This window comes from Corvus hawaiiensis, chromosome 1 (genome assembly GCF_020740725.1).
Source record: "Corvus hawaiiensis isolate bCorHaw1 chromosome 1, bCorHaw1.pri.cur, whole genome shotgun sequence".
Taxonomy (NCBI): Eukaryota; Metazoa; Chordata; class Aves; order Passeriformes; family Corvidae; genus Corvus; species Corvus hawaiiensis.
In genome coordinates, this window is record NC_063213.1 from 35,492,542 (window position 1) to 35,563,433 (window position 70,892).

The 70,892-nt window shown below is 44.3% G+C and overlaps 3 protein-coding genes and 2 non-coding genes across 8 annotated transcripts in view; 1 reads left to right on the plus strand and 4 right to left on the minus strand.

Moving 5' to 3' along the window:
* Nucleotides 1-15,053: 15,053 nt before the first annotated feature.
* Nucleotides 15,054-47,536, plus strand: TMC2 (transmembrane channel like 2). Its single transcript, XM_048299984.1, has 21 exons — nt 15,054-15,324; nt 15,638-15,685; nt 17,625-17,696; nt 17,760-18,021; nt 18,754-18,906; nt 21,035-21,125; nt 22,051-22,132; nt 22,390-22,496; nt 24,318-24,416; nt 27,641-27,783; nt 29,258-29,405; nt 29,837-30,025; nt 31,503-31,682; nt 32,495-32,647; nt 34,655-34,783; nt 36,952-37,019; nt 37,497-37,736; nt 39,480-39,605; nt 44,031-44,109; nt 45,695-45,815; nt 46,908-47,536. The coding sequence occupies exons 1-21, from the start codon at nt 15,279-15,281 to the stop codon at nt 47,159-47,161; spliced, it is 2,790 nt and encodes a 929-aa protein (XP_048155941.1). The 5' UTR covers nt 15,054-15,278; the 3' UTR covers nt 47,162-47,536.
* Nucleotides 47,537-61,048: 13,512 nt separating this feature from the next.
* RPSA (ribosomal protein SA) lies at nt 61,049-65,771 on the minus strand. The gene is made up of 7 exons (XM_048299997.1): nt 65,695-65,771; nt 65,283-65,450; nt 64,143-64,261; nt 62,670-62,915; nt 61,702-61,830; nt 61,288-61,456; nt 61,049-61,193 (listed from the first exon to the last, which is right to left on the minus strand). Exons 1-7 carry the CDS (start codon nt 65,762-65,764, stop codon nt 61,099-61,101), a joined length of 996 nt encoding a protein of 331 aa, XP_048155954.1. The 5' UTR covers nt 65,765-65,771; the 3' UTR covers nt 61,049-61,098.
* LOC125335663 lies at nt 62,341-62,499 on the minus strand. The gene has a single exon (XR_007207513.1). It is a non-coding gene; the product is annotated as a small nucleolar RNA SNORA62/SNORA6 family (small nucleolar RNA).
* Nucleotides 63,425-63,586, minus strand: LOC125335666. The gene has a single exon (XR_007207514.1). It is a non-coding gene; the product is annotated as a small nucleolar RNA SNORA62/SNORA6 family (small nucleolar RNA).
* A 425-nt stretch (nt 65,772-66,196) lies between the features above and the next one.
* Nucleotides 66,197-70,892, minus strand: part of SLC25A38 (solute carrier family 25 member 38) — a 13,492-nt gene continuing 8,796 nt past the window's right edge. For 3 of the 4 annotated variants that reach the window (XM_048300022.1, XM_048300050.1, XM_048300041.1), the window contains exon 7: nt 70,117-70,892. This exon is cut by the window's right edge and continues 2,928 nt beyond it. Coding sequence is in view for 1 of the 4 variants with exons in the window: in XM_048300032.1 (XP_048155989.1) it covers nt 66,389-66,442 (54 nt within the window). In the remaining 3 variants the exon portion in view is untranslated. Of the gene's footprint in view, nt 66,443-70,116 lie in introns of those variants that run through there. The other variant, XM_048300032.1, reaches the window with a different exon arrangement.

Here is a 70,892-nt window from a genome sequence, read left to right on the forward strand (position 1 = left end):
TGGGTCTGTAGCCACCTAAGTTAGGGAGGGAAAAAAATTCAGAGGGACTTCTGTGCTGCCTCCTTCCCTCTGCGAAAATCCTCCAGTCCTGTGCCAGCAGCATCCCATCAAAAACTGAGCCTCTTGAGCTGGGCAAGCTCCCTGCAAACCATCACTCTCCAACATCAGCAGCTAACACTTAATTCATGCTATTTTGTTCCTTGGCAGTTTTGTCCCTCTGCATAGTCAACGTTGCATTTCAAAATCTGCACTTCTTGCTTTGGTGTGCATGACCTTGGGTGTTTCATCACAAGCAGCCCATATCTTAGCCCTGAGCTCAGCATCCAGACAAAGACAAGGAAACAGGTAGTGCCCATGGGAGATCTGCGTATTGCAGATGAGCATCCTGCAATCTTTCTTCTACATCCCTGCAGCCATGGGGCAGATCCTGCCCCAGTGCAACTCAACCTGAACCAATGGCAGCAATGGAGGCCTCACAGAGCAGTTTAGATCAGACTATACTGTCTGTATGGCTGGGATAAGAAGGATGAAGTGGGATTTTAAAGAAATCTAGTCTTTCCAAGGTATAGTGATGGACCAAGATACATGGTACAGGAAAAACAGCTGGCGGCTGAAAGAAGTCTTGACTTAGGTTAGTTTTGTTTTTCAGGAAATCTTGCCTCTTATTTTGACCAGTATCTCTAATTAGAGATCAGAGGGCCTGGCCATTAACCATGATACTAATTTTCAAACATTTGGGGAGGAAAACAAAGGAAGAAAACCAGGATGCAGCAGGAGTCTTTCCAATAATTTCCTCTTTTCTTTCTCTAACCCTCAGGTGCCACATAGGAACTTGTGAGAAAGAGGTGTGCCTGCATTAAATGCACTGAACTACAATCAGAGGTTTGCTTTTTCTCTGTTGAGAATAAGGAAGTGCCTCACAGGCCATGCTAGACAGCATGCATTTAAAAATACTGGATACTGTAATTATTTCTATTCCATTTTAAGAATAACACATCAATAGTCAAGCAGCAAATACTCCCTCCACAGTAAACTGAAGGAAGAGCCAGATAGCTTGTTTAAAATTCAACACATCAGCCAGAAAAAGTGCAGCCAGAGAGAAAAGGCTGCGTGCATTTTTGCTAACTGTCTTGAAAGAAGACAGAAGTCAGACACAGGCCACATCAGAGGTGACAGCAATGAACCAGAGTTAGTTCTGCCCAGCCAGCTTGCAGAATCCCATATCCTCATTGCAGTGGCCCAGACAGCCTGCACCTCATCCTGTACCACAGTGCGGTTAAGGCAGCAAACACATCATCAATTTTCCTTTGTTCTGGTGAATGAAGGGACTTCCCTGCTTCATATGGTGCTGGGAAGTTAATTTATTGATACTTGTAAGTGTGCAAATATTGCGGTAGCATTACAGTGCTTACCGAGAGAACTAATACCTCCAGTTTTCCAGACCATATCCAAAGCTGATTCTTTTTGTGCTACCCCATATTTAAGTTCAGGCTGGGAAGCTTGACCACAGTTTTCCCTAATGCTAGGAAAATGGCCTAGCTGAACTGTGGATTTGAACATATGACAGTGATTTACTAATGACATCTCCTAAAAACACTGACTTTCCTCAAACTAACATTTACTCTAACCCTGCTTTGGCCAGCATTTCTAAACTAGAGTTGTCTGGGGAAATGCACAACTAACAAAGGGAGGCAGCATGGGTGTCTTTGGACACAGATCTGGCCAGGTTTCTAACACTGATTAGGAATGGTAATGATCTTCTGCTGTTCAGTATGGCAAGATGATTTATACTTTGTGAACCTTTAGGCATCATTGAGGTCCTCATCCTTATATATGAATCACAACCTTATTTCCACATGAATGAAATAGAGATACATATACACACAGACACATATATATGTATATATTCGCAGAGCAGGGACTCTGCAAGAACTCAGAAGAATAACCTTTCTGTTTTGCATTTCTGTGATTCTTGAGAAGAATTTCCAAAGCATGTCACATCACAGCAAGTGGGTTATACATGTACCAGAACTTGTGATAAGAAGCTCAGGAAGAAATAAATTCAGATAAAAGGACAATGTGTCCCACCACTATGAAAAGCAAAATTTAAAATGCCCAGAGGTTTCTGGCCAGCCCACAGGACATCCTTGCATCCCTACTACTGTACATGTCACTGTTAGTGTTCATGCTTCACACTGTGGATTTCCAAGTGCTTTGTGCTCACTGTGAAGTTCACTGCAGCACTCCTTGTGATGGTGTACTTTCTCATGACTGCTTTCACTGTAATGTAACTTTTTTTTTGAGAGCAAATTAACAAAATAATACTCCATAATATGCTTATTTCCTCCAAGTGGTACTGAGAGGCCAGTAGGTGCCCCAGCATATTCTTGCCTGTACTCCAGTACAGTGACATGATGTGTAGGCTTTTGTAGCATGGGTATTGTAAATTGTCATTGGTTATTGATGGATTTGCTTGTGACCAAACATGTCATTAACTGCCAGGGGTGGTTCTTCAATTCACCTTCTATGACTTAGCATATACTGGCCTTCGTCTGCTTCAGTCTTACATACATTAAAACTCTGGCTTGTCTTAGTCAATATAAGAATAGACACATATGCCAGGTACCTTTTATTAAAATGTGATGGCTTACAGATTCCTAAAGTCAAGTGTCCTATTTCCTCAAAGCAATCTTCTCTTCATCCTGCCCTGCATCTTTCACAAAACTGACATTTAGAAATAGATTCTTTTCAAAATTTCCTTTTACAGATCATCCACAAGAGCTTGCTCTGATTTCACACAGGATCTTCATTGTGCTTACCACCTCTGCTACCAATTCTCACACTTTCATTTTTTGTTTGTGAAGTCACTCTGCTAAAATCATACACAAAAAAAATCATAAAGAAGAATTTTTTAGTGTTCTTTAGAATAGCTGTCTCTGCTTGTGTGCCTCAAAATTGAGAGAAGTAAAAAAAAAATTGATCCAGCAAGTCAAGCTAGTAAGAAACTCAAGGGAATGAAGAGGAGCAGCCTGAACTCCATCCTGACAGCTGCTGCTGGTGATAAATGCAGCAAGGAAGTTTGCTATGTGAAGCAAAGGTTGGATTTTATCTGTAAGGACCTGAGAGGGCCCTTCTGACAGACAGAGATGCTTTTTAAGGTGCAAATCTATTCAAGCAACTTTGGAGAGGCCTGCAGATTTGAAAACAAATATCTTCCTTTTATTTAGCAAATACCAGAGTTTACCTTCCTTTTATCTTGTCTGAAAACTTACTTGTCTGTTAATGATATCTTAATTCTCCTTTAAAAATGCCTTGGCTGTTTGACTTTTATAAATTGATCACTACACAAATCTACTGCTGTAATAATTCCCTCTCTTCTGCATTTATAGCCTTGCATCCATTAGATTTGCATATATATATATTCAAATAGGCACTTGAATCTCTGAGTTTCTTGACAGAGCAATCTAATTTTTGTAATTTATATGTTTTATTATAATAGCAACATTTCATTCCCAGTAAATTACCAAGTTGTTTTCACTGAGTGCGGTAACACGACACTATTTCTCTGAGAAAGCAGCAAGAATCCTTCCTCTACCTCCCAGTGTAACAAAACCCACGTGGTGTGAAGAAGTCATATATAAATTCTTGAGACAGCACTAGTTTGCAGCATCTGGGGGAGGCAGGGGTCAAAAGTGAAAACTCACTGAATTGGTTCACTGCCATCAATGTGTCAAGTATTGAAGTATTTCTCAGATCCACGCATCATAGTCAGTATCATCTTAAAGCAGAATAAGTTTGCTCAAATAAGCACATAGAATTACTTTTTGTTTCATCTAGATATGTCTTGGTTGAGAGGGCAGTAGCTTGCCCTCTTGGGCTCTGTTTGAGCTGCGGAAATCTTCAAATACATCATCTACCTACGGACAAGGAGGGATTCATTGGCTGTTTCTCATCTCCACCTACACTCAACCCACCCAGGATACAGTCAGGAGTGACAACATGCCCGAGGCACTTGCATTTTTAGTTCACTCTACCATACCATCTCCTTTTGGTCAGCGCTGTTCTCACAGAAGATGGTGCCCCTCAACAAGGTTCTGGGAGTCAGTGGAGCTCCTGGCCCTGAGATGATGCTTCCACATTCACTTCTCCAGACACCTCTCTAGCCATGGTCAGAGATTGATAATATTGGTGTTTCCAAATGAAATTTTTGCTCTACCCACTTTGCATTCTCACCCTGCCTATTCAGCAGGGAAAAGTCTTAATAATGGTTTTAGGAACTAGAGTTTAATAAAAACAGGAATTTGGCCCTACTTAGAAATCTCTAGCAGGAGGAACACATGTTCATGAAACCCAAGGTGAGACACAAAACCTGAAAGTAAATGTGGGTAGAGCACAAATCTGAAAATTAGAAGACCAAAGCTGAAGACCTTTGTTTGACCTTTAGCGGGCCAAAATGAAGGCCTTTCACGTCTTTTTCATATTCATAAAGGTATGAATTTTAGAGAAAACTCTTCAAATTCCTATAAAGCCAAAGAAAACAAACAGTCTGATGCTCTGGTGAAACAGGAATAGGTTTCAAGCTAGAAACAGAAGGTGTAGTCAGCACTTCTCTCTGTCACACAAGTGGAATCCCTGCATCCTTTTTTTAAGGAAAAGGAGGGATTAAGAACTCTAGCTCAAATTAAAGGTTTAGATTATATAGTCTATATTAGCAGCCCCTCATTCATGCCCTACAGAACAGTTCCCATTATTGCACAAGTGCATGATATTTTAAAGTAAGATTGTTCAGGCTGAAAGGACAACTCAGGATGTCTCAAGTTCAACCCCTTGCTCAAAACAGGGTCCAAGAGGAGTTAGGACTGGGTTTCTTAGGACTGTCTATTTGGTCTTGATAAATACAGTTTAATCTCTCTCTTCAATGGCTAGAGCAAGTTAGTACTGATTTTGACAAGAGTCCTGCAGTCATAGCAAGCAACTACAAACCAGAAGGCAGGTTATTAAGTCAAAAGCATGAGTGTGTAGTGACACTGTAAAGGAGCACTTGCTAACAAATTGCTTCAGGAGCAGGCCAATGAAGTTAAAGCAAAAACAAAACTCAAAATCCATTCTGCACTCCACACACAAGATTAATATTTTAATCAACAGGGATTTGTCTTGTTTAAATAACCTATCTTTCAAACCCTCTCATTTGGATCTTCATGGCAATGCAGTTCACCTGATCTCAAACTCACGTAAGGGTGACTTAACAAATTCTGTATTAAAAGTCTCTGATCAGAGAAGCACCCAAAAAACTGAGCCAGTGACCATGTACTTGATAAAATTTAAAGCATCAGGCTAAATTTCCCCTTGTTACACTACCACATGAGCCCAGCTTAGCAGCAGTGGCTCAGCAATAACACTCAGGCTGCTCTGTCCAGTGGACATCACAGCATTTCTTACGAGTTTGCCAGAAACTGTTTTCCCAGCCTAAAGCCAGCCTGTTTCAGCTTCAAGAAGATCATGAATTGGCCCAAGTGGTAACACAGACCAAGATGATGGAAAATGTTGCTTGCGCACACCTGCATTCAACATTTATTTAAAAGCTTCTCAAAAAATCCCGTTTCATTGTGATACTGGAAGCCTCATCCATACCAGCTCAGCTTTCGTTTTAACACTTGACTTACCCAACTCAAAACCTGAATATTCCAGAAGATGAAGGCAATATATATTTTGGAAACTCAAAAGAATATGAAAGTGAAGCATATAAACACATGACCATGCAGTAGGAGAGGCATGCAGATATGTTTTACATTATACGTTATATTAATTACAATATGCACTGTATTAATGCTGGCCATGAAGTTTCAGCACACAAACACATGATCACAAATACATAGCTACATATACATTATTAATAAGAGGAACAAGTTACCCTCTTCTTACTTCTCTACACAAAGGGAGCTTCTCACAAACCATCTAAAGGGATTAAATGCACCAGCAGATACACAGTGACTTTGGATAAACCCCAGATAAAAACTATAGCTTCTCATAAGTCAATTATATCTGCCATACACTCCAGGCTAGCAAAGGACAGACCTTTAACATTATATTTTTATTAGTCACTACTTAATAAGACACAGACATTTTAATAATAAGCATGGGAATAATTAACACTTTCAAAGCATCTAACTTGTTTGTGATTTTCTTCCTTTACTACTTACTAGAAATTTAATTTGTTCATGAGACTAAACAACAAATGTTTCTGCTGAATTTAAGGAATATTTTTCTATGAATGAGAATCTAACAAGATTTTTCTGAAGACATGCTGGCTTGTTGCCTTAAGATTTGATACTAAAGTGTATTGGTAACACATTTAAAAATGAGACTTCATAAAAGCAATTTGGAATAATTTAGAGAGACAACCCAGAATTTTTCTTCAGCAAGGGCTTCAGGTACATCTAAAAGAGATCTTTCCAGCACCAGAAATCAGTGAGATATCATTTCTCACCTTGTGTGCCATCAGAGACTCAGACTGACCAAGTTTGTGAAACCATGCCTAACATAAAGTATTTACATGGCAGGGCTGCAGTCAGGTGAATTACTTAGCTGCTTGAAAACAAATCCCTACACACTTGCATAGCCTTACCCCCATCTCTAAATACTTGTCTGTTATTATGCTGAATTACTGACCTCGGATCCCAGGCTCAGCCCTCCTGTGCAGACTGGCAGACTTGCTGAGCTCAGCTGTGATGGATGCCTCCTCAACCCGCCCTGCTGGAAGTTTATTTTCTTCCAGCCCCTCCCCCAGTAGTTTGGGGCTCTTCCTACACATATTTGTGTTTTGAAAACTCTTCAGGTTAATAGTCCTAAGAGATTTTTCTGATCTGCTTTTGTTAACAAAGCAGTAATTCCAGCTCCATCTCTATTCTGTTAAGTACAGGGAGCACAAATTTCAAAAAAAATTTTAAAAAGAAAGGAAACAGATCCTTCAACAGCAAGATGTTTAATAATAGTTCTTAAAAGAAAATAAAACTAAAAATAAAAAGATAGAATATAAAAATTCTTCTATTACAGATTTACACAATATGAAATTAATATTGCTAATGGCCAGGCATGTCAATCATTTAGGATAAATGAAAGTTTAAGCCCTCAAATCCCTCTCTCTTTCTTTGCTTCTTTTCTGATTTTTGGGGCTGTAGCTCCTATTCTGCCTAAGAGAGCAGAAGATAGCAGTTTTAGGTTTTAATACAGATGAAGTTGAGGCGGGAAATCCTTTGGCTGTCGGCTCGTTAGCATGCTAGGAAAAAAAAAGAAATGCCAGTTTCAGACAGGGCAAGCCCCCTTTCGTTTCTCAAGTGCACTGCCTCTGCCAGAAGAGGCGGTAAATCAGCTGAAGCGGAGAATTTGCTATGCAGAGGGGCTACCGCAAGAGGGAGGTCCCATTGCGCCCAGCTGGGCTCGCTCACCTCCGCTGCGTGGAGCAGCCCTCAGCCGTCCATCCCTCTGCCATTCGAGCCTGGGAGCCACCCGCTTCTCTACCCCCGCTTTTCTCGAGCCCACCTCGCACAAGACGGACGCCTTTCCCCTGGAATGCTCTCCCTTCCCTTGACACCTCATCTCACCTCTCCCTGCCTATGCAGAAACCGTCCGTGGGCTGAAACTCATTTTGGTTGCACATCACTCTTGAGCTGGTCCAGGTCTCGGCTAGCTGGGAATACACCGGGAGCAGGTTACAGGCTAGCAATCCTGCTTTCATAGGGGCAGAAGAGGGATACAGTTCTTGTGAGCAGCATCTGTACACCACAACTGTTCATCACAGTGACACTGAGGAAAAGGACGAAGCAGGTTACAGTAGCATGACATAAATGTACTAAAAGAATCCCTTAGGATGCCAGATCACTGCAGTCCTCTTCCCCAAATAAACTGGTCCTTTTTTATCTCAGCTAGCTCTCATGTTATATGACTTCTGTCCTCCATCATGATGCTGCAATTTATTATTTTTAAAAACTTATCTGGAAAACCTAATAAAAAAAATAATCCAAAATAGTCCATTAATATGGCTTTATATTTCCAACAGCGGCACAAAAGCTTGTGGGTTTGGACTTTTTTATCCAGTATAAATCAACCTTGTACAGGGCCTCGACATCATTTAAACAGAGATACTAGTTCTGACTTCCAGTCACCCTGCTACCTCTTCTTTTCTGACACACGCAGGAACCTTCACAGGGACCATCTGACTCTGAAAGAGCATTATGAGGAGATCCCTCAAAATCCTGTGCATCTCTGAGCCTATGATCCAGCAGAAGCCCTAGGGCTATTTGGCAGTAACCCATGGCTGGTGTAACCTGTCAAATCTTCATGGAAGTCACTAAAACTTTAAGGGTTTGTAGCAACAGAGGGTCTAGCTCATGCAAATGAAAGCAGAGCTTCTCTGGGATCTTTTAGGAAGAGGTTAAAGCATGCAAGATCCTCCTGCCATGACTGGATTGTCAGGCAGCTTTGCCTCTGATTTCTAAATAAAAGAGAAAGAAAAAAGTTGCTTTTCAGACAAAGAGATTCTAGAAAAAAAAGTGATTTTTTTTTTTTCCTCACTGTCTTGGGGTGACCTTATGATGTGTATCCCATATTGCTGCCTATGCCCAGAAATTAATTCCTGTGCCTTTCTATGCCTCTAAACTGAGCCTGAGAGGGGGAAGGAAAAAACTGAGCAAAACTTTTTCAAAGCAGTTTGCAGCTTGTTCAAGGTCACACAGAGATAGCAATTGGTTTTCCCCACTGCGGCAGGGGAGGGAGGAAGCACTTGGTTTTGCTGCGCCCAGGACAGTTTTTTTGGCTAGTGGTTCAGCTGCTTTGTTCTCTGGAGAGAGACTGAGAGTTGAACTTTTCCTTCTCTGGAATTCCGGATTTTCTCCCTTTTCTACTGGACTGCCTGATTGCTGTAACATCAGAGCACATCAGGAGGACTTTCCACCAGGCACAGAGGGCCTGGCCCTGGCCCAAGCCCCAGCTCCGAGGAGACCAAAGGGAGGGCTCTAACGCTTTCCCAGGTTTTTCCTCTACAGCGAAAGATTTTATTATTTAACATTATTTTCCTTTCCCGTGTGTTTGTTAAATAAATAGTTTTATCTTCTTCACTTTCCTTCGAGGAAAATTTATTTTTTTTCCCGAACCTGGTGGGGGAGGGGTGGTTGTGCCTTCTCTCAGATGATATATTTCTAAATTTGGCCAAACCAGAACACCCACAGAAATCATCTCAGATCCAGGACAAAAGAAGGGGAAATCCAGCAGCAGCAACCCCTCCGTGTCTGGAGGGGCTGGACAGGAGTCAACATAAAAGGATCAACTCCTGTGAAGGGTGTTCTTCTCGGGATCTTACCATGCTGTGACCTTCATTTATGTCCTTTCAGGCACCTCCTACAAAGCTGAGGGGACCATGCTGAAATTTTCCTCCATAATAGCAGCAGTATAAGGTAGGAAAGGAGCCAGGCAAAAATGTTCCTCAAAAAAAAAAACCCTCCTACCTCAGAATCTGAGCAAAAAACATGGTCTCTTCTTGGTTTTGCACATACATTCTCTAAGTGACAAGTCTTTTCATATAAATCCTTAATGAAAGAATCATTCTCCATTTAAGTCCTGCATGAGTGTGTTGACTCATTTCATACTTTAGATTAGTCCAGAAGTTTGTTGTTTTAATAATTTTCTGTTCTTGTCCTTGGAAACTTCACGAGAACTTCATTTTTGGATTTAATTTACTCTGCATAAGTGGGGTAATACATTGGCAAAAATCTTGTGTTGCCTCCATTCCCTAAAAGGAGTGTGGGAGTTGGGTAGGGGTGTCTGTATCTGGTTAGAAATCAGAACAGTTTTTCCAATGCCACTTAGTTACTCATGCAGTGCCAGGTTCAAAGGATCATGATGCATGCCATTTTTTGGATGAACAGGAGCCTGTTCTCCTCAAAGCCTGTCCCCATAAATGTCAGCAATGAGGAGGGATGATACAGGGGCAACACACACTATCAGTGGAAGACTATGGAAGACTGAGGTGCTCTGTCCTATGATTGATCTGACATTCCAAGATATCTCTCTGAGGCAGCACACCGCCAGGACCTGCCGGTGCACATCCTCTCCTTGTTTTGGTTTAACTATTCCTGGCAGGACACCTGAACTAGCAGTTCTGTGACAGTTCTTCAGCTAAAAGAGGCTAATGGCTAACAGAGCTTGTTGTGTTCCTTCACAGCAAATTCCCGACTGTGTCTTGAGGTTATGAAATATCAGCAGAAAAGTAATAAAAAAGCAATAGTTATGTCCCTGAGGACCTTCTGCTTCACACCCTGGGCTGGGATTACACAGATAAAAGTCATTTTAATGGGCAAAGCACAAGACAACAAGGAACTGACTTGAGCATCCCCAACACCATTTAACCCTACCATTCTCTGCAGGAGCCGGAGGGTTATTTTCAAAGTCTGCAAAGAGCTGAAAAATTTCTTTCCCAGATTATGTCAAGATAATGAGGCTTTCTTCCCGTGTGTTTGCAGTCAATGCCACAAGTGAGCCCTTACTTACTGAGCATTTCCATGCTGCTCTGTCAGAGTTCACTCCAGATCCTGGTACCGAAGTACAGCATAAAATTACAGCATTGCAGAGATCACATGAGGGCAAGGATAACCTCTGCATAGATATATGCTCAGGTTAACATGCAGCCCTGGTGGATTTTCATGGTTTTGTAAGAAATTTGTTTTTGTGAAGTTAAACTCTGATATGGTCAAAAGTCAGGCTGGATCACAGCCGAGCTGAATCCAGTTTTACGAAGCATGCCTGAGAGACCTTGGAAAACATGATTATGGTTGGTTTGGGTTTTTTAAAATAATTTCATTTTCTTTAACAGTTCAACAGAACCAAGTAAGCGTTTGGAAGTGATCTCTCACTTTTAAATGTCTCTCTCAAATATAGCATTAAAGTTGGCTCTGGCAATTCACAAGTTTTAAGCCCTCATCAAAATATCCACACACAGGTCAGGTATTAATATTATTGCTTGAAAACCCTCTAAAGTAAAGATTACTTATAGATGAGATGAATATTGAATAAATGTAATCCGTGGATTAATTAGCTAAAGCCCTATGTTAATCAGAAAGCAAGAAAGGGAGAAACACTAGCTCATTAAGCATTTACAAGTATGTTGTATGTGCTTCCAGGATTCAGTTACCCTCTCTCCATAACACAACTGTTTTTTATTTAACACTTGAACGTGTGTGGGACACCCAATGTCCTCCTATGCTAAAACTGCCAAATTATACAGTGTCAGTCATCATCAGTGTGAGGAGAAAAATAATAAATAATACACTAAAATATATTTGTGCTACAACTCCATAAATTGCATACACATGACATTTACATAAGTAATAGTTGAATTTGTGGCTGTGCATTACTTATTCACACCTTGTGTGGAATAACGCAAGAGGGAAAAGACTCATCCATTAATCTCCTCCCCCCAATCTATAATCCTAAGAAATCCTAAGCCCCGCAAGACACTTTATCCTCTTAGGGAAATCAGGCTCATAAACTGAGGATGGTGGTGTGCTTGGTGCTGAGGAACTGCTGATGAATTCCTCATTGTATGACTATGCAAGTTCTGGTGAGCCCTGCACGGACCTGTCATCTGTTTGATGGACACACACAGAGACATGGAAAGTCCTCGTGTGCCCCCTCCCTCGCAGCCCATGAGATGCCTTACTGCTCTCCCAGGCCTGCCATGGTGGGGTCTTGCTGTAACATTTTTGTGTATATTTTTCCTTTAATGGACCACCTTCTGCCATCAAAGACAGGTGTCAAAAGAATGTGAAGTACATTTTTCTTACTTCACACACAGCATTTTGCAGAATATCCCACCATAAGTTTTTTTCCTCATGAATAATTCAATGTTGCAATATCTTTTCTTCTTTGGCCAATGCTATTCAGTGTCCACAAACTACAAGCAGACTATCACACAGGCAGAACCAGCCCAGAGGTACGGCAAGATCTCCACCAGCCTGATTGTGGGGGGAAGTTACAGACTTCTCTGCGCTTACCAAAAAACAAGGCAAGCAAGGCTGGCAAGACAACCTAGCCCTTTTGCACTTTTTCTTGGTCTCAGCTTTCATGACACCACTTTGTTGTAATGAATCCCACTCCTCTCCTCCCCAGGCTCTGCTGCCCAGCCTTTCTCTGCATCACAGCCTCTAGCACTACCTGGTCCACCCCAAAAGTGATGGTGCTCTGCAAGTCTGCCACATGTTCCCCGAAGGACATGTACAACAAAGAATCAGGATTCCAAGGTTTCTCATCATGCTTGTGTGACTTCACGTCAGCCTCAGGGGGACCATCACTTCCAGAGGAGTCAGACAGAATCAGATGGCGTAGGTTATTTATTTCTCTTGAGACTCTGAGGCAAAGGGAGCAGCATATCATATGCAAAGGGTCTGTTACACCACAGGCTGAGTTGGAAAGATAATGTAGGGATTTATCCTTAGGGGTAAGTTCTTGGGCAGACACTTTAATAACACTCTTCATTAGGAAATAATTGCCATGCTCCCTCCTCTCCATGGGATGGAGTCCAATGGAGCCAGAAGCATGAAAAATAAAGGTGAGTGCAAGAGTGAAATGCTTCCACCCAGCCTGTAATAGTATCGTTTTTTCATGGCCAGTCCTACTATCTTTGGCAGTATAGGTACAGAGAAGCAAAGCAACAACCAAGCAGAGCTTATTGCAAGTATGCTCATCCATACTGATGTGTTGCTTCATGGGAACTATGTAAAACAGCCCCTGTTCCTGCTCTGTCCCATACACTGGCACCCCTCATCTGTCACTCCCACTGTGAGAGGAGTGCAGAGCAGTCTTATCCCCCCATGTGGCAAGGGGTGCCCAGGGCCTCTGTGACTGCTGTGGAAACACCACACCTTGCCCCCACTGCTGTGAACACATTGTGAAATCAAAGAGCAGGTGTTTCAGCTCAGGGCAGGAGACAGAGGTATTACCTGGCCACACGTTCTGGTAGTAAAATGAACTTGCAGTCCCCATCATTTTTCAAAATCATGTACTTGGTACCTATGGGTATGGCAAGTGGCACAAGCAGGCTTGGAGCCTGCAGCTGTCCCAACTCCAGTGCAGATTATGGGTGAATCAGTGGCTCTCTGGTGGGGTGGAAACCAGGACACTCAACTCTGCCAAAGAGATGCTCACATAAGCAGACCTTGAGCATGCAAAAAGCATCTGAGCATGCCTTAGTGGAAAGAAGGAGTAAGGTCCATGAAAGGACAAAGGGTAATGGTTTTAAACTAAAAGAGGGCCAATTTAGCTTGGGTACAAAGAGAAAGGTTTTTGACAATGCGGGTGGTAAAACACTGGCACAGGTTGCCTGGAGAGGTGGTGGATGCCTCCTGCCTGGGAACAGTCAAGGTCAGGTTGGACAGGTCTCTGAGTGACCTGGTCTAGTCAAAGATGTCCCTGCTCATGCAGCGGAGTTGGAACAGATGGCCTTTAAAGGTCACTTCTTGCCCAAACCATTCTGTGATTCCATGAAGCAGAAGCAGTGTTATCACTGAGTACAGTATTGGAGGGGTAGAGGGTGAGGTGTGATGAGCATCCACAGCCCTTTTGCCTCCTGCCACAAGATTCTTCAGAAACTTGATCTTCATTTAACTAGAAGGTCCCTAGATCCTCTGTTTGGGAAAGAGATGCTTGGGGCTGAGGCAACTGAAGTATCCTGCAGAAAATCTGTTCCAGTAGCCTCCAGCAGCTGGAAATTTCTCCTTTTTTCCTCGAGCAGTATTAATTCAATGACCTAGCCATCACACTGGAAACAAACCGCATCAACATATAGAGCTACAGGTGAAACTCATTCACTGGGAAGACCTTCAAAAGGCACTATCACTGTCTTCAGACCCAGTCAAGCTCACTGGTGTAGGGAACACACAGTGAAAATGCCCTGTGCAATGAACTTGTAGGGTTAGAGTTGTTAATAATGTACGGACATATACCATACATTATGTATTAAGCTCAGGAGAGCTGAGCTAAAGTCAAACATAGATCAAACAATCCATGGGATTGGACTTAAAATACTTGAAAGGTGCCCTTGGACCCAAATTCAGTGAGCAAAAAGCAGCAGAGAGAGGTTCAGGCTGGCACCTGCTCAGTCACTACACCTGATCCAAAGCCGGAGTCATCAGCACGCGCCAGTGGCAGTAGCAGCTTCAAGCTGATCTCCACAACATGCCTCTCTTTTGGGAGGAAAGGAAGGAATTAACACTCTCCCTGTTAATGTCTGGAAAAAAGTCATTATGCCAGGTCCTCGAGGGACACCTGTGCAAGCCAAGGGTCTGCAGCACGTGTGTGCTGCAGATGGTGTGAGGGTAAGCTCTCCCTTTGGGAAACCAAGAGAAACCCCTTAGGTCTGCCCTCTCAGGACGCTACAGCTGAGGCAGACGGTGCAGGTTTTACTCTGGAGACCGCTCAGACAAACCTATTCTTGGCCCACTGAAAAACAGCAAGCTGCAGCATGCAATACAATACTTTGTGGTACTAAAGGACCTTCCAAATGAGGGTCTCACATTAATTAATTAAGCCTCAGAACACCTAGAAGGAAAATCTATCCTATTTTACCAGCAAGCGCAATGAGTATGCAAAGGTCACAGAGAATAGAGGAGCAAAGGAAAGAGAGATCCTCGTATCCTGACTCCTGACTCCTTGCTGCATCTATTAGCTCATGAGTCCCCTCCAAGGGACACACATGTAGGACAAAAGGTGACCCACAGCTGTGTCCCAAGGCGCACTGGCTGAGAGATTTAATAAGATGCAGGAGAATGACTAACGGGGTTACACAGATTGACTCAGGTCAGTAAAGAATATGGCATTAAGAAAATTGATCCTTTGAAAGCCTCCAGCCACATGCTTATGTCAGAACCAGACGTGACTTGTCTCTGTGTTTCATACGACACCACCAAGTACCCACCAAAGGGCTTTCCTTCATGTTTAAATAATGAAATGCAATGTAATGCCAACAGGTGCTTTTTTCACAGGGAGAAGGGAGAAGAAGGGAAAGTGTTTGGGTGGGCTGAGGCAGAGCCCAGGTTTTTTCCTGCCTCTCCCACCCCTCCCTGTTCTCATGGCTCATGAGCAAGAGGTCACTGACAGCTGGACAGGCCCATCTGTCTGCAATGCCGAGGAGACAAGCACATGGGCACTGGAAGAGAGAGTAACCTGTGTATGACTGGGGTGTGTATGCAGCGTAGCGGCTACAGTGTCTGTGCGATAGACGGGAGGCTGCCATGGGGAAGAAAAAGAAAAGTGCTCTACAGGTCATCCTGGAAGATGGTTGGTATCACTGTGAGATTATTTCAGTTTGCATGCTGCCTAATACTTGACTAAACCTCTTGGGGCTTCCCGAGCACACCATTTTGCGTCTCTCAAAAATCATACAGTTTCAGTTTGCTTGGGCAGGGAACTTTTGTCAGTCTGCCAGACTGAAGTAAATATTAAGAGCATTGCTGTAGGGAAAGAATATAATGTATAATCAATAAGGGACGTTCTGCCAAGCTCAGCTGGCACTTAAAGGTTAGCCGTGTAAAGCATCACATGTGTAAATTCCAGCAACAAATGCAATTACTCTTTGTTCTTTGTTTTGCAGCTGGAATAGAGTTTGACGGACAAGTTGAAACTGACACAGAGAGTGAAGGTAGGTAGAAGGTAATGTAGAGATTAACAAATGTGGTCTTGTTTGAAATACAAGAGGTGATACCTTTTCTTTTTCTCTCTGACTTGTGACTTGCTCTACGACACGAGCTCTTTCACGAGCTACTTGCAGGCAAGCAGATTTTTCCCTTGAGGTTTGACTTACAATAGTGATATGTATACCACCATTCTTAAGCATTCTGTCCTCTTTTATCCATGTTCCCAGAGTGGGAGGCTGTCAGAGCCCACATCACTTGGGAATCAGCCCCTAGTAAATCAGGCACTGCAGTAAAGCACCACCCTGTGCAGGGCTGGGACTGCTTTGTGCTATACTGAGGTCCTGCTTGCCCTCCCTGTAATGCTTGCTTAGACCATAATACACTGGGATCTTGATTAATCATAGCCACAAGAAGAAAATAATGAAAATGGATTGAAGGGAGACTTATGACTGTGAGGGAAATCAGGAAAAGGCCATGACAGGACTAAAAACGCCTTTAACTCTGCATGTATACTATAACTAAAGAGAGAGAACTAAGAGGTAAGACCATGACAGCACTGGAGAGGTGATACAAATGTCGCTGTTACTGCAAAAATGGTTCACAATTGTGTCTGTATTACTCACAGAATATGAGAAAGTAAACAGCAAACTACTGGGATTTCATTTTTTAAAAAAAAATCATATCCACCTTTTCCATATAGGCAAAAGAGGCAGTAAGACAACGGTAACAAATAAATGCTTCACATTTAACCTAACACTTGATAGGTTGCAAATAAGAAAAATATTAGATCATTAGCTATCCAAAATGAACATTTTCCCAAAGAGAGGAGGTGGTCCTTTGACCTAGATGATTGACCAAAATTCAGTTTAGATTGACCATTACATAATAACTGAAACCTTCCTAATGGCTCCTGAGAAATTGTTGGAAGCTTCTTCTCATTTCCAGCGTCAAATGTGACAGCCACTGCCTACTAATTTTTTGCCACTAACAAGCAGAAACTATCAGCTTGTTATTAATTTCTAGCTTTTCACCAAACCAAAAATGCAAAAGCTCAAATTCTTTTTTGCTTCTGTTTTTCTCCCCTTTTAGGCTCCTCATTTTACACTCTGGATCCCATTCCAGCACAATATTCTTCTTCTGTGACAGTATCTCCAACTCTTTTCTTCAGCTAGAAATTTTGGAAAATTGGAAGCCAGATTACTCTGGAAAACTTTCTATTGATTTTAATAGACTTGGTAGTGAAAGAGGTGGAGAAACTTGGGGGGTTTTGAATGTTGTTTTTTTCCTTTTCCATAATATTCTGTAGTTAAATCATGCTCCATTTCAATCCTTTAAGCTGGAAGCACTTCTGGAAAGAAGAGATTTTAGTTTGCAATGCCAGTAAGAATGAAAGATTTCTCAGAAACTACCTGGTATTTTTCTTCTCTGAATGCAGACCATCCAATATAAAAGAAAACTCCAAGAAACAAAACCGGATACTGCCTGTGCTGTACCTTTTCTCTCTATAAATAGAAGAACTCCATTCCCAGCCTTGAAAAGTAAACATCTTTCAAGGACATCACATCAACAAGCAAACTACACATTGTGTAACAGACTGCAATTTCTGTTTCCTTTGTTCTGGTGTGTTTACAGGTCAGAGAGATCTCTGTCTGTGCTGTCTGATGGATGGGCTTTTGCATTTGTAACTAATTTCCAGTTTTCTTATGGTCACATACAAGTCACTGATGTGCTCAATTGCACTGTCTTAAATGGGAGTTGCACGACCAAAGAGTTACACCTGGTTCTTGGACAGGGCATAACACAAAGCCCATCGAGATCAACAGGCACATGCTCTTTGAATTTGCCAGGGTGTGAGTCAGGTGTCCTGGCTGCCCATGCTTTTCTGATGAATCTTTATTCTGCCAGCATGGATTTCCCAATGTAATTGTCTTTTATCACTTGCAGAAGATGAAGTAAAGGACAAGACAACTAACAAACAACCCCTCAGGGAAACTGGCAGAGCAAGCAGACTTCAAAGCAAAAAGCAAGGGAAAGACAAAGAAGAGAAAGAAGAAAAAGAAGAAAAAGAAGACAAAGAAGAAAAAGAAGACAAAGAAGACAGAGAAGAAAATGAGAGTGAAGAGGAAGACAGTGGCAGCCAACAAAACAGAGCTTCTAGGAGAAAAAACTACCAAAGGAAAAACAGAGATGGAAAAAAGGCAAGAGAGGAAGGAAGCCGGAAGAAAGACAGAGGCAAAACGGCTCCAACCAAAGATCAAAAGGAATCAGAAAACAAAGAAAAGAAAACAACCAAGAGAGGGAAGGAGGGGGAGAACAAACAGAAGAAAGACAGGAAAAACAGGTAATTAAACAATCCCTGACTATGGTGCCTTGCTCGGACTTGCAGCTATACTGACATGCCAGTGGCATATGGATCAGAATGGCAAAACCAATAGACTGCAAGTAAGTTCCTGCTCTCCTAAAAGAGACACAGCAGTGGAAAACAGTTTAAAATGCCACACAATACTAAATGTTTCCAAGCCATTAGTATTTCTCAGCCAGGATCAGGTCTATGCATGTAGTGGAGTCGTAGTACCTACAGCCAGGGGTAGAAAAGCATGCCTAAAGAAGGTACCTTGAGAATTTGAGTCTAGACAAGGTTTTTTGGTTGGTTTATGGAAACATTCCAGTTAAAATGGATCCCCTGTGTTTTCATGTCTCTTCCCCTTCCAAATCTTGGTTGTCCCAACCTTTGACTTCTCCCCATATCTCCCATTTTGTTTTGAAGATATGAAAACCATTTCTCTGGAGCCAGCTGTAGCCCTGGTAGCTGTAGGCAATGCTTCTATAGCTGAAGTGTACTCCAAAGCATGACACTGAGTGAATTCTAATGCCTCCTCATCATCCTGGCAGGAAACAGTCCTGCTCTGAGTGCGAAGGGCACTGGCATGGCACTGAGCCAGGGGATGTTGAGGCACTGTACCCAGACTGGAGTAGGATCCCCAGGGCCAGCTGCACTCTGCCTACCCCAAGCAAGGCCTTCCCTCTAACCCCTGTAAGTTTTTCTGTGTCCCTTATTTTGTGTCTCTTCCAGTACTTCTTCTGCTTCCTCCAACTCATCTGACGAGGAGTCACTGTCAGAGGAAGAGCTCGCGATGCTGAAGGAGCAGGTGGAGCAAAAGAAAAAACTGATTTCCACCATGAGGAACAAGCCCTGGAGGATGGTGAAGAAGCTCTCGGTGCTCAGGTACCCATCAAAATGGGTACTCCCACTCTTGAGGTCTCTCCTGGCTTGTGTGTTGTGTGTTGTCAGATGCACTTTTGTCTTTCCTTGAAATTACATATTTGCTGCTCCTGTAATACCCCAGTATCAGGAAAAGTGACCGGCAGAACCTGGCCGGCGTGTTTGCGTTCAAACAATCAGAGTTAAAATGTGGAATCTGATTTTCAGCCTCTGTAACCAAAGAACTGACAAAGTGCAAATCTGTTCAACTGATACCCATGGCCAGGTCATCCTACCCTCGTATTTAAAACCAAATGACTCACTACTGTCAGGCTACTTGTTAAAGTAAACTCCGTACCCTGGCTTGCTTATTCATGTCTTTTGTCAGACAGAAATCAGAGCAACACAGTGCCATGTTACTGCACAACCCTGAGATGGGGATGCTTGGAAAAAATGCTGTGTTAATTGCAGAGGTTTATGGAGCAAAGATAATTCTGCCACACAGCCCCTGATGAAGGTGGGAACAGCTCAGGCAGCAGCAGAGACCCCTTAGTGCAGGGCAATGGGGGACAGTGGAGCAGGGCAGACCAGGGAAATCACAACCAATGGGTCAACAGGGAATGGCTCATAACAAGCCATTCCCATACTGGGGCAATGATTCAGCTCCCAGCTCTACTGGTTAAGGATCCTCTGAAACCCCTTTCTATCAGGAGGGATTTCAAAATAGCATTTCAAAGCATGCACAGACCTACAGCGAGTGGTGATGCCCCTGCTCTGTGTTTGCTGAGAGGTTGCTCAGAGCTGCAGGGACTGTGCTGTGAAGGCTGGCATTCACCATGTGTCTCTGCTCCTCTCTTTTATGCCCTGAAGCCCAAGACCTCTTCCATCTTCCAGTAAAATCAGAAATTGCGAACTCTGACAATTACTTCTGAAAATCTGGGTAAAGATCTATAATAGGGAAACTGTATTAAAGCAGCTTTTCCACCTTACAGGCATGCTATGAGCCTGAGCTCATAACAAATAAATTCTTACCACCCTAAAATTCAAAATTTTTCCAAGAAAAGAAAAAAAAAAAAGAGCAAAGCAGTTATTCCTGATGCACTTTTTCCCTGTGGTGTAGGATCCTGACTAAAATTCTACTTAGGATCATGTTTGATAATGTACCTCCATAGCTTCATCTTATTCCTGAATTATAGCAGTCATTACTACCTACTAATGAACCTAAACAAAACTTTTGCATTGCTTGTGCAGGGGTCTCCAGAAAGGCTCTCAGCATGCTGTACATTCATTAGTTAATTTTGGTTGCATAAACTCAACCCTGAGACAAGAAATTATTAGCCCAGATAAGGGGTGTAAAACACAAAGAGAGCAAAACAATATGTTCAAGACTTAGAAATCTCACTTTAGGGTTTCAAATGAAGTCACAGGTGATTTTCCTAAGATTACAGGCTGAACTAGCCAACTATTTATGCCAAGTGGAAGTTTGTCTTTCCCACAGGCTTAGGATGGCAAAAAACCTCCCAGCTCCTGAAATTTAATCTCTTCTCATTGGCAAGGCCAATATACAATATAATTTTATTCATGAGCTAAGCATACTTAGCATAACAGCATCTACCTAGACTACTTTCTCTATTTCCCTTAGAAGTCCTGTTGTAAAACTAATTTCATTTTGCAGCTTGATTTTACTCCTGGCTAGTGTACACTCAATCCTTTGGCACTGAGATTATTCTCTTGGGGGGTTTTCACATCTCTGATACTTATCTAGGGAGGTGTTCATGGAGGGAAATTCTGCATCCTCTTGAAGCTTATTTCACTAGGCAATGTTATTTTCTTCTTGACCAATGCATCAGGAGAGAGAAATTATAACAAGCATTCAGGCTGGGAGAGCTCTGCAGCGAGAGAAGTGGGCAGGCTTTTAGTTTGCACCCAGGGAGAAGTATGGAGCAAGATGTGGGGCACATCTCTACATGAACATGAGAGCTTTGGGGACCTGGGTGGGTGTCTGAGCTCTACATGGCAGAGAGCAGAGAGCAGGTAAGGAGAGACACCAAGCCCCCACCTTTGTTGCTTCATTGCCACTGGTGCAGGCAGGGGTGAAAAGTTAAGGACCCCCTTGCTATTTTAATAACCTGCTTGTTTGTTTTCCAATTAGGGAGGCACAAGATTTCGTAGAGAAGTTTGAAGGAGCTCTGGGAAAAGGAAAGGGCAAAAAGTTGTATGCATATAAGATGATGATGGCGAAGGTGAGTGCTACAGTGATGTCAGGAAAAGGCTTGGATACTCAGTTACGTATTTAGCACATTTTTAGGTTTATTGACCTCTCTTTGGCAAAAGCAGCACAAGGAAATCAGAATCAAGGTTCCTACCCACATTCAAAAAAATAGTAGCTGACTTCAAATATATGACTATTGCAGAAAGAACAGGGGGAAATTTACCCCAAACTGAACCTCATTGTGACCTTTCCTGAAGCAAGGGAGGGTTTTCAGGAGCAGGGAAAACCATGGCTTTCTGGTTGCGATCTCCAAAACCTTGAGCTGTGAGAAGAGGTATCCCTAAAGGGGAAAGAGGCTCTACCAAACTGTTGCACTACCCTTAGTCCTGTAAAATTTCATCTTCTCCAGTGGCAAGGAGATAATAGGGAGAATGATGGCTGTGTTTTGAGACTGAAGTTGGTAGCCAAGTTGCATGTTGTCATGGAGATTATATTGAGAAGTGCAAAATGGAGCCAGACTTGAGATTATGAAATCAGTGGGAGTTTAGCTGCTGGCCTGGTGAGGAAAGATTCCAGCTCAGAGTTTTATCAAATTAAATTTTGTTTTAAATAGAGTTTATTCTGAACCAATTCTTTCAATCCAGAGCCAGGTCTGAATTTACCACCCCTGTATAACCTGATGAATCCATAGCACAACTGCAGATTTCCAAAAGCCTGGAAAGGTTAAAATTCTTAAAACTCAAATCATAAATGTGAACTCTTGGGCATGGGGGGATTTTGGATTGAAGTGAGTTTCTCAAATAGCCCAAAAGATAAGACCCAGACCAGAGTTCCTGCTTTGGGCTTTACACCCTCACCTAACCATGCTACCAAACTCTGATATTAGAAAGCCCTGCTTCAGAGAAGACCCCCTTTTCACATCTCTCATTGCTCACTGCAATGTTGTCTTGTTTCAGAAATGGGTGAAATTCAAGAGAGACTTTGAAAATTTTAAAACTCAGTGCATACCCTGGGAGATGAAGATAAAGGAAGTGGAGAGTAAGTTGAAGTTGCTGTGCTGTGGCAGTGTGACATTTTGTAAGATCGCTTTGTCTTCATACAAACAATATTCCAGCTTCCTGGCCATCAGTGCCAAACAAGGAGCACACACCCCTGGCAGCTCCAGGTGTTGCTCTCTCCATCAGTTGTGGACACTGTTGGGAGGCTCATGGGAAATGTGTTGGGGAGGTTAAAGGGTTGCTGAGGACAGTTTAACCCTCCTAAACTCCTAACCATGAAATGTCTTCTCCTTTAAGGTCACTTTGGCTCCTCAGTTGCTTCCTACTTCATATTTCTGCGGTGGATGTATGGAGTAAATCTCGTCCTTTTTGGGTTAATATTTGGACTGGTTATAATTCCAGAGGTAAATGCTTAGCTCTCCTTTCAGTAGTATCTTGCCCATTGCTTGATACAAACACGGCATTGACAGGACAAAGAAATGTCTTATAACAGGCATTGCTTTAGAAAAAGCCTGAGGACGATTGTTTACAAAGACGTACTGACGCAGGAGCAGAAGTTGCATTGGTATCAGGAGACCTAAAATGTTATCAAAGATCCTGCCCATCCAGCAGATGAAGCTGGGGCTCAACAATCTAATTCAAGGCTAGTTTTACATTTTGACTAAACTGAAAAATGTGACGTTCCAAACCTAGACACAAGATCCGGTCTGCAAGAGCCACAAGAAATGGTTTTTGCTCTGAGAATAATTAAATACCCTCACTTTTGGGCCCTCTGAGGGGCATGACCATGGGGCAGCAGCCATGGCACAGCCCTTCAGGGAACCGACAATTTCCCAGCACTTTGCCAACTAACATTTGCTTGGGAAATAATCCTATTTTGTACTTCCAATTCATATGATTCACAAGCAATTGTTTTATTTTTAGTTTTTCTATTTCTCACTCTTCTTGGAGAAGGAAAAGGATCTCATAGCCAACTTTATATGTTCGTTTATTGAAGAATTCTTTAATGTAGCCATTAAAGCTCTGGCTGAATTACTCAGTGCAGTATTTAAAGGCTGTGCAATCTACAGACAGTGGCATCTGTTCCGTTCAGCGCAGAATTTTATGGAGCAAAAATGCAGTGCAGAATCCCTCCTGAGGACCATGCTTTTGTTCTCTTTAATATGCTTGCTCACAATATTGAAAGGGAAAGCTCAGTTTCCTTCCAGGATGAGGAGACATAACCATTAGCACTGAACAATACAAATGTGTTTGGTTAGGAACTCTGCATATGGCAGGAGCTTTCCTCTCTGAAGTGTGCACACTGTTACTCATTGCCTACTGAGCTGTTACGATATGGGGAGTAGCTGGGCAATAAACATTTAATCATAAATTATTTTGAATGTAATTAGACAGCCCTAAAAAAATAAGTGATAGATGATATGCTAGGACCTTGCTAGGCTATGAATGCTAATGAGATATTTTGGTATAGGCACCAGTCAGCTTGTAAATATAATAACTCTCCATAGCCCTTGGCATTCTCTGTCTGGACTCCAGCTGCTGCTCCAGCTGCAAGACCTGCTTTGCATGGTGCCATCAGGACAGGCTGTGCCATGAAAACTATTCTTTGCATCTTTTTGTCATATTTTTTTTTTCCCAAACCTAATTGCCATTTACCTCACCTTGAGAACATCTTTCAATTCAGGACTGAAAAATACAAATTATATTTCAAGCTTGACCTGGTGCTCTTGACTTCTCTCAGAGGAGGAGCTCTGCATAACTAGATGAAGCTAATCCCTTTACTGCATTAGAACCATGAAGTTCAAGCAAAGAACTCCTTGATAAACTAAGGACATTTCAACTGGAGCTGTTCATGAAAGGATACAGTTTCCCAAAAAATACTCCCTGTGCAATGAATGCGGCCAGGGAAAGGGAAGTCCTCTGGTTATTTGGGTGAAATTAATACTAAATATTAACAATAAATTTTAAAATGTGTATTAATAAATATGTGTAATACTAAGTATTGATATATGTAAGTGATACTAAATAATAATAAATGAAATTAATGCTAAGCAGTTTTTAAAAACTGCTGCTCTAGTATTAAGAAATGAAATATATATTGAAATCAACAGAAAAGGAAGACAAACCAAAAGCAAATGAGAACAGACTCGTTAAGAAATAAAACCTGTTAAAAACTCCTTGGTGCTTTATACTACATATGCATCACTGTTATTAATGTTCTCCAGGTCCTGATGGGAATGCCATATGGGAGTATGCCAAGGAAAACTGTACCCCGGGCTGAGCAAGCAACTGCTATGGATTTTTCAGTTCTTTGGGATTTTGAGGTAAGCACACAAGTGTTAATCATAAAAGATCAGTTGAATACCTTCTAAAACCCCTCAGAAGTTAGTGGTGCTACAAGGATGAATTTGTTCCAAGATAAGCCAGCAGAGCACCTATTTCTTCCAGAAGAAGTCTGGGAAGTCTTTTGTTGCAACAAAGCCTTGGCAGGTGCTGAGATTTCTGGCCAAAACAGCATGTACGCATGCAGACACCTGCATATGGATTTGAGCCACTTTCATATACAAATGTGCTGGCTGGTATATGTCACATGTGTGTAGACACAAAAGCCATTTTGCTTCCAGCTGGAAAGGCAGCAGGCACCCAGGTGAAAGGCTGGAGCTGCTCCAAACCAGGCAGCCAGAAAGAGACTCCAAGCTGCAGACCCCCTTCACGAGCAGGGAGCACTTTGCCAGACCACTGAAAGTGATTGGGAAGGGGATTGCTCCCCACGTCCCTGCCCTCCCTGAAATATTTACATGAGCCAGAAGCAGGAACCAAAGTTTAGGACTTGCACCCACAGGAAAATCCCAAGTTTCCAGCCATCTCTGGGTGCTTGCCTGCAGCACCCATTCACCTCCCACCCCAGTTACTTTGAAGATTTAAGCCAAAGGGATTAAGTGGTTTTAGATGTTTTTATCCCAAGAAAAGATATGTGAAAGGGGCGAAGATTTTCTGATGTAACAAATACCTTGGGATCTGACTTTCAAAATTGTTACTTCTGGAAATATTTTTTTAGTGCTTGTCAGCGCTGGCCCACATGCTACAAGCACGGGACCCACTCCTGTAATAAACCCCTTTGCAATTTCCTTAGCTTAAAAAAAACCCAAACAAACACCAACCTAATAAAAAACAAACAAACCAACAAAGCTACTTTGTTGTAAACCAGATTATTTAAACTAATTTATTAATAAGGCTTCAAATACTGGTGTCCAGGAACCTACCAGGGCCAGGCCTTCCTTTACCCTCTCATTGTCTGCTAAGGATCCTGTTAACTCTTCCTCTTCCAGCACTTTCCCCCACTGCCAGAATCCAAAATTCAGAGGTGAATTAGGGACATTTTTAATAGGAGTGTATGGAATGAAAAGCTCATTTGAGCAGTGCACTGTAAAAATACAACTGGTAGCATTCAAACTCATTAAGCCAGAAGAAAAAAAAAAAGCAAAATAAGACTCCAAAACAAACAAAAAAACCTGGCGGAGTGTTGATGAAATGCAGCTGCTGATTTTCTCTGGGAGACCATAAGTAATAGACCTATCAGTAAGGAAACTTGCCTCTGGATGAAGCTGTATTCTTCCAGGAAGTGTTTCCTCCCATGAGATGCCAGTCTCCTGCCTCTGGCTTGGTACACACATCTACATTCCCCTGCTGTCACTGAGGTGTTGATCCTCTGAACCCCTCTGCCATACAGGTCCCCATCCAGTACCCATTCCCTTGCTGTCTGACATCAGGGAGCAATCATTCCAGCTTGAGAAGCATCTCCAGGTATGGGGCAACACTGTACACCAATACCCTCTGCAGCTAGGAGATGTTAAACGAAGCCCTTTGCAGAGGTTTGCCCTTTGAAAATGCATAGAGGCTTATTCCAGCATGCTCCACAGGAGAGGTGCAGGGCAGAAATATATATCAGGGTAGGCATAAATGAAGAGTCAATGGTACTATCCTGAAAAATACCTTTCAAGAGAGAGGAGCTGGAGAAATGTATGCTTTGGCAGCAAGGAGGTCACATCATGGATATCTAGAGGAGCAGAAAGGAATAAATCTCAGTTGGACACCAGACACCATGTGTCACAAATGGAGTTTAAAGAATATACAGGATGATGTGAGCAGAGAAACTCCTTTTTCAGTCCTTGGCATCTGATGAATCAAAAAGAAAAAGGTTTGGAATTACAACCTGAGAAACAAACTTCACTAGTACCTTCCACGGACCTTGTATTTTACAAGGCTTTTTTCCACCACACCTCTCCAGCAGACATTGTGTGTAACAGGTTACGAGCCCCAAGCAGCCATGCTGTGGTGTGCCAGCCACAGGCTTGCTGCACTGTTAGAAACACACCTGGAGTGGTCCTGGACCTGCAGCACTGCACTTTGTGAAGGGCAAAAATGCAGCTCCCATGGCACCTGGGGACACCAAGGCTTTTTATGAGGTTAGGAGTAAAAAGCCTAGAGTTTTGGGAGAGCACAGTTTAACTGATTAACTGAAGGTGGTCAAACGCTTCAAGAAAGGCCCAGAAAGCTCATGAGATCTCCATCCCTAGAGATTTTCAAAGCTCAGCTGGACACAGCACCAAGCCATAACACTTCCTTTTGCAATTGGCTCTGCTTTGAGCAGGGGGCTTGACTAGACAGCCTCCACAAGCCCTTTCACATGTAAACCATGCAGTGTCTCTAAACAAGAGCCATTACACGGGCTCTGGTACGAGCTTCAAGTTATCTTTTCCAAAGGCTTGATCAGAGGGGAGCATGCTCAACTATCATGGCCAGACTGATTAAGTACACTTAACTTAGGAGCTGAAGGACAAGGGACAAAAAGTAGAGAAGTACAATGTGCAGTGATAGACATCAACTTGGATGAGATATGACAGAAAAACAGGGAGAGATTGCTAATGCAGATTAGGTGATCTGCACGCTCGTTGAGTGCCTAACAGACTGCACAGCAAAAAGTACATTTACTTGAGACAACATGGTTGATACTGTGTCTGAGCTCCGCTTTCCACTGGAAAGTAATGCTTTGATTTCACTCTTTAGTTATATTTGCTCTGCAGGCAGCAGCTGGTAAAAGGAACTAAATCTGCAAGGTACTGAGCATCAGCTGCCTCCTACCTGAAAGGAAAAGTTTCATATCATGGTGGGAAGGCCCTTTGCTACAGCATTTCTACAAGATCTGAGTGTTTGATTATTGTCTTAGAGAAGCAGGTGAGCTACAAGCACAAAGAGAAATAAGGATGTTTTTCTGGGAGGGATGAAAAAGTGATGGATCAAAACTACATCTTAGTTTTAAGCCACTATCCTCTGACATGCTCATGCCATCTTCCCTCTCTTAGGAAGATAAACTCTTAAGAAGACGGCACTCAAAGGTGCCAGGGCAGCAAACAGACAAGAATGAGACCCTAAAAACTTTTCCAAGTTGATTTTCCTTGTTCTAAATCTTCCATTTTCTCTAGAAACCCCTTCCCTGCAGAAGAAAAGCTGCACAGCTCACACAGGATTGCTTTTGCTTTACCTCCAGGGCTACATCAAATACTCAGCACTCTTTTATGGCTACTACAACAACCAGAGGACAATCGGCTGGTTGAAATACAGGCTGCCAATGGCATATTTCATGGTTGGGATCAGCGTGTTTGGCTACAGCCTGATGGTTGTTATAAGATCGTAAGTGCAGCTGACATTGCTCCCCCTGCAAAATCCACCCAGATGTGTCTCACAGCTGGGTTCCCCTCCATGGGCACCCAGACTTGGTCCAGCCTTGGCTGGATGGCAGGGGGAATGTAGGCAAAGGGGGGCTGTGTGCCTGCTGTTTTCATGCATGTAGCCTCCCTGTCCACCACCCTGGCTCTGGTGGGCTGGGGGGTCTTGAGCACTCCCCTGCCTCGTCTGTGTACTCATGTGCACTATTTTGAACCTCTCCTACTCCAGCCATCTTCTTCCTTCTCCTCCTCTCCAGATCACTTTAACCCTTCCTCCAACATTACTACAGGGCCATCAAACAGGTAGATTTCATACATGAAGGAGGATTTTACTTGCAGTAAATTTCATTGCATGCTTTCATTGCAAAATAAATATTCCTGAATGCCAACATGGGTCTCACAGATGGTGCAAGGGTTGCAGAAAAGAGCCAAGTGCTACTAGACTGTATTTGTTGAGTCCCTAAACAAATCAGTGCAGTTTAAAAGTGGCCACAATTTCTGTGCCCCTTGTGCACTTTCCCCAAACACCAGTGAGGCTCCCACAGCATCTTCAGGGTACTGAGGTTGCAGCCAAAGCACTTGTCAGTGCTGTAATGGTCTCTGCAAAGCTAAAAATAAAAAAATAAGCTCCTCTATCTCTCCCTGAAGGACACACCATGAAAAGGTCTTCCTTTCTTTGGAAGAAAGAATAAGCCCATGGATTTGTATTGCTTGCTGAAGCAGGCCATATTGCTGTGCAGCAGAAAGAGCCTCTTGAGCCTTTGGCTGGAGTGGGACATGGGGATTTGCTGTACATTTGCCATGAAACTGAAGCATCTGTTGTCTTGCCTTCCTTGAGGGACTAGTGCTAGGAACTCTAGGGGGACTTAGAGAAGGATTTCAGGGATCAAATAATAGAGAGGAAACAGCAGAAGCCATATCTGCTCCTATGCTGATTAAGAAGAATAAGCCTTTTCCTCTCCCTGCATGACTTGCTGCAAGCTCTTTGGCTCCAGCACTGTGCAGCAAGTGAAGTCTCACTAAAGCTTTGTGCTGCAGTGGGTGTAGTGGACAGCACCAGGGAGTTTTGACTAAATTTAACTAACTAAAGGTAGCCATAATCATATACTGCAGCCTAGGACCCGGAAGCACCATAAATAGACTTTCTTCATGCACCAGCTGGACGAAGCAATCTTTAACATCCTTAATCACCTATGCTAGTTTTTCTCTATATCACTATTTTTAATAGAAGACCTGTGTAGCCCTGAAGACACCATTTGACAGTTCAGTCCTCCTCAGACCTAAAGTCCAATGGCCCATGTCACTCATTCCCAAACCCCAAGAATGGTCGCCCCACTCCATCTTACCCACCGGCAATCCCAAGCTTTGCAAAGCTGAAGGATATGAGGTGGCTCTGTGGAACTCTGTCTGACCCTGCCACTGCACACGCCCTTACGCAGGATGGCACGCAATGCCAACGAAAGCACAGCAGATGGGGACGATGACAACTTCATTTTCAGCTGGAAAATGTTCACCAGCTGGGACTACCTCATTGGCAACCCAGAGACAGCAGACAACAAGTTTGCATCCATCACCACCAGCTTCAAGGTAAACTTGAAACTTAGCTTTCCTCTACTTGTTCCTCCCCAGCACCTACAAATGGCAGAGATTTAAGGGGAAATCTGGATACCTGCTCTGCATCTCTCCATATGAGCAGGGCATGGTGCTGATCCATGGCAGCTCCAACTTCTGTGACCCACTTCCCCTAAATCCCTTTTTTCAGATGTTAAAAGAATTTGTATTAATTTGGAGTGCAGTTCTCTTGGGATATGTCAGGCTCTTTGCCATATGATACCTTTCAGTCAAACCAGAACGCCTGTATGAAGCTTAGTTTGAATTTAACCAAAACTACCAAGTTGGATATAGCCAGAGTAGAAGAAGATTGCATTTCATAGGGTGAAAAAAACTTGTGATGTCACCTTATGCTTGGTGCTGCAAGATATCCATTCCAATTTCTTGAGAACCCCTGTTTTTTTCAGGAGTCTATTGTAGATGAGCAAGAAAGCAACAAGGATGAGAATATCCACCTGAGGAGGTTCCTGCGGGTTTTGGCCAATGTCCTCATCATATGCTGCTTGTGTGGGAGTGGCTACCTCATTTATTTCGTGGTGAAACGCTCCCAGACATTTTCCAAAATGCAAAATGCTGGGTGGTATGAAAGAAATGAGGTGAGAAAGCTTTGCTTCCAGTTTTCTGCTGGGATAATTTTCTTTGAACATCAGCATAATCATTGCCACAGGTTGAGGACAGCATCCAAGACAGAGGGATTCCCTAGCAGGGCCCAAGAGTCCCCTTCAGTACCTTTGCACTTGTTGTAGCTGCAATGCACATTGATCTCACTGAAAGTTCCTAGGGAAAATTAACAATTCCTGCAGAGAAGGGAAAATATTCTTATAATAAATCACCAGAAAAGTTAATGGCTTTTCAGCACTTTCAACACCAACCACCATCTTAAGTTGTATATTAACACTTACAAACTCAGTTGTACCAGAAAGCTCTCTGGGTGTTAGAAATGTCCATAATTCATAACTCTAAAATCAAATCTTTGTCATCCACCTTGAATTATGGGAATAAAATTTTAGGATGTACAAAAAAATTTCAATTGTCGAGGTTTTCTGTGTCTGATTTTGGAATGAGAAGTTCAAATCTTTAAGCTCTTTCAACCTATGGAAAGGTTTACTTTCAATGTCTACAATATTATCATGTATTTATATTTCAAAGCCAAATTAAATTCAAAGCAATGCATTTTCACAATTCCTTCAGAGAACTTCAGAAAGATGGCACTTGCTTACGAAATGCTTTGATTTATCACTATGGAATTTTCCCAAAGAAAAAAATCATACTTAAAAAAAAAAGTTTAATGTCTGACCCTTTCCTGGTGATAATGGGAGATCTGAATGAATACAGTCCTGGGTACTGTTACTTCTCTTGGAAAGAAAAGCACAAAGAAGAGACCTGTGAATCAGAGACTCCCTGCACCTGTACAGACACAGTCCCCCACAGGCCAATGGGACCTGTAGGGCTGTAAAAAAGTTTAGAGCCTGTAAGTCATGCCTGAGCTAACCTTGACTGGCCAATGACCTCGTTGACCACAGTGCAACTTAGTATCTGGCATGAAAAAGAGGAACAAAAATACCACTAGGACGTATTATCTTGAGCTGCAAAACTGAGTTTTTGATGTGTTTCCATTCAAGTCTGTAAATGCCTACTGCAAAAGCAAAGGTGCTGAACGTGGAAAATAAACATTAGCATTGACTAATTATCTTTATGCACACAAGCCAAGACTTGTGCTTCCTCTGAAACTAAAATAAGAACGTTGGAGCTGATGCAAGCACTACTGTAAGGTACTTGAGGAACCTAAATATTCATGAGTCTGGACTGACAGGGAACAAATTCTTTAGAGCTCATCCCTTTGAGATAAGAGCAAAAGTGCTCCTGCAAGAGCAAGTTGTGCAACCCGGCCCTGAAGTCTGACACTGCTGCCTACATGCTAAGCAAAGCCAGAATCTGAGTTTGCTTTGACTCCCTCCCCTTTATAAATCCCTCAGAAATATCCAACCAGTTGCCAGCAGCTCCCACTCTGCTCAAAATGAGATAGTCACTGTTGTTACTATGAGCAGTTATCTCGTTTTCCTCACGTGGCAGGTTGAAATTGTGATGTCCTTGCTGGGCATGTTTTGCCCTCCGCTGTTTGAAACCATCGCTGCACTAGAAAATTACCACCCCCGCATTGGGCTGAAATGGCAGCTGGGGCGGATCTTTGCACTCTTCCTGGGGAACCTCTACACATTTCTGTTGGCCTTGATGGATGATGTCAACGAAAAAGTAAGAGCTGAGCCAAAAAGCCACTGTCAAATAGCGTTTCCCAGAGCTGAAGGTGAACACACCCTGTCCCCACAGCCAGAAGGGACAATCACCCTCTTTGCAGCTGGTGTTTTCTCTGTCCCCAGTCCTCTTGAGCAGTGCCCCAGCGAGATTCACCAAATAGAGTCTCTGGCTTCTCCTTACAGCCCTGAAAAGGGCACAGTTTTTGTCTTCCTATAATCACAGCATGTTAGGGTAATTCTATTTTTTTCTCCATCTGACATTGTTTGCAATTTCTATTACTGCAGACCCCAAGGATACAGTTTATAATCCGCTTCCGCTGCCTCCCCTCTTTAACATTATCCTGGTAGCGTGTTGTGGGCAGATAACTGCAGGAAAGGATAAATGTCTAACTGATCCACAGAAAAAATTACTCTGTTTTAGGCTGAGAAGAATTAGAGGAATCGAGGTGGTTTGCTCTGCCCTGAAAAATTATGAACTGTGCGAAGGAGGAGGACTGGGTAGAGGCTCCTTCTGCACAAAGTGGTCTTGCAGGAGGTCTGACTCCTCCACGTGCAGGGAGTAGGTTGCTTGCTCCCCAAAAACTCATGGAGCCTTGACCCGCTCTCAGCTGCTGCTGCCCTGGTCCCGGCAAAAGAGGAGTTTCTGTGCTATTGCCAGCACTGTAACTCTGTTGTACGCAGATGTTTATACATGGGGTGGTAACTGGTAAGGAGAAGGGAGGAATTCAGTGTCTTGGATTTCTTCAAACATGTCCACTGGGACTTCTATTTTCTGATGGTTTTGGCTGGGGGGGTGTCTCTTCGTTGCAGCTGGCGGAAGAGGATGTGGTGAAAAACATCACGCACTGGACGCTGCTTGGCCACCACAACTCGTCTGCAGGGAATGACAGCACTGTCACCCCACCTCCCCTTGACCCTGCAGATGTGCCCAGGGGGCCCTGTTGGGAGACAACTGTTGGCATTGTAAGAAATTCATTGCGTAGCAAGTCTCTGTGTTGGTTTGGGATGGTCCATTTTTGTTTATCTCGTTGATGCCTTTAACATTTCCAGGCTTGAAGTTTTCCTCACAAACAGCTCTTTCCCCCACTCTCATACAGCATCACCACGGCAATACAAGTCCTTGGTCATGGTTCTCAAGCCATGGTGGTGAAATCCTCGGCTTCAAGCAACCAGGGCATGCACAGCTGAGGCATTGGCTGTGAAGAGCACAAAAGGCCAGGCAGTCTGCAGCCATGCCTGCACCATGTTTTTTTCAGATCATGACTGTGCCTTGAAGCAAACCTCTCTTCTCCATTTATTGCTACACTTGTTCCAGAGAGGCTTTGGTGCAGGTGTAAACCCAAACAGAGGACATGCCTCAAGGGAACTCCTGGCAAATCCCAATCCATAATGCATCATGAGGCCATGGGATGAAAGCAGAATTAGGCAAAAGTAACCCCCTTGAAAGACAGGCAGGGTCCTCTGAGTTTCACCACACAAATTCACCCTGCAACATTTACCTTGCACCAAGAAGATCTGTAGCCAGATCTAAGCACAACTTCAAAAGTAAAAGCAATTGTTTACTGACTGAGATAGTTAGGGCTTGCCAAACTACAAGGCTATGCATTGCTGTGCACACCCAAGGGCTCTTCACAAGTCAAGAGGTTCTCAGTTGTGTGGGAAAAGACCAGCTACTGTCACCCCTCAGAAGAGGCTGATCCTTGGTGCAACTGTGCTGTCATTCAGCAGATCTTTGTTTTTCCCCTCCTTAGACTTTAAAAACCTTTCTTGTAAGTGCCTTTCCTTTTGCATCCTTGGGACGTGTCCTGGGGTGACTTTCTGATGCTGTAACCCCTATTGCCTTCTCTACGCCCAAACATGGATCCTGTGCCTTTCTCTACCTTTAAGACAGAGGGGGAAAGCTGGTGGAATTCTTTTGGTGGCCTGTATTCAGAAACAGAGATAACTCACCTGCTGCTACAGAGCCAAGGAAAGCACCTTCCTGCTTTTAGCCAGCTTTCGGCTCTGTTTCTCAGGAGAGAGACAGAGAGTTAAAATTCTTTGCTTTTTAGCTAGCCTGCTGGTTGAGGAAAGAAAAGTTTTTTTCCCTGCGACTTTGGCTTCTTCTTCTTCTCTTCTGGACCGTTCAGCAGCACCAGAACATCACTGGGAGGCCCCACACTGCAGCCCAGAGGGGCTCACACCGAACCCCACACCCAGAGAGGGCAGAGCCACACCTACAAAGAACTCTAAATCTTCCTAGGTCTTCTCCTCAGCGAGAGGTTTTATTATTTAACATTATTCGTTCTTTTTTCCGTGCCTGCGTGCACTTTGCTTGTTAAAAAATTTGGGGTTTTTTCACTTTTCTCCGAGGAATTTCTTTCCGAACCTGGTGGAGGAGGGGCTGCTGAAATCTACCTTCTATTAGAGGGACGTTAATTTTGAATGTTTTCCCCTAAATTTGTCTCAAACCAGGACAGGATGCCAGTTATTTCCACTCTATGAGTCTTCCTTCTGCCTGCACTTTTATCTTCTTTGTCTTGCATATCTCCTTTGTCTACACTTACACACAGTTCTTGTTTACAACTGAACAATTTTCTTAGGAGTCCACATAAAAGTTACAGAGCTGAGCCATACCAGAACTATGCACAATAAAAACGACTGTGGGCATATGTATATTTTACACCACCCTTACTGCAGCATTAGCATTCTGCTCCCACTTCCTGTGCTGCCACAGCACACAGTGCAGTCAAAAATGCCAGCAGCAGCTATCAGGTCTAACAGCTGTAACAGAGCTCGTAGCTCCCAAGCACAGAGGTAAAGCTTAGGCACTGGCCAGTGTTAGAAAACAGGCGGGGATTTTGCTCATGGCATGTTTTTCTGAAGGTTACTGTCATATAAAGACAAATGGCTTAATAAAAAATACAGTCCTGAATGCGCTACTGAAATTATAGGAGTTAAATGGGTTTTTTTCCTTCTTTTAAATTGCAGGAGTTTGTGAGGCTCACTGTGTCTGATATCCTGGTGACCTACATAACCATTCTGGTGGGAGATTTCATCCGAGCTTGCTTTGTCAGATTTGTGAATTACTGTTGGTGCTGGGATCTAGAGGCTGGATTTGTAAGTATCTTATAGCCGAGTCAGTATCTTGTAGCCAAGAAGATAAAAGCAAGTTAGGGCCATTTGGTCAAATGCTACAAATGGATTTGTTTTGAATGCTTCCAGTGGTCATCTGGTCTTGCCTGATAATATAATTGGTGTACATAGTCTATGCAGCACTTTTCTGAGTCTATCAGTTCCACCCCAGTAAGAACTCTACAAAAATGCACTTCTCCTCCCCATCTGAGAACTTTAAAACATGAAGCTGACTTTAAAAAGAAATAATCCAGTATTCATTCAGTTGTTATAATCCCAAAACCTTGGGCCCTTCTATATCCCTTTCAAAGCCCCAGACCTTCCTGTTCACTGCCCACCCTTCAGGCAGGAACCTGCTTTTCTCACAGCAGTGTCTTCTGATCACTGCTGGAAGCTGGTGTTTCTTCTGCTGCAGTGGAACAAGGAGCATTTCCTTCCCCTCTCATGTGTGTGTAACACACAACAGCACTGGACTCTTTGGCATTCATAAAGGTTGCATTACCAGAGCAGTCGGTACTGGAGCTGCACAAAACACAGAAGAAAATAATGGAGGGGTTGAGGGAAGTCCATTGATTCACACGAGAGGAGAAGGAACCAGATGGATTCAGATGGAGATGAAAACAACCTTGCAAGATTATGAGTGGATCAGTGCACCCACCACCTAGCTGTCATACTGGGAGAGTTCCCAGGAGTCATCTGGGGAAGAGCAAAGAGGAGGGCTTTGTGCAAGGAAGAGCAGGTGGGGCACAACAGGCATTTTGCTGCTTGTGGACCTCTTTGTGTTTCTTCTGAGGGAGGCAGAGGACATTTCCCAGGGTGGCCTAGGGAAGTCCTCCCAGCAGCCAAGCAGCATGAAATTACTCTCATTGCTTGGGCAAAGAAGGTTTGCTGACAGCCATCTAACCCAACCTCGGCATTGGCACCAGGACAATTTTAGATGTGTTTTTCTAATGCAGATAGTGAGCAAGCTTCTTGTTTAACCCAGCCTTCTCACACAGGAGTACTCAAGGCAGAGGACAGCAGATGCTGAAAGTTGTCCTTTTTTTCATGCAAAAAAGAAGCCAATATTAACCTCTAGCTAAAGATTTAATGTAGAAATGGACCAGAATCAAAAGAACAAAGAGAACAATGTTTACATCCATCCCTTCCCAAAGCTGTGAGCAGTCAGCTAAGCAAGACTCTGACTAGGCTTCCCTTGAGTTTTCATCATAAAGCACAAACATCTTCAACTTTATGAATTGCTGACAGTATTAAGTAAATGCAAATGGCATGAAAAGCACACATACCACAAAGGATATTCCAAAGATACAAGAACATCACTTATCATTTCTTAGAATTCTGTTTTCTGCATTGCAGTTAAAAAAAAAAAAGTAGTTTTTTTTCGAGAAAACATAACAAGAAAATCTTTACATGTAGTTTCATCCGCCAAAAATCACCTGAATTTTGTGTGCACAAAAGTCAATATATATAGAAGAAATAGCTTCATCATAGGTAAATCTAACAAAATAATAATTTATAAAACAACGAATACTGCCAATAGATCAGACCAGCCTGTTCTGAACCTGCCACCATTAGCACCCACATCAGATAGGTAAAATACTGCTTTATATGGAACAACCTATCAGCTAGCGCAGAGTAAACTGTCACCTGATACCCATCAGGTCATATATTCCCTCATATTTCTTTCCCTTTGCCCTCTGTTCCTGTTCTTCAGCAGCTTGGACCCAGGGACATGGACATAATCCAGCGCAGCATTTGCCCACCAGCTCCTAATTATCACTGCTTCAAGAGTCAATATTTTACTAGGGTAGAACGAGTCCATAGCCAGCCAGCAGCTGGAGTTTAAACGTAGTCCCGTGCCATGCTCACAGCTGGTGTTATATTAACAGGGAGAGCGAAACACAGAGCAGCTCTAAGCACCTTCATATATCTTTCCAATTTTCAGCAAGCCAAGAGAGAAGCAGCAGCCCACAGCACAGTAGCTCCAATTCTGCTTTCCCCACACTGCTGCTGGTCATTCAAGCAGTGTGCACACAGCAGGAGCCCTCCCAGGAATCCCTGCCTGACAGCTTTAAATAAGCGTCATACACCCAGCAGAAAACAATAGCAGGTACCTCTAGCAACAACACACTTTCCTTTCTTTCCCCATACAGCCATCCTACGCAGAGTTTGACATTAGCGGCAATGTTCTGGGTTTGGTTTTCAACCAGGGAATGATTTGGTAAGATATTTCCTTTTTTTTATTCCACACACCCCCCTCCCCCCCCATTTTTAGAATACGTGTTAGTGGAGTTAGAAAGCATCCAAGCCAACTAGATAAACCTTTGAGTTCTGGTTTTTCTGACTGATTGGCTTTCTGTGTTTAACTATAAAAGTGGGTCTCTCTCTGCTGGTTACCTTCACCTGACATTTTTCAAGCCATCTCCAATAAATGTTTGTCACAAACTGAAAAATTTTCTTTGCGACCCCTGAGAGGTCTGGTCCTAAGTGAGGGGGACCATACCATAACCATACCATAACCATACCCTATGGATGCAGGTGGCTTCTACTGTGGGAGCAGAGGGGTAGCACCTATCAGCCCACTCACACTTCATTTGTGAACAAACTTGCCACCAACGAACACCTCTTTTTCTGTTCTTGAAAAGAGTAAACCTTCCAGTCTTTCAAAAAACAGCACCTGTCCTCTTTTCCTTTTCAGGATGGGATCCTTTTATGCACCAGGGCTCGTGGGTATAAACGTGCTGCGCTTATTAACCTCCATGTATTTTCAGTGCTGGGCTGTTATGAGTAGCAATGTCCCTCATGAAAGAGTCTTCAAAGCATCCAAGTCTAACAATTTTTACATGGGACTGCTGCTGCTGATCCTCTTCCTCAGCCTCCTGCCTGTAGCTTACACCATCATGTCCCTGCCTCCCTCCTTTGACTGTGGACCTTTCAGGTACTACCAAAACACCAAAAAGGACATTTTTGTTCTCTGGTACATGGGATTATTTTCCTGTAGTTAGAAGGACTGGACTCCAGCAGAGATGATGAAATGTTTAAATCCTTAGCAATGTGAGGCAAAGGCTCATGTCCAGCTATGGGCTATAAACCATCAGCTGGGAGCATTGAACCTGCTCCTGTCTGCTGCTCTCCTCTGCTACGTGATTCCCAGTGTTTTCCCAGCACACACTGATGGAAGCACCGGAGAACAGCAGGAGTGGGACAGCAAGGTGCAGCCCTCAGTAAAAAAACCCAAAAAAACCCAACAGGAGCATCCCTAAGGCTCTTTGGAACATTGTGGAAACAAAATGAGTCCAAAGTCTCCTTCACAGAGACAAGAACTCCCACAGCATGAGAGGCATTTTACATGTTGACTTTAGTTGACAAATACCAGGAAATGGATAGGAGTGAGCCTGTAAAATTCCTCCTTTTTTTTTTTTTTTTGGTGTTTGGGTTTTTTTAAATGTTGCGGGGCTTTTTTTTCTTTTAATTAGGACAGAATCAGCACTGCACAAAGCATTCAGTGGACTGGATTAACATGCCAATAAAGTCTAATTTGATTGAATAACGCCATTTCCTGGGCCTGCTGAATCTGACTCAGCAAGGAGCCAGCTTGGAACACATTGTTCTTGTAGATGCACTGTTTTAGGTTATCTGCTTGCTGACGGTGAATGACATCAGAAAGCTAAAAGACTCGGGGGAAAGGCAAGAGACCAAAATATCCTCAGTTCTATAACAAGGACAGGTGTCAACGAATAATGTCAGAAGATCTGACAAGTAACTTGTTGCACGCACACTATCATTTGAAGATGACTAATCTGCAATGTGAAAGAGCTATTTCAATTCCCAATCAACCCTTCAAAAGCCACTCAGCCTGATTCAGACCCTTGGCAGCTCAACTGAAAGCTCAGCTCTCGTGGGCTCCTGGCAGTTGATGTAGGTGGGATACTGTTTATCCAAGTTTTCTTTATTGACTCTCACCATCAAGACAGAGAGTTCAACATCATCCTGACTGGAATCCTGCAAGCTCCCAGGAGGCACCAAGCCTCAAAAGGAGGAATAGCACTGATAGGGTTGGATTCCCAGACCCAGAGATGCTGGGGAGAGAAGAAGGTCAATTACGTAATCCAGCCCTTTACAGATTTGTTCTCCTTTCAAACAGAATAGTCTCATCTGCTTTATCAGTCCTGTTTGAAATTACTCTTTCACTGAGTCTCGTATTAAGCAATAATCACAGCTTGCTATTTTTGTCATTACTTAGCAGCTCTTCAAGTTGGCTCATTATTTCAGAAAGCCGGAATTTGCATATGGAAAGTCATCTCTACCATGAAAAGGCCAAATTTAACAAGATATCCATCAGAAATGTACAGTTACTAGACCTTGTAGATTTTTATCTATTTCAGAGGCATAAATAGTCAGGACTCATAAAGGAGTCAAGTGTGGAAATAAACATATTGACTCCAGGAGCAAGTTGGCCTAGCAAAGATTATTTGTATAATCAATAGGAGGAGGCAGGGAGGGAATGAATGGACCAATAGATAATTTAAAATAAAGGCATTTTAAACTCCTTGATGGCCAACAGCAAGCTGATGCTCACTGAAAGAGAGATGAAACCTTCTGCTTAGCACCATGAGACTAGGAGCCATTTTGTCCCTCCAGGAGACACCTACACTCCTTAACTGGCTGTTTGTCTTTCCAGTGGAAAGAAAAGGATGTATGATGTCATTCAAGAGACCATCGAGCTTGATTTTCCAGTTTTTGTTGCCAAGATCTTCAGCTATGTGGCAAATCCAGGACTGATCATACCTGCAATTCTGCTCATGGTGTAAGTTTTCCTCGCAATATTATGTGCCTGGCTTGGGGGAGAAGGTTGAAAAAAAAATTCTGGGATGCTAGTGAGATTCTGGGATACATCTTCTGCTGAGATAACTGCATGGATTAGAGCAGACACATGCTCCCTAGCCCCCTTACCTTCGCCTAACCCAATTTCACAAAATTTAGTTACCTGACCCAATTAAACACAACTTTGTAGATGGAATGCATTGCTGACAGAAGCCTTGTAGATATCAAAGCTGTTGCAGCTTCCATATGAGAAATTTTCTGTAGCCAGCAGGAAATAAATGGACAGTCTCAGCCTGGTGCCTTTTGGAGAAGCAATTCCTGTCACAGCTGGTGGTATTTAGAGCACAGCCAAGACAGGGCATTCAAAAATAACGTGTTCCAAAAATACGAAGAGTTGTGAGCTCTGTTTGGGTTTGGGGGGTTTTACTTTTTCATTTTCCAGATAATACATCTGGTATTTGTTTTAGTGCTGTTTGATCATTTCAGCTTTGAAACCAGACTTAAATCCCCAGTACCTCCAGCAGTACTAGGATCAGCTCTTCTTTTTTGTGAAAAGATATTTTTGGCACTGTTCTTGAGGTTTTCCATAGCTATCAAAATGAGTAGGAGACCTGTGGCCAAATTCTGTAGGCAGTTCTGAACACTTCAGACTAATCAATGGGAGACAGGGAGAGAGCTGGGGAGCCTGTTACATACAGAGCTTCCTATACTGACTCTTCCTGGGGTATCCACACACACTGGAGATGATCCTCTGGGCTGAGCCAGTACAGCTGCCCTAGGGCACTGTGGTGCTCCATTCTGAATAGCTACATGAAGGTAGTGCCATTAAATTATGTCAATTACAAGTTCCATACAAAATTTCTTATACAAACAACATGAGAAAAATCCTAATTAAACTGAAAATGGCATGTCACCACTCTACCTGCCTCAAACTACTTACCCTTTTTAACCTAAAAAGGATGATCAGTTACTGTAACTTCTACAGGCAGATGCTACATTTGTACGGATCAGATCAGGTGTGTGCAGGAGACAAGAAGCCTCACACCACATCCCCAGCATGGCCAAGCACATTATTGTATATTATTATTGTATATTATTATTATTATATAAACTCTGTTCCTGTGGGCTTCACAGCAGCACTGCCAGATGCCATTGCAAAGACAAAATGAAGACCACAGAACAGCCCAAATGGGCCACCTTTACAAAAGGGCTGCAGGCCAGGTTTCTGAGGCTTTGATGCAACATTCAAAAAAGCTGATGGGAGAGAGTAATACCTTTGAAAAGAATGGGGTTTTTTTCCAGTGACAATCTCCTGCTCTTTTCTCCACTGACAGCTGAGACAAGTAACAGCACAAATCCAGTTTATTTGTTGAAGAGACACCTTTTATCACACCTTTTCAGTGCTGGCTACTCGCACACCACAGCCTTACCATCAGTCCATCTCTCCTTGAGACACCATTTTGTCTCTGCCCTGATTCCCCTCTGAGAACTGAGAGATACCTTATGTCCATGTTACCCAAAACATCTTCATTTTCCACGCAAATACACTGCCTGTATGGCCTGTATGTATCACATATTTGATTTCCAGTTGTTCAGCTCCTGAGAGAGTCACAGCCCTAAAGAACTGGCTTCCCCCATGGTGCCTGGACCAGTCAGACCTACGGCCCTTTGGCAGTGCTCTTGCATGCCCCAAGAGCATCAGGTGTCTTGCAGAGGCACTGTTTGTTATCTACATACTCACCTTGCCTGTGATAATCCCAGATACAATCACAGCGACCAAACAAGGTGGTTTCATAATTTTTAGTCCTTTTCTCCTTTTTGGTTGAGTCCCCAGTTTCCTGCCTTGTCTCTGAAAATCCTCAGCTTCTGCTGTGGTGCTGACAGGCAGACAGGGTCAGGCTGGAGCTAGTCCTTGTGCTGATCCCCATCCAGTTTTTCAAGAGATTGAAACCAGGGAAATGCAAAAGCTTTGTTTAGTCCTGATGAGCAGAGAGCCAGAAGCTCCCAAAGCAGCAGGCAAGGCAACCTACAATCCAGCCTAAATAAAAATAGCCTCTACAAAGAGCAACAGGTGGATTGTAAATAGATGGTCTGTTGATTTTGTTGCAGCCTCTCAAAAAACCTGTTTTCCACTTCTATGGACTGAATTAAGTCATTTTCTCTAGCCATGAAAACCCCTTCTCTTTTTTCCACGTGCAATCCAAAACACATCTTCTATTTATTTCAGTTCTTAGCTCCTGGTCGCAAACAATGATGGGGTTCAGTGAGTGGCACGAGTGTCAAGCTTACTGTCCTGCTTCTAACTGCCCAAGGACAAGGGAAATAAGGAATAAAGAGAAAGAAGAATGAAAGATATTGTGTCCATGGGCACATAACCTAATCCCACTCAGGCTGAGAGTAGAATATCAAGTTGTGGCCTGCAGAGCTTCCTGGCAGAGGACAAAGCATTTTACTGCATCAAGAAGGGGGAAAAATTAAAATTTCTATGCAGGCTAGAAAAGCACAGTGACCCACACTCTAACCAGAACTGGGGACACAGTACATCAGAGAAGAGGGCTGCCGTGGTTTAAGCCCAGCTGGAAATTAAGCACTTCCCATCTACTTGCTCAGTCTCCTCTCTCTCTCCCCCACTCTGGTGGAATGGAGAGAAGAATCAAACCAAAACTTGTAGGTTGGGATAAGAGCAGTCTAGTAATCAAAGTAAAATATAGTAATAATGGTAAATGATAATAATAATAGAAAGGGAAAAACAAGTGACACGCAGTTGCTCACCACCCACTGATGGATGCCAGACCCCCCCTTCCCAAAACCAGATTGGCCCCCATTCCAGGTAACTCCCCTGTTTATATACTGGGCATTATGTTCTATGGTGTGGAATATCCCCTGGGTCAGTTCAGGTCACACGTCCCACCTATGCCCCCTCCCAGTTTCTTTTGTGTACCTCCTCACTGGCAGAGCATGAGACAAAAACAAAGGTCCTTGCTGGACTTAGGATAAACAAGAATTAGCAAAACACAAAACACTGGTGTGTTATCAACACCATTCTTATTCACAGCCCTGATTACAAGGTAATATTTTCTAGGCAATGAGCTTGATAACATAGAAGAAATAAAACTATCACATCTTTACAGAAGAACAAAAAGAAAAAACAATTTCCAAGAGGATTTTCAGGACAGAGAGCCTAGATCACCAGGACTGAGTTTTGGGTTAATGTTACACAAAAGGAGGCAAATGTGTTTCCTCTAGACAGACCCCTGTAAAAAGCCTCAAGAAAGGCAATTCTAAGCACTGCTTCCTGATCTGACACCTGGAAACCAACATGCCAGTACATGGTGCCTTGCTGAGCTTAGGGTCAGGCACTCAGTTGATGAAATCCTTGAGTATGGTTTGAGGATGTTGAACGTGGCTGGAGAAACACAGGCAGGTTATGAACTGTTTGGAAACCTTTTTTCTTTCCCTACCTTTTTTTTTCTAAGAAGATTTTCTACTTTATTTTTAAAAAACGCAAACAACTACAGCAGTGAACTGAATGGCTGGTTCTTTTCCTGGGAATGGCTTGGAGTTGCTGAACAGATGATGGTTATGATTTAGAAAAATAAAAGCACTCCACAAAAGCAGGAGGAGACATTTTTTTGCTACCAAAATATTACTGGCTGGTGAGTGTCAGAGGTGGTGAGACAGACCCAGACACTTGGGCATGTTTGAAAACACAGCCTCCCTGTGTGCCAGAGGCTGGCAGCCAGCATGCCCTCTCCCATCCCCGCTTGCCTTTCAGTTCCCTCCAGCTTGGCTCAGTTTTCCCCTGGCTTTGGCGTGCCCTTTCTGGAGAAGACGGGATCAAAACAAAAGCCGGTGGCTCTACTCCAATCTGGCTTCTGCTTGCCCTCTGTTCCTGTCTCTGCTCACTCTCAAGGGCCCTGTCTGGGGACAGAGGATGCAGCTGGTCCTAGAAAAGGGGGAAGGAGGACTGTTCCTTGGGCACTGCTTTTCAAAAGAGGGGTCAAGGCCTTATTCCACCACTATTTTCCCGGTTTCCTAGTTTTTTCCTAAGGTCCCTGTGTTACCTGGTGGCAGTTGCATCTCAAGGCTGGTGCCTGGTTTCACCACGGTTGGTGCAAAGGAAGCAAAGGGAGCCTATGGCCAGCCAAGGTGGACGCACGAGGGCAGGGTGGTCATTTTTCTTCTGTTTGAGCAGAACTGAGCTACTGGATGGGCTCAGCTCATCTCAGCTAACCATACCACAGGCAGCCCAAATTCTTCCTAAACCTTGAGCCTCTAAAAGCAGTTCGGAAAAAGTTGGTGGAAAAACTAGGTATTAGAAGGTAGGCAAAAAATTACACGTTCCCTTCTTGTGAAACTTCCTCTTTCCCCTGATCCTATCACTACAGCAACATGCTTTCTTTTCCAGCCTCGCCATCTATTACCTGAATGCTGTGTCTGAAGCGTATCAGCGAGCCAATGCAGAGTTGAAGAAGAAAATGCAAATGGTAGGTATTGATCTGGCAAAGCTGCCTTTGAAATACCATGCACCTCAATTTTGATGTGTAGCATATGCTTTTAAATCCCTCTTCACTTCTGAACACAAGATGATGATGTATTTTATGCTTGTTCAGTCCCCTCTGAGGGCATTTAATGTCTAGCTGCACAGAGTGGTCACATCCCATAACAGCCTGCTATTTCATACACCAGAACTACTGTTGGCTTTCCCATAAACTGTGTTTTCCATGTACAAAATTAAGTTACCTCGAAGTTCAGGCAATGCTTTGGTGTCTGAGATTTACCAGGAGCAATGATAAGCCCATGAAAACCACAGCCAGATTTTGTACAAGCTGAAGAGCAAAGAGCCATAATGAACAATACGGCAATTACATTTTTTTTTTTTACCACTGATTCTCAAAACACCTTACAGAGGAGGCTGTTTCTGCTGTGCACGTGGGAAAAGCAAGATATAGACAGATGCAATGACTTGAACTAGCAAGGTAGGATTTGGGCCTCATGATATCCAGAACTGTGAGAAGTTGCAACATGTAGAGGACCATAACACAAGGGTTCCTGAACTAGGTCTGCCAGAAGGATACCTGCAAAAACAAGGCTCTGCTCAGAGAATGAGTCTTAATGAGAAACAGCAAAGGTGTCCTGGTACCAGGGCTTGTGCTGATCTGGCAACATCAGTTTCCTCCAGGGTTTTCTAGTTGTTGCTTTGTATGACATAGATGTGCCCAAAAGATCAAGCCTTGCATCAGGAGAGGATGTGATATCGTCAAAGGACTCATATCAGCCATTTTACTGGCACAGGACAGGATCTAAGCCAAGGAAGCAGTCCCACATAAAGCCAAACATCTCATAAAGCAGAGATGGCTGCAACATTAAAAGTGAGGATGTGAGTGCTGAGAAATGGGACTCCATAAATTATATTTAAATGCTCCAATGCAGAGTTAATCACTCATGCACATATCTTAAACTAAGTGCCTTGGTGCAAGAGCTGAACAAGTGCTACAGCACACTGGGACTTTGGGGCACTTGGTCTATTTCATTGCACAGCCTGGCTGTGATCAGGGCTAAAGGGATCACACGGCAGGACTCAGCGCTATACAAAAGTACAGATTCCTTCTACTATCTGAAGAAAATCTTTTGCACCACTAGTTGTATGCAAGTAAAGCCAAAGACAGCCCTACATTCCATCCCTATGCTGCTGTACCTTCTCCTTCTTCCTCTGGCATTTATCCCTGACACCCTCTCTCACAAGAAGCTCATATTTAAAACAAACCAATACACCAGAGAGGGCAGATTGGTAGCTGCAGCAACACACAGACAGCCTAACAGACCTAAACCATGTAATCAGCAAGTGCTTTGCCCTGAGAGGAGCAGAGCCATTGTTTTCCAGTCCTGCCTGGGATGTACTTTCTTTCCCAGAAACACTTGGTCACTGGACCAAGATTCAGCACCTTGAACTTGGTAAAGAGATCCATTCACCCCAACAAACACTTAGCCAGGCAAACATGACACCAGGTCACCATTTCCCAGATTACATCTGCAGTTTTTAACTAAACCAAATGGTTTTCATTGATGCAGCAACGTGAAGAGGAGAAAAACAAGAGAAACAACAAAGCCAGTACCAACCCTATGCTGCAAGATCTGGAGGATTTACTTACACCAAGTATGAAGACTGAAAGTCCCCCTAAACAAGCAGAAGGTAAAAATTAAACAATCTCCCCATAACACTTCTGAAAAGGCTCATTTAGCCACCAAAGTGACTGGGTAGGATTGAGAAACTGGAGGGATACACCTTAGCAAGGGATTGGATGAGTATAATTAGCACAGATTTTGTCCTCTCACAGAAGTCCACCTGCCAATGGAAACCCAGGAAGGGCACATTTTTAGACTAGATTATATCTCACACAGGCTTGTTACAGTGGGAATTGTAATCCAAAATTATGGTTCACCCCCCAACTATTAGCCATGCTGGTCATGAAACCAGCAATTTATTCTGGGAGCAACGTTTAAATTCCAGTGTTGTTTCTGGGCTGATGAGCTGAGTCAGACTTTTCCTTCCTGAGTTGAGCTTTTCATTGGAAAATTCATCATGAATGAGGCTGAAACTTTTCACAGGATTGGGTTAGGTCTTAGGGTAAATAAATGCATCGTGTAAGCTCTGCTGTGGGGGTCCATGACTGGGCAGAAAGAAGCAGGAGGAGGCATTAGCACTCAGGATCTGGGTATTTTCAAAGAAAATGGATCCTTCAGGCTCGATCTCAACCAGCCACTTCCTGACTGCTAGAGCTTCCATCTCTCATTTGTGAAAATCACTTGAAAGATTTTGATTTTATCTTGGTACAGGTGAGAAAAACAGACCAGTGCCACCATAGCCCCTTTGAATTTAGATGGGCTGAGATGAACTGGAAGGTTCAGAGTAACCCAATACAGATTCCCTCCAGAGCAGACCCAAGGCATTCATTTTATCAGAAATAGTGCTGGCAGTGTTTTGAGTGCACTGAAAATAAAGACTAAAATCAGCAATTACCCGTGACCACCCCATGCCTGGCTAGTAGGATTATCATGTCTTATAAATGCATCAGTAAGAACCTGACAAGAGGGCTTGGGCAGCAGAGACATGTACCGGCTGTTGAGTGGGGGCAGAACAGTCTTAGTCCTGGTTTCTTCACTCAGATGCTCAATCACAAATCCTCAGACACTGGTTATTGCACAGAGAAACAGCAGCCGCCGGGGAGAGGATGAAAGGCAGTGTTTGCTCCCAAGAAAATAACATTCATAATCTTTGCTCTAGACAAGAAAATAGAGTCTCTGAATGGAACCAGCCCGGTCAGGAAACCAGGCAGAGGAGAAGTCCTGGATGGCAGCCCCATGGCCGGTGGGAGAGGAGCAGCGTTCACCCCACCATCACAAGTGTTTGTGACACAGCCACGGACACTGGGTGTTCGGGCACCCTACCCTGGCCAGCCCAGGCCATGGGGGTACCCACTGGGACCAGTTCCTGGAAGAGGGAGAGGGCAGCCATGCTACCCACGGGCTGCTCGATAACCTCAGTGAAGTTTCTCCTGTTTGACATTAGAATACGTGAACTGCATGAACTGTTGTAGTTTTGGTAGGAAACGATTCCTGCATGTTGGACATCCACTCATGGTGGTGTGTATCTATCCAACACTCTCTAATATAAATTTGTTTAGACACTTAGTAGTACTTCAGAGTTGTAACCCCAAAGGCTGTGCTGATTTTTGTCAGAAGGGAAATGGGAGGCAGTCAGAACAAAAATCAGCCATGATATTGCTGAACTGCTTCACACAGGACACAGCCCTCTGGCCACTAACAGCAGTGACCTTGCTCTGTGGAGCAAGTGCTTGCCAGTCCTTTCAAAGGCTTCTTTAATTAATAAAAGTGGTGTGAGTTTACCTGTCATTTAAACAGAGGTTTCTTGTGGGTTTTTTCTGTTGTTCCTCTGCCTGAAGAATTTAGTATTCTTTAAAAAAATGAGTGTTCCTGCTCAGCCACAAGGCAGCTGCTACTAGGAGTAGAGGATTCCTACCAGAGGAGATTTCGTCAGCTGCATTTTGTCCCTTATGACAGTCTACCTCCTCCAAACTTCCACCTTTTTGTTTCAATCTCACCACTGCTTTCTCTAGGTTCCCACTTTTCTCCTCCTTTCACAGTCTGTTGACAGCAGCTTGCACCATTATTTCAATCCCTGGATATGATTCCTAGCCTAGCAACACCATGCAGCACAACTGAGAGACTAACACTGCCTTGGCCTAGTTTCTGATTATAACCAGTTAGAAATTCCTGGTGCAATTTAAGAACAGTATCATCCTGATCTACAGGACTTCCCAGGATTCTGGGACAGACCTTCTCTGGGTTGACCTGCTCTTTTACACTGACAGTTTCTTCCTGTTGTTGACATAAACCCATCCTGGTCAGCTTAGATCTGGTGTTCAGATACGTTGTTCTTCATAAAAATGTCTATAAAAAAATAAAATTTTTCAAATCCATAACCATAGATAGTAACAGTTCTGCTAAACCTGAAATATTTGGATTTAAAAAGGTCCTCACTTTGAATTTTTTTCTACTAAATTCCATAAATCTTGTGGAATGCTGTTCAGGACAAGAAACTCAATAACTTATTTCTCCTCTATGTCTTGACAGCACAGAGCATTTGACCTTCAGCCTGGGAATGCCCACCTCTCAGGAGCTGGGAAAAGCAGTCAGGTCAGACATGAGGCAGACTGGAAAAAGGCTTCAGTCTTTCAGGTCTAATACAACAAAAAGTTTTAGACATCTGCTTTTTCACAGAAATTAGGAGCTTAAATATTGTTCTATGCTTACTTGAAAATAGAGACCTAGCTCATTTGTTGATGTCTGTACTTTATGATAGAGACCAGAGCCCTAGAGAGTGCTTATAGGAGATGCAAGCAAGAAACAAATAAAAGGAGAGTTTGGAATTTCTTCAAAAATTAAATCATTGCACTTTGTTTTCAAATACAGAGAAGTCAATGGATTGTTTCTAGAAATAGCTGTTCCTGGTGCACAGCTCAAAATCAATTTGGCTGTTCCCAGAACACTGCTATGGTCAGGGTTGGTCGTTCTCCCAGGGAGCCTCCATGAGAGAAGCTGTTCATCAGATTTTTTTCCTGGGCTTGGAAGGACATTTCTCTTTGATGGGTCCCACAGATAAGGTCTTGCCTTGCCTCTTTGCCGTGAGAGTTGCTGATGCAACATGGCTGTGGTGAGCTCTTTGCAGAGATACCCGGTCACTGAACTGGACAAAAGTCAGACAAGAGAAGGTCCTTTCCAGGAGATAGAAGCTGTGGTCCCCCATCTTTCTTTTCAGGTGTCAGACTGATCAGAAAGTGCTGGGGGAAGGTGCTGCCAGCCTGCTAACCCAGCAGGATATCACAGAAACAACACAGTGCCCTGATTTCAGCACAGCTTGTCTGCCTTGCAGATTTTGCTATCTTAGGGAATGGTTGCATATCAAGGAAGAGGGGTCTCCTCCTCTTCACTCCTCAGCTCACACTGAAACACAATTTGGAAAGGGGAGAATGTGGGTTCAGATCTCACTCACCTCTGCTAGAAAACAGAAAGAGGCTGGAAACGTGTGTGTGCATGCATCTGTGCACACAAATAAAGGCAACGAGAGATATGAAGGAGCCATAAAGAACTCCAGACAGGTTTTGAAAGCCAGAGAAGCAGAGACAGACTTAGGCCAGATGAGTAACTATTACAGGATTTGGATACTCTCTGCATCAGGCCCCTGAATCAGACCTGCAATAATATGGAGCATTCCAAAGCACTTTGTCATCTCTGGAGCTCACAACTGCCCATTAGCTAATTACTCTGTCATGGCTTGTTTATCTCTAATTATAATATGTTCAGTTCACCCATTGATCAATGTCTTTTGCAAGCTCAGAGACTCTAGGACACCAGGGCCATAGTATCAGCCTGACAATTCCTGCAGACCAGCGGCAACTCTCTTCCCTGCCTTCAATCCACAATGGGGTCCTCTGTCAGAGCGCAGCAGTTGTGAAAGGTGTAAAAATGCCAACCCTCACTCCTCATACTGACTGAAATGATTGTCCCTGTCTTGGAGTTTTGAGTCCATTTACCAGTTCTTCATGTGCAACTGAAGGTTAAACGCCACAAACTCACTGGAATATTCAGTAGTGTTTGGTTTCATCCCTGTTTTTCCATTCTTAGAAACAGCAAAAAGCCCTTGTCTGAGCATTGATTTCCAACCCCCTAACATTTGTTGAAAGACTATGTCCATCTCAATCTTTCTCCAGGGCTCAGTCTAACTTCAAGGGGAAAGAAAAAAAAAAAAGATAAAAGCTCAGTGGTAAGTACTGGGAGCCTCCTAGTAACATCTCACACAGCTTATAGCTTGCATTCATAGATGACTAGAAGAACCCTCTGCATTGCAAATTTTTCACGTCTTGTACTGCCACTAGCTCAAACACTGCATCCAAAAGGTTTTGATAAAAAAAACAAGGAAATTTCTAAGCTTAATTATTTTATTATTCTACTCATCAGAGGTTTGGTTTTAAACAGGGAGCTCTCCTGGGCATCAGTTTTTAGTTTTCATGGCCAGGCAGAGCATCTGCTCAGTGTTACTGATGAACAGGAATCTCAGCAAAATAAAAAAAATTAAAAGGACCATTTTGCAAAACGTGGCTAAACATGAGCTGTGAAGAGGATAACAACGTGCACTCTTCTCTTAGGGTAGAAAACATAACTCAGACATTTCTATCACAATGTGCTCAGCTGTACACAGGACAAGCTGCTTTCTGTACTCTCAATGAACAGAAAACAGTAGACACCATTAAACAGGTTTGCTCAGAAACCCAGGAAAGAATGCAAAGCATACACTGGTTTTGTATTCAGTACCAAGGCACCCTGGCTTCTCCAAAGCAGAAAAAAAAGCTTTTTACTGCAGAAGGACTGTAAGTTCTTTTCAAAAGAACTATTTGAAACACCTGAACTTGTATTTTCAGGTAGCTTATGTGAAGCTTTCCAGGGAGAGAAAGGGAAACAAGCACTGAATGCCACCACTACTGACAGCATTCTTTTTCCTGATAACCTCACTTTTTCCAAACAAGCAGTCAAGATCATCTTGAGCTTTCATCCTCTGATCCTATAGCTAACCCTGCACTATGGCAAAGCCCTTTATCACACATTCTGAACCTCCACAGAAATAAAATTGTCACCTTGCCTGAAAATGTGAGCTGCAGAGGTCCTGTGTGTCATCCACCTCTTTTCTTCTTTGGAACCTTTCTCTGATCATGGACAGGGGAGAGGGTTTTCTTGTACCAGTTAACAGCTCTGGGGATGGATTTTTAGTTTCTTTCAGGGTGCTAAGGAGGGTTGTCAGCTGCACATCTAAGCTAAAGAAACCTCTCACCTACAGACAGGCTCCAGACACCACAAGAGCCACTGCAGGGACAAGGGTCACAAGCTGCACTGGCACCAGCACCTGCTGAGAAACTTCCTCTGACAAATCCAGGCAAGGAAGACAACCAAAAACCACTTCCCGACACACAGAAAAAATTCTTGGCGATGGAGACTGGGATTTTATCAGTTTATCCTGTCCCACAAGCTTGAGGAGCCCCATGAGCTCCTGCCTGGCTGGGCAGGAGCTCTGCCAGTGCCAGTCTGGGAATGTCCACCTTCAAGGAGCTGAGCAAAGGAGTCTGGCTAGGTCGGACATGAGGCAGATTCAAAAAGGATTTCCCTTTAAAGGTCTAACCCAAGAAAAACACTTGAGTATCTGTTGCCTCACAGGAATTAGGAGCTTAAATACTGTGTTGTGCTTATTCATGGAGACCTAGCTCTTTTCTTGATATCTTTGGCTTATAAAAGAGACCAGAATGTTAAATTGCTTCCAGGAAATACAAGCAAGAGACAGATAAAAGGAGACTTCAGAATTTCTTCAAAAATCAGGTGATTGCATTTTGCTTTCAAATACAGAGAAGCCAATGGGTCATTTCTAGAAACAGCTGCACCGCTCAAAGGTGGACATTCACAGACCAGCACTGGCAGAAGCCCAGCGAGGCAGGGCCTCTGACAGTGTCAGGAGCATCAGAGTGGCTTCTGTGCTGGTGAAGATGTGCTAAGAATCAACGTAATGTCCTGTGGGCCCTTGAGTTGACCTCAGCAGGCTGTGGGTACAGCAGGTCTGCCATCTTCCTGCACCCCAGCATGTTCTGACCCCTCTCTGCAGCCATGTATCAGCGCTTTTGCTGCCACTCAAGCAGGTCAGACAGGGACCTTGGAGCCTGACCCCCCTACCTCTCTAAACCACATCTCTTCAAAGCAGCAATGTCCTGGTAAGAAAAAAATGAAGTGCTTGCCAAAAGATTTTAAAAGAGCGATTTCCCCCATTTTGATTCATGCTGCATGCAATGTTATCAGCTCTTCAGCCTGACAGCCGTGGGGATTTTTTTCCTCTCTGTCATGGTTTTCTTTCCATTTGCCTGAGCCCTGAGGCAGCAGCTTGTCCTTTGGCAGGTGGCAGCCTGGCTTCATCTGCAGCCAAGGCTTTATCACTCCCAAATGCTCAGATTCAGTTTTCCCCTGGGGAAAAAAGTGACTCTGAAACCCCAGGTTTTCTAGGTCCTGGCCCATTTCTCACACAATGTAGTCATCAATGTTGACTCAGAATTCAGCCTTGTGTTTTAAACGGACTATACCAACACAATGCTGTGTTGAGCTAATGCAGGGAGGCTTGGCTTTGCTGCAGTCACAGCACCCAACTCCCTGGGGTTCCATTCCATTCAGACATCTACAAACATCCAAACTCACTTGTGAGCGTTGTCTCTAAATCTTAAATTGGTACCACATGGTGCTACTCAGGGAATACCCACATCCTCCATGACCTCAGCAAACAGAAGTCACCAAGCTCCCACATGTCTGTGTTTCAGGCACTGAGATCAAGATGAGTGGATTTTTAAAATGTTTCAGAATTGGTATTATTTTCTGCACCACTCCTTCATGATTGACAGAAAAACCAGAGAGCACTGAAGCACAGAGATTTCTCTGCAGCTGGTGCTCCAAGCACGCAGGTGGAGGGAGGAGAGCCGACAGGGAGGGAGGGAGGGAAGGAGGGAGGGATGGATGGAGAGATGGATGCCATTTCCCAGCATCAAGCAGAGGCTTCATGTGCATCAGCCTCAAACCCCCCGGAAAGACCAAGTGGACAAAAGTCACCTGAAGGTAGCAGAGAAGCCAAGGGGAGGAAAAGGACAACCACTGAGAGTCTTCTCCACCTCCTGGGGACCAGACCCAGGCAGGAGAGCAAGTGGGACGCAAGAAGCCCCAGTGCTGAGCTCAGCTGTGCTCCCTGGAGGCTCATGCCCAAGGCAACAAGAGTGGGATTTAGCATCCTTTAACCCAGCTCACAGAGCTGGGAAATCAAGAGGGTAAGAAATTCAACAGCCCTGCACCTGTCTTAGGGCCAGCGTGGGGGTAAGGGCACACTGTACCCAACACTGCTGTACAAGGCAGTGAAAAAGCTTTTCAAGGAAACAGCTGCAGGATATAAAAGCAGGAGAGCTTCTCCATTAGGAACTGAGCAATGCTTGCACAAGCTGCCAATGTCATCCCTCTCCTGGCAATGTGGGAGGGAGAAAAAATAACTTCAGCTCAGTTGAAAATAAAATGAAAACAACCATAGAGGCGCAGCCCTGTTACCTGGACTGCTTGAGGACAGACAAACCATCACAGCCATCGAGTGTACAGATAAGGTTAGTAGGAGGTGGAACATTATTTTAATGGCATTACTAACTCATTTTTCCAGGGAAGAGCAGCTGCAGAAACATCCCAAGCAGCTGTGCCCTCCTCCTTCCTCCATTCTCTCTCCCTCCCTCATAGCAAAGTTGTTTGGAGGAGCCAAGGCTTTTCCTACAAAAGCCTCCAGATCCAAACCTTCATCTAATTAAGAAACATTTCACACATATGGGACTTCTGGGTTTTTTTGGATAGCAGCAGCAGTAAATAATTCAGTGCCTTGGCAGATGTTCAGGATCTTCAGAATATGAAGGCTATTATCAGATTTATTTTAATAATGTACCTGGAGGGCTCAGGACCAGGAAGAGAGGAAAAAACGCCACCACCATAATAAAAATCTTGCCTTCTTCATTAGCCAGAGCACTTTGCTACAGCAGCTTGGACAGAGCAGCACAAACACTGCCTGAACATCAACGGAGCTTCACTGCCACCACAGCAGCACCGTCGCGGCTTGCAGGTCCCCCAGCTCCATCAGCAGCTGCTGCAGCATGGAAACAGCTCCAAGGCCAGGGCTGCAGGGCTTTTGCAGAGGGCCCTGACAAACTCAGCTTCTGCTCCTCAAGACGCCCAGCAGTTTTTGGAGGAAAAGGCTGCCGCAGCATTTTGACACTGCCTTTGCAAATGTAACAAATGAGCCACTGGCAAGGTTTTCTTCACAAGCAGCTCCAGCTCTGCCTGGGGAACTCTCTGCAGCTTCTGCTCAACTTTCCACACCTCTGTCTTCATGCCCACATAGTATGGGGTTGTGCCACAGCATCAGAGAGCCAGCAGTGGGTAAACATCTGGCTTAGCACTGCCCTGAGCACTGACCTGTGGACAAAAGCAATTCCCTTGAGCAGAAAGGGTGGAAATCTGTTGTAACCCATCTCTGGGGAAAGTCCAGTGTCACTCACATGCCCTTTCAGCACTTTATGTCCTCCCAAATGCCTGTGCCAGTAACTTGGAGGGTACGTAGCTTTTAATGGTCTTTGGCTGGCTCTGAGGAGCTGAACTAGTTGTGCTGGAACAGGACAAGTCACCGCTGGGTCTGCAACACTACCATGGTGCCAGTGAAGCCAAGTAGTGTATCTGAACTGGTGATCCATCAAACAGCCCAAACCACCCCATTGTTCGGGATGAACCAGACATACATTGCTCACAGTACTCCTCCAACCCAAAGTCCAGGAGAAAAAACAAATCTCCACCTAAAATAAAGGGTTTCCTCTTTCCTGCCACCACCAGACTTTGAATTCAGAGGAAAGAACATAGAAGGCAAGGCAGAGCCTCTGAAAGTAACATCTGTTTAAACTATTTGTGAGACTACTCTTCCACCCAGCCACAGGTGAGAAGGGAGCCTCTGGGCAGTTTTGGGGGCTCCACAACACCCAGATGCATCCTAGACAGCGTCCCTTAAATCTCACCTAACCAGGAAGATGTGCCAAGCACACGTTTGCCACGGGGGTCCCTATAGTACCAGCAGTATATTGCATGAGCAGCTCCAGCAGCTGCTGAGCTCACCCCAGCCTTGGAGAGCAACAGGGCACCTGCTCTGTGCCTGATGCCCACCCTGCTCCCCTCGGGCTTACACTGCCCCATGGGAGGCACTCACTGCTCCCCTCCGTATTTTGTGTTGCAATTATCAGCAGAAGAGCAGTGCCTACCAAATGGACACTAGAAGGGAAGGTCAATCCACTGTTCTTGTAATGGTAGAAGATTTAAAATAAAATTTGAAGAAATGCAGAAGCTTGACACTTACCTTAACAGAGCAAGCTCCATCCCTTGGATCCTAGGAGAGTAGAGACAGCACAGGCCACAAAAGAATGGCTTCACAGAGCACTCAACCCACTGGGGCACTACTCAAGAGTTGATAACTTGGCATATTTTAAATCACAAGTCTCAGATTTGGCATTTTATGAAGTTCCTTCTTCTATATTCAAGGTATGGTTTGAGAAATCCCAGTTCTCATTTTGAAACAATAAACACAGACATGTAGCTTTCACAGAACAAAAATAAAATTTAAAACAAGAAGTAGGGGCAGCATAGGAGTCAAGGAGGAATCCAAGACACACTTAGGGAAACAAAGTATGACTTGAATTTTATCCCAAACTTTTTCAAAGGGCTGAACCCTTGAAATCAGAAAAACTAATTGCTAGACTTCTCAGCCCTTCTGAGAGAGATGATGGAGAACCACTGGCTGCTTACAGCAGACAAAGTGGGTTTGCCTCACAAAGCCGAGAAGAAAAGACAACAGCACATTCACTCCTGCCCCACACCTGTCCTTGGGAGAAAATGGTAGGAGACACTTCAACCCATGGCACCTGGGGCTCATAAAACCCTACTCAGCTGGCAGCAGGAATGTGGCTTAAAGGAGCCTTCAGAAAAGACGCTGCAGAGAGGGAAGTGGTGCTGCCTTTTTTTTTTTTTTTTTTTTTTTAATCTTTCCACTCAAATTAGAGCCTCTAACAGCAAAATAACAAGGGGGGGGGAAATGGCACACAGTTGATTCCCTGTCTGCATGTGCTGCTTAATTTTTTCATACATAAACAAAGCCAACAGGTGCAGTGAATTGTATACCTGGGAGCTTTGGGAGTACTAGGGAGAAGACAAGTCATTCTAGAAAATGCTGGAAGCAATAAACCAAACAGAAAAGATGAGTTAGAAAGGTTCCAACACGGACTTTCTTCAACTAGGAGCACTTGCAGCCAGCAGCATCCCACACTTGCTCCCTTCGGGAAATTAAAATCAAGATCAAGGTTTGCAGCTGAGCATGGAGGCAACAAGTTTAACATTCAGACACTTATAGAAAAATAGTAGGATTTTGGTTGATTGGGGTTTTTTTAAGTATCTTATGGTCCCTGTGAGACGGCACCATTCTGGTACAGGAAGTCAAAATGCCAGGCCAGGGCCAGCTTTGTACCTTCTCTCCCCGGGTGTCGGCTCTGTCCGACTCTCCTGCCACGCTGCCAGCGGCGGCCGAGATAAGGACAAACCAGGAATAACAGCCCCATCTACTGGAGACTGAGAAGCGATCCGCACACTCGTATTTTGCAGTTCTGCAACGCACCACCATCCTAACACCTGCCAGGTGGGAGCGATGCTCGGGTGTTTGCCTGCTCCCGGAAAGCCACTTCTGTCGCCATGCCAGCGTCTGAGTGGCAAAGGCTGGTGTGGTTGTCCTGACCTAGTTCAGACCCAAAAGGCAAACATCCAGACCATCTCCTCCACTCTGAGCATCCCCTGGGCTCTCCAGAGGTAAGGTTGCAAACATTCTGGACCCAGTTCCTTGGGCAATGCTAACAAATTCAACACTCCAAGTGAGAACTTGAGCTTTACAGCAGCTTTCCAGGCTGTACGGCCGCACCCTGACATCCCCAGCTGCAGCACAGGAGGGAACAGTGCCAGCACTCCTGTTACGGCAAAAGCCTGCCCCAATCTTAGACACAACTGTCCTCGTGGCAGAGCAGCTCTGAGATTTGAGTCGTGCCACACCTCTCATGCTGAGCTCCCTGCTTTGCAAAACCCTAAATCTGACCCTGACCCACATACGCAATGGAACAGTGTATAGTCCCATTGAGCACCCAAAATGTTGTTTCAGTCCTCAGCATCCACCTCTGGCCCATACAATACACCCTGTTCTCCCCCTCTGAGCTGCTACACCCCAAGCCCCATACTACAGGTAGTGGGCACAGGCCGTCCCTGTGCACTGTGGTACCCCCCTGTCCTGCCCAAGTCACCAGCTGTGACTGTACCAAAATGAGGAGTGAGCTGTGTTACTCAACCCAAGGAACCCTTCCGCACGTGGTGCAATGGCATTTAGCGTGAAGACTAAGGTTTTCTACCAAAGCAGGTTTTTCTGGCCCTCAAAGCATGGTTAGGGAGCCATAACTTCAAAGGATGCATCCTGCATCCGTTTAGAATTTATTTTATTCATGCTTGAACAGAACTAATAAAAGCAATCTTGTAGCCAGTGAAACAAACACTGACAGAAATATTTAGGACTCTGTCACATGAGAAGACACATCAGTTGAACTCAAGTCTTTATTAACACTTTATAAACTGAAGATTTAAGCAGCAGCCCAGAAAAGACATGTTCTTTCAGCTACAGAGATAACAATCAAAAAGGTATCTTCACTATGTAGTTTTGTTCATCATTGACTACTGAGTGTAAATAAAGTATAAATAAAAATGACATGCTTCTTAAGTTGGACAGCAGAAAAATGGTAGTGAGTGTTCTTAAAACCACAAGTACTAAAAAACCAAAGGAAAACAGGTTCAGAAATCAGTGCTCCACAAAGCAAGGAACTGAGAAAATCAGTGTTGTGACATAGCAACTCTACCCATGCCCAAGGTGTTTATCAGTCTGCCTCTTTGCAGGGCTGATAATCAATAAAGTTCTTTACTCCCAGTGCAACACACCACTGTAACACTGTTCTACCTTTACCTGCCATACAGACTCGATGCAGATGAGGTTTTCACCAGCTCTGAGGCTTTGTGGTTTTCACAAGCTCTAGGCTGCAAGGGCTGGGAGCTGGCAGTGCCAAGCATTAGCTAGAGGAAAGAAAATGCCTGAAATGCTGGCTGATGTCTCTTTGGAAGCTGCAGGGCAGGGGGGAGATGCTACAGCAACACCTTGGTCCTCTAGCAATGATGAGATAAATCTGGAATCTTTCTTTTTGCTCCCTCTGCCAGGACATACATGCTCAAGATACTTCATCTGTCCAAAGAAGGTTCAAGAGACACAGCTTTGGAGAGTGCTGCATTCATGACAGTTGCAAATTTGCCATGTGCTTTACTACTCCATGGAGTCTATCTCCATCAAGATGCTATTAATCCAAGGAAGAAAAAAAAATTTATATTACATGATCCACTCCAACTAGATGCTCATAGTCCTGGGTGGGGAGGAAGCCTCCTAAGAGGAGCAGTGAGGTGAATTCATCAATCACACACACCTTAGTTTCCTTTCCATGCTTACTTACATGGTGCACGGACTTCAATAAACAGGCTCACAATATGAGTACACCATACTCCTGAAAGTCAGCATCAAACATACTATAGCCTTGTTCAGTTTTACAAAGCAAAACAGACTACAGATGCAATGAGGGGAACATTTTTGCAGCCTGGATTTAAGCAGAGAGATTAATCTCTTTAACTGTGCATAGAACCCTTTGCTTCCTACAAAAGAAAAGCCTTGGTATAATCCTACAGTAATACATGGATACTAAAAATATTGTGATTATTTGGGCAAAGAAGTGGGCAAAGAAATGACTGGAGTGGGAAAGGAACATCTGTGAATGGTGGCATATAAATTAGGGAGGGAACTAGAGAGCACGTGTGTGAGAGATTCATGGATCACACAGTAGCACATTGGCAAGGCCTCCAACAGCTCATTTCTCCAGAGGGGTTATACGATGCTCAGCAACACCAGCCAGCTCCTGTTGAGACCAACTCTGGAAGAAGGCTATCCTAAGAAGCACACCTAGCTCCATTTAACCCAGCTCCATCAACCCAAATCAACCACAAAGAGAAGGTCACAGAGAAAGGAAACACTACCATGACCCTCAGTGGAAATTGTCACTATACAGAGACCTCTGCCTAAGCCATTTTGGGTCAAATCAGATCAATTCAGAACAACACAGTTACAAGTTCTCTGCTGGCCTTATTCAACATCAACACTGCACTTGCCAGAAAAGAAAATGCAATAATAAACAAGCCAGTGTCTCTAGGATTTGCTCCTGCCTCCTCTACCTGCTCCTCTACACTGCCTCAATAGATTACATCTGCCAGGTATTTGCCACAGGGGAAGCTCTCAGATGTAGGATCTTCTGCTATGTCTCTGCTGCTGTCTCCACTCATGTGCTGAGACCTTTCCTTCCCTGGGCCTCTGGCACGCTGAGGATCACAGCCTTCCTGCAATGCATCCTCTGCTGTCACAGCCAAGGCTGCCTCCTTCTCTGAAAGGCTGCTATTCATCCCCTCTCCAGTGCTGCAGGCAAACGAGCTCTCCCACTCTACCCCAGTTAATTAACCCAACACAGTGATTCTGAACCCACATGCAGCGATCTGCCTCCTGACCAGGCTGTGCACATCCACCTGCCACTGCCAGTCCTCAGTTCTAAGACCAACAATCATGAAAGTCAAAGTGATACTTAAGGAAATACTTAAATGAAAACAGCCACATTCCAGAAACACTCCAGGAATATTTCAGTAGCAAGTACTCAGAAGTGATCGATTTAAAACAGCACCATCACCCACACAGGAGCTGTCTGATGACTTCTACACACTCATTAGCAGGAACACATTCGCATGAAGAAGTTACACAACAGATGAAGAAAAGGGACAATGGTGAAACAGTAGGAGCAGAGATTCAGTGTACGGGTAAGACTGTGCTCTGAGTTTGCAAATTTTTAATGTGGCAGAGTGAATACAAAGTCCAGGCCAACAAACCTTTTGGGGTAATCTCAGATCTGGGGAGTCAATCAGCAGGTGCTGTACAGGCTGCCCTCAATCCAGCTACAACACCCAACCTTAGTCCCAAAATGACCAGGCTCTCAATCCACCCAACACACAAGTGACAGACCTCAGGTGGCAGGAAGGAGCCTCCCCCCGAAGGGTGCTGGAAAGTAAAGTACTGGAGGATGTGCCACAAGCATACATCTGAGGGACACGGTGCACAAACACAACAGGGAGGGCTCTTTCAGGAACAAATGAAGTGCTCACCTGCCTCTTGGCTAAATACTGTTCATTATCAACAAAATCTTTAGTCACCTTGCATGTAATAGGTAAAGACAAGAAGAAGAAAGATCAGTCTCCTTTGGACAGATACTGTGCAGTAATATGCATAACTTGCTTTAGGCTTTTTTTACTGCTAATATGCACTATTACAGCAAAATGGAATGAGCACGTCAAGAGAAAAGATTCTTTTACAGGTTGATTGGCAGTGCTGAAGGTACAAAAAGGAGAATCTGCAACCACACAAATATGGAAAAAAGGATCCAATCTGAGCAATCTTCACCTCCAACAAACAAAACCTCATTTCTCATGGTGAAGGGTTTACCTTCCATTACTGCCAATAATCACAGCAATATAATCCTCAAGAATTGAAGCAGATGAATTAATATGGTGTTTTTTTCTTGAAGATTCCTGCAGTACTTTTGAAGAAGTAATTGATAATACTGATGCTAAAGCTAGGACTCCAACAGAGGAGCAGCTGCCACTCAAGGGCTCTGTTCTCCACACTGTGCAGTCAGGCCACCTCCCACACCTGGTCACCAGAACACCCTGCAAAGGTGTGAAACCCCAAGGAGAATGACAAGAACAGCCCATTTGGGTGGGCCCAGTGGGGCTGCTAAAAAAAAAAAGAAATCAACCAAAAGCAAACTGCTTTGCTCCATGTCACCACCTCCTCTCCGGAGAGTACACACACTGCCAGCTCCTCACCTGGGCGGAGCCAGGGAAGCTGGGAAATGTGAAACCAGCCCCAGACACTGACACAGACAGGAGGGGCAGCCCAGTGAGCTGCTGCAGGCAGGGACAGAGCCCACAGCCCCCAGCTCCATTCAGCAGGGTGTAACAGACACCCTGCTCTTGGCTGAGGACTGTGCCCCATGCTACCCATGCACCACCAGCCAACAACTCTACAAACGCAGTACCAGCACAGCGTGTACTAAACCAGCCTTTATTTCTCTCACAGTACAGCAGGGCTGAAGTTAAGACCATTCTGTGGCAGTGCCAACCCACTCAGTAGCTTGGGCTGTGGGAGCTGCTGACCAGTCCTCGGTGGCAGGCTGGGCACTCCAGTCCTCTGCAATCACAAAGACAAAAATACTTAGTGCTCCCCAGCTCCCTCCACCCACAATACCCCTCACCCCCTCCCACAGACACCTCCCCAAACTGACCTGTAGGAAACTGCTGGATGGGCACAGACGGGACCTGCACTCCCTCAGACCAATCTGCAACCTCAGGCTGAGGAGGAGCAGTGAATTCAGGTGCTGGGGCCGTCCATTCAGTCTGGAATTCCTCCTTCGTCACTGCTTTCTCGGCAGCCGCCTGCTCCTCCTTTTCTATCTGCAATGCAAGAGCCCAGCCTGAGTCTCCCAGGAACACAACCCAGAACACAACCCTTACTATCAAATATCAGGCAACAGGCACCAACTTGCAGTACAATTAACCAGCCACCACATTAAAGTGTGAAGTGCAATCATTACATTGGCAAAACCTGTCCTCGACAGCAGACACGCAGTACCATGGGATAGGAGCACAAGCAAAACATCTCAGAGAGAGAGACACACTTCCTGCCATGAGGCTCCTACCTCCTCGGGATCCCTGTAGAAGTACAAGTCAGGCATGACTTCCCAAGGGTGCTCACGGGAGATGGTGCCACGCATGCGCAGCACCTCCCGAGCCAGCATCCACCACATCAGACCCACTGAGTGGGCTCCCTGGAACAGAAAAAAGTAGCTAAGAGTTGCTGTAACTAAACTTTTGCAGAAAGAGCAAAAGACTCATTTGCACCCAATCCAAGGTTCTTGCTTGGTGAAGTACATTACTTGCCACTGCCAAACTTATGTACTTGGGCTCAAAAAAAGGGCAACTTTTCAAGTTCCCACTGGCATTTTCATAAGTCATGGCGCCATTACAACATGGCCTGAAGTAACTCTCCTGTTATGGAGTTTCATGTGGCTCACCACTCTCACGTGAATCTCATCCAAAAGACAGGGATAATGCCCACCACATACTCAAGAATGAAGAAATCGAAAACTTGACCAAATAAACAAAGCTTACACACATCCTCACGTGTGGCTTACACTAGTTTTGGTGACTGATATCTAGATAAAGATCAAATATAGCTTCTCATCTTCCTAGACTTTACCTTTCAGGTGATTTCTGGCAAGGTAATGTTTCAGAGCAGTCTCTCCCTCAGCTCACTTTATCTTTCATGCATATTCATGATCTGTGGCAAGAAGGACTATCAAACTCCACTCATTGGGCCACAAAGACCCTCATGGCGTCAGCGAAAAATCCTGCCAGGTTACTATAGCACACGTCCTACACTTGAGAGTTCCTTGGCCAGAAACCAGCCTCAGCTCCAAGCTCCAACTGTGTGCAGTTTATTTTCTCCTCCCCACCCGCCTGCCAGTTTGCAGGAGACATCAGTTAGCTCATCCCCCAAGGAAACTGGTGAGATACAAGCCAACCCTCCCTTGCAGAAAGTATCCATCTTGGAAGCCCACGGCATGCTCTGGAGGAAGCTGCCTGGAATGCCAGAATGAAGTGTTACCTTGTTATTGCAGGGAATAGCGATATCCACGTAGCGCAGCGGGGAGTCGGTGTTGCACAGGGCGATGGTGGGGATGTTGACGTAGGACGCCTCTGTCAGCGGCTGGTGATCAGCCCGGGGATCTGTAACCACCAGGAGCCGCGGCTCACGGAAAGCTGCCTGGATCTGGTTTGTGAAGGTGCCAGGGGTGAAACGCCCAGCAATAGGAGTAGCCCCAGTGGCAGCAGCAAACTTCAGAACCGCACGCTGCAAAAGGGACACGGCAAAGGTGAAGCAGAAGAAGTGCATTTCAACCAAGCCAGAAAACTGCATTTCAACCAGGTCACTGTCAGCGAACATGCACGAAATTCAACTGAACTATTTGTGTCAATTCCTGTGAAATCAGGGCTCACCACCTCAGAAGGAGACCAAATAAAAATGTTACTGAAAAGAGCTACACCATGAGTTTAAAAGATCATATCCACCAGCAAAGCGGGAAGTCACGATATGGAAAAAGGCCTTCTCTTCCCCTAAAGTTATTGGCAAGCTCTACTTTAAACTCTCATAATCAGATCGTGAAAAGGGGAATAAAACAAAAAGCTTACGAAAAAAGCAAAGCACATTTTCTTCCACTATTTCTACATCCTTTCATTATCCAGGAACTTGAAGGAACTACAGGAAAAAACTCAGCCGTAAATACACACAAATTGTAGCTGTGTCCATTGAAATTGCAGTTGGCAGTTCTTATTCAATTACAACAGCTTTTAACTTCTCAGGCATGTGGCAGGGCCTACTATCAAACTCCAATCCTAGAGGGAGTCCCTCCCTCTCCTGGCGTTAGCGAAAACCTTGCCATCCTTTGCTGTCGCACACTTCCGACACTTGAGAGCTCATCGGCCAGAAACTGACCTCAGCATCAAGCTTTAATAGCGTGCACATCAAGCCCACGGGAAACCAAATTTCCTTTCAGAAACCCACCCCTGAATCTCCCTAAACATTTGTGGCCCCACCTGCAATTACCTAAAGAAACTAAGCTCAAAAACTCCAGTGACTAGCAAGATTTAAAGGTTATCACCTTCTGCAACAGAATGTTTTTGCTAAAAATTTAGAGTCAAAATTACAAATATACCTTCCTCAGTAACAGAGAAAATTTCTTCTTTGACAACTTTTGTATCACGTGCTTACTGTCCCCAAAAATTCAGTGCCAATGACACACAGTATTTCAGGGAAGAAGGGGCCACCAGGGGACTGACTACTAATATGACAGAAATCCAACAGGAAGAAGGATATGGAAGAAAAACAAGTCCTCAAACACCCTGAAATGGGGAGTAGGTTTTAAGTTGCCAAGTGCAACACAAAAACCGTGTTTACAGAAAGCATTCCTATAGTTAAAACTGGTGTTATTGCCTATTATCGCCAAGCTGTCACTGGCAGGCAACGATGCATGGCAGGGGAGTCCTGCTGCCAAGACTGCAGGCTTCCTGATGTCCATACCTGTCCAGTGTTCCTGGAAGAAATGACGCTCACATCAGCTGGGTTCTCAATGGCAACAATGGCACGAGCTGCCAGGAGCAGCTTTTCCCAGGTCCTTTTCAGATTGATGATGTAAATACCTGTTGGCAACAAAAGGCTTTAGAGGACCCACCAAATACAAGATGCTAAAACAGGATAGCACTCTTCTGCTAGTAAACCTGTCACATGGCTGTGGTTACTCCAAAATTCATAGAATCATCATCAAAGTTGGAAGAGACCTTTAAGATCATCCCATCCAACCGCTCACCCAGCAGGGTCACTGTAACCACTAAACCATAACACCCAGAACCATATCCAGGTCCCTCTTAAAGGTGACTGGGCAACCTATTCCACTGTCTGATCACCCAAGCAGTGATTTTTTTTTTTTCTATTATCTAATCTGAAACTTCTTTGTCTCATCTTAAGGCCATTTCCTCAGGTCCTCTGACTGCTGGCAGGTAAAAGAGCCTGGCCCCTCCTTTCAGGAAGTTGTAGAGAACGATAAGGTCCCCTCTAAGCTTCTTCTTCCCAAGACTAAACAAAGCTCCTTCAGTCATTCCTCACGAGGTTTTCTAGACCTTTTAAAAGCTTTGCTGCCCTTCTCTGTACATGCTCCAGCACCTCAATGTCCCATATGAAATGACATTCTAGCCTCATTCTAGCTAGTGGAAAGCTACTCCAAGGAAAATCGTCCCCTTATGGTTTTAAGGTCACACATTCCAGCATCTGCCACCAAGAACCTACACCTGGTATGAGCTTTAACCTGTTTTTTTTTAAAAAGAGGGCAGCTTAGATTGAAGACCAATGCAAACAAGGAGGAATCATTACTAAGATATTAAAACCATTTTGTTAATTTAGTCAAGAACTAGCAAAATTGCCCAAACCAGCTGTGAGTGATTTACCAAATTCCACAATCAAGATAGTCAAGAACTAGGAGAATTGTTCCAAAATCTGTATTTCATTCTACTTCTCTGAGTTAACACTGTTTGGTCATCAAAGGCATCTGCTCCTTTCAGGCCATGGAGAAGCCATGCTAAAGAGCACAAGCACTTTCCTGCTCCCCCCAGCTGTGCCCACAAGATCACAGCTGCCCAACCCGGGCCACCTCTCCCGCCTATTTACCATCGCTCTTCCTTTTGTAGATGTACTGCTCCATCTGGAAGTCGAGGTTGGTACCTCCCAGGTGGGTCCCGGCAGCGAGGAATTTGAGGACATCCTCCTCCTTCATCTGCAGGACATCGAGGCCTCCGGACATTGTGGGGTTTCCCTTTGGAAGCAACGACAGGGAACCTGCGGGCACGGGGACCCGGCTCAGCCCGGGGGGGACGCGCCACGAGGCCCAGCCGCCCCGGCCGCCATCTTGGGCCGCCTCCCGCGCTACACCCGGCAGGCCTCGGCCTTCCCCGCCGCCTGGCCAGGCCAGGCCCGGCCGCCGGCGGCGCAGCGGGGCGGGCAGAACCCGCCGGCGTTACCGCAGGGCCGGGAACGCTCCCCCGGCCATCCCCGCGCCCCCCGCCCGCCGGCCCCGACTCACGCTGACAACGCCGTGTGGAGGCCCGGGCGGCGCGGAGCCGAGAGGAAGCGCGGCCCCGCCCGACGCCCATATATAGCCTCGCCAGCCAATAGGCGCCTCCGGGGCGGGGCTGCGCTCCAGCGGCGCCTCCCCGCGGTCCCCGCGCCGAGCGCCAGCTCGGTGTGCCCGCCCCTTGCCGACACGGGTTCGGAAAGACATTTGTGGGAATTGTAGGATTTGCGGGATTACGAATACAGAGGAGGGCAACAGAGCTGGTGAAGGGTCTGGAGTGTAAGTTCTATGAGGAGCGGCTGAGGGAGCTGGGGGTGTTTGGCCTGGAAAGAGGAGGCTCGGGGCGGCCCTTATGGCTCTCTGCAACTGCCTGGAAGGAGGGGGTAGCCAGGTGGGGGTCGGCACCTTCTCCCAGGAAACCAGCAACAGGACAAGAGGACACAGCCTCAACTTACACCAGGGGAGGTTTAGGTTGGACATCAGGCGGAATTTCTTCCCAGAAGGGGTGATTAGACATTGGAATGGGCTGCCCAGAGAGGTGGTGGAGTCGCTGTCCCGGGAGGTGTTTAAGGAAAGACTGGACGATGCACTCAGTGTCGCGGTCCGGTTGACAGGGTGGTGTTTGGTGATGGCTTGGACTCCACGATCTCATTGGTCTTTTCCAAGCGAACTGATTCTGTGGTTCCGTCACTCTGGGGCTGCTTCAGAGCATCCTGTGGTTTGTGCTCCAAGCAACATCAAGGCTGGTTTTGAGGTCCTGAAGCAAAAAGAAAGCAAATATTTATTTTAAACATTTTACAATTCCATTTTCCTGCTGAAAGTGAAATATCTGTTCTCAGGGGGCTGATTAATTATTTGATGAATTATATCTAGCCTCTAAATTGCCTGCTGTGAGGGGGAAGCTTCTAAAGAGCTGTAGCATCCTTCCCTGCACCCACATTGCCCCTCCCTGCAGAGGCACTGCTCTGGCACCACGCGGGAGAGCTTGGGAAGTCAAGGCTGTCCCCTGTCCTTTGCAGAAATGACAATAAAACCAGCTGAAATTGGCACTAAACTTACACATCCTTGTTCTGCAGTAGACACTCTTGTGGTGCTTGCCCCTTTTTTTGTGCATGTTGTTTGGTTTGGGGTTTTTTGTTGTTGTTTGCTTTTAAGAAACAACAGAAAATGATGTGATTTAAGAATCTTCATCTTTCTCATCTTCCTTGTCCTATTCTGGAAGCAGACACAGGCCTGAGAATTGAATTTCTTGGAAAAAAAGAAAAGTAGTGATACTTACTTTACTATGCTTGCTATCATCAAGATCTGGATACATTTCTGGACAGATTTCTGAACTGTGCAAACACTATTGCCAGTGCCTTCTGCAAGTGATAATTCATCTTCACATCTTTCTAACAACAGTGCTCCTTTAGTTTTCTCTCCTCTATTTTAATCTCACATAAGCACAGCAGTGTGCTGGGCCTGGACTCTCCTGCAGCCCCTTTTCGATATCTGAGCCCTGAGTTACTCTGGGGGATGATTGCTTAAGTAGCAAGTTACAACAACATCTCATGTATGTCCTTTGTCTCCTGGTAAATGGCTCCCTATTCTTCTTTTCTGCATGCTCATTAGATAGTGTTAATTAGCAAGATTACCAGATCAGTGTAAGAGAGTAATTCAAACATTTGTCACATGGTGGTGACAAAGTAGGTAAAATGAAGCTCAGCAACAGGTTAGTGAGCTCTCAGCAAGAGCATGAACTATTACTGTCTGAGAGATTATAGACATGTGTGGCACTTTGATAAGTGCACTGTGGACAGTGAGAGCTGACCTGATGGGGCTATGTACAGCCTAAGGAGATGGGAGCCATGTGAATATTAGCTTGGGAGGGAAGAGGAGGGGTGGTGGTGATGTTACTGCACTGTGTGCAGTGGATTTAATCTGGAGAGCTCTTCTTCACAGTTGAAACCCAACTGTATTAAAAATGTATTTGAACATAATGATTGGAAATTAGGTAATGAATATTGCAGGAAATATGATGTTATCAAAAGAGTGCCACTGGTAAGCATTATAGACTCCTCTGGCATCTCTAATACTTAATTTATTTCTTATTGTTACTCTTTGGGCCCTCTCTGGTTGACCGTGAGGCCCAAAGCCCATGAGAGGGCTTGGAAAAGTTGTGATGAAGCTTGACAGTAAAGTATTTCTAATTATTTCCTTAAATTACCTGAAAGCTTGCTTTATTTTTTCTCTGTGGGCTGAGACAGTTCAAAATAACTCAGTTATTAATGGACATGTCCCTCAGGTGAAAGTGTATCTATCTTATCACATGTTTTAAACAAGGTTTCCCTGGTCTAAAGTCACACTGAAATCTGTTACACAATTACATGCAGAGCTGCAGGCAGTCCCTGGGAACAGCCTTTCTCTGCAGCAAGCAAACCCAGGGAAAGGGGGTTTGAGCCACTGGTTCTCCTGCAGTGCCAAGGAGACTTGGGGCCCACGGGTGCAGAGAGAAGCATCACGGAGCTACCACCAGTCTTTGGGTGGTGCATTGAGAACCTCGAGCAGGTGCCTGGGGTGGTCACAAAGCCCCAGAAAGAGCATCTCCCAGAGAGCCAGCCCAGGCTGCAGCAGAGAGCAGCAGTCCTTGCCAGAAGCCTCTGAGGAGGGGGCTGTACCAGGACCCCCAGTCCTGGGAGAGAGGGCTCTTCACACAGCTGCAGAGGAGGTTCTGTGCTGCCAGAACAGCTCCTGTGATTAAGAGGTTGAGTTGTGTGTCTGGGTAAGAGGCTCAGGCAGAAAGCTGTTTGGGCAGTATCTTCCCCACCAAACATGACAGTAGGTGTCACCCAAGAGATGGTGTGGCACCCCTGGAGGAGGCAAAGAAGAACTATGAAGATCAACCAACCTTCAGTGAAACTGCACTAATGTTACTGTGCTTCCCTGTAAATTCCATTTTGGCTTGTGTTTCAAGGGTTTGTTATTACTTCTTGCAAGTTTTGGGAAAACATACTTTGGCAAATCTCTTCCCTTCTTATTTCTACTTCTACAAAGTTAGAATTGTCTAACACCTGTTACAAAACTTGCAGAGGTTTCTTTTTAACCTCTTACTGGGATTTTGTAATTTTTACTAAAACTCCTTAATGCATTATGATAAAAACTCCTAAAGCATTTTACAGTGGTAAAATCGCAAATTAAGAAACAGTGCAATGTGGAAAATCAGCTTGCTATTTTGAAACAAGCACCAAAGCCAGAAGGCAAAAGCATATTCAAGAGCTGCACATGGAGTTTGCAAAAGTACATATATATATATATGTGTGTGTGTGTCTGTGTGGGATGAAGAATCTTTTCTGCTCAATTCTCGTGTCAGTGCTTATATACGGCACATAACTCATTAAAAATTTAAAAAGCAAGCAAGGTGTTTGCCCATTTTTAATGTGAAAGGGAGATCTGTATCTCAATGGTTTTCTTACAACCACAGTGCCTTTAAACTTTCAATCTTCCCCACGTTCTACCAGCCAGAAAGGTTAGGGAGCTTGTCTGCTATCTCTTCTCACAGCTGGGGCAGCTGTCAGCAGCATAGACAGCAACACCCTCTACACAGGAGGTGGTTCTCCAGGGCAGCAGGAGAGCTCTGGGGAGCCCTGTCTGCAGGAGTAGGCACTACCCCAGGCCTAACTTGCTATCAGGAACCTGCACAAGCAATTCAGGTTCAGCTGGCACAAGGCTGCACCTCAGGATGGTCTGGTAGGTCTGTTATGCACAGATAACCCTCCATGAAAATTGCTCCGTGTGAGAATGTATCGCCTAAGCAAGAAAAGAGAAGAGGTTTGGGATCTTCACATCTGGAAGATGCACATTTCAGTATCAACAACAATGTTTTGCTTAGCACAGCCTGCCTGCTACTGAATCCCAGGACCATACTGTGACAGCAAGAGATCCCAGCAATCCAGCATCCCCTTGTATTATGCCTTGCAGGAGACTGTCTCCCAGGCACGATTTCTGGTCCCCTGCTGAGATCAGATTGCCTGAGTAGCAAAAACCTGATCAGCAGGAGACTAAAAACAGTCTCTCTGCAGAGAGCTTAAAACCCCACTGTCCTGAAGGCAGGTATTTCACCAGCTAGTACAGGGATTCAACTTCCATCTGTCCTTACACACAGCAGGCAGGCAGCAGAAGCTGTACAAAACATAACATTCCCCATTGCTGTGTGTTTTTTCCATTTAAGCTAAGTTGATTTAGGTTTTACTAGCATAACCTATGCATATTAAACACCACAGAAGAAGAGAATATTCCTTGCCTTTTTTGGACTCTGAATACATGCAACAGTCCTGTCCTCTTGGGAAACTCCTTTTGCCTTCTTAAGCCTCTATCCCATCCAATCCCTCATGCATTTGATTGGTTTGGGGCTTGTTTGTTTTCTTTTAAAGAAACACTGAAGAGATTACATCCTTCATTTTGCAACCAGTTTTTAATAGAAACATATAATACATCTTCTCACATAAATATTTTATATAGACACATAAGCACTCACAATACTCAAAGCTATGCAATGTTCCGAAGCTCCAGTTCTCTTTAAAACTGTGAGGGAAAAAAAACCCCAAACAAATCATCACACAGGAAGAATGGAAACATGAAGTTTCTAAAGCATGAATAATCAGACTGTTTCTCTTGTGTCCTTACAACTCACTTAAATACTGCCTGCCTCAACGTGCCAGCCAGCTGTGTTCTTAGCCACAGCTGCAGGGGCAAGCAGAGACCATGCACATTCCCCAACAGTGCATTGCCAGCAACAGAGATCAGTCCAAGAGGGATCCAGCTGTGATTCTGAAGTGCACAGAGGGATCACACCACTGTCTCTGGAATCCAACCTAAGATGGCTTTTGAAATTATTATCTGACAAGATTGTTAGTGTTGAATTGCTGGCACGATGGAGGTAGGTGATTAAGCATCTCTGTCCAGATCTTTTATTTGATTGACTTTACCTTTAGGCTGTACAGTGACCATTTGTTGTTAAGCAGAAGCATTAAAACTCAAGGAGAATACATCTAAACTTCAAGTCCACACACTTGACTGTCTTGACTTTCTATAGCTATCAAGGAGTAACTTCAATAAATTAATTCAGAAACAGAATGTTTTTGAAGAGGGGAAAAGGCGAAGGACTGTAAGGATCAGAGCTGAGAAACAGTCTTGTGCCTGACTATGTGATAAAGCTTTCAGAACAGAGT

Excerpts from the sequence above, each read along its gene's own strand:
- RPSA (XM_048299997.1), bottom strand. The coding sequence starts at position 65,764 with ATGGGCGTCGGGCGGGGCCGCGCTTCCTCTCGGCTCCGCGCCGCCCGG. Across the intron at positions 64,262-65,282 it reads CTACAAAAGGAAGAGCGATG|GTATTTACATCATCAATCTG; the intron begins GTAAATAGGCGG and ends TGTTGCCAACAG. Across the intron at positions 61,831-62,669 it reads CTATTCCCTGCAATAACAAG|GGAGCCCACTCAGTGGGTCT; the intron begins GTAACACTTCAT and ends TTTCTGTTCCAG.
- TMC2 (XM_048299984.1), top strand. The coding sequence starts at position 15,279 with ATGGGGAAGAAAAAGAAAAGTGCTCTACAGGTCATCCTGGAAGATG. Across the intron at positions 21,126-22,050 it reads ATAAGATGATGATGGCGAAG|AAATGGGTGAAATTCAAGAG; the intron begins GTGAGTGCTACA and ends GTCTTGTTTCAG. Across the intron at positions 31,683-32,494 it reads TGGATGATGTCAACGAAAAA|CTGGCGGAAGAGGATGTGGT; the intron begins GTAAGAGCTGAG and ends TCTTCGTTGCAG.